This window comes from Lithobates pipiens, unplaced genomic scaffold (genome assembly GCF_037356315.1).
Source record: "Lithobates pipiens isolate NorthernLeopardFrog02 unplaced genomic scaffold, aLitPip1_a1.2 Scaffold_16, whole genome shotgun sequence".
NCBI lineage: Eukaryota > Metazoa > Chordata > Amphibia > Anura > Ranidae > Lithobates > Lithobates pipiens.
The window spans coordinates 544,614,195-544,686,283 of NW_027507748.1; the positions used below are offsets into that span (position 1 = coordinate 544,614,195).

The 72,089-nt window shown below is 44.9% G+C and overlaps 1 protein-coding gene across 3 annotated transcripts; it reads left to right on the forward strand.

Moving 5' to 3' along the window:
* Window positions 1-2,435: 2,435 nt before the first annotated feature.
* Window positions 2,436-52,092, forward strand: TROAP (trophinin associated protein). 3 transcript variants are annotated; one of them, XM_077483345.1, is made up of 17 exons: window positions 2,436-2,595; window positions 8,389-8,697; window positions 10,390-10,606; window positions 14,155-14,315; window positions 18,746-18,839; window positions 19,800-19,903; window positions 19,987-20,132; window positions 23,770-23,834; window positions 27,667-27,815; window positions 27,897-27,978; window positions 28,767-28,864; window positions 31,703-31,816; window positions 31,955-32,041; window positions 43,293-43,355; window positions 45,928-46,198; window positions 46,294-46,475; window positions 51,462-52,092. In XM_077483345.1, exons 2-17 carry the CDS (start codon window positions 8,473-8,475, stop codon window positions 51,492-51,494), a joined length of 2,091 nt encoding a protein of 696 aa, XP_077339471.1. In that variant the 5' UTR covers window positions 2,436-2,595; window positions 8,389-8,472; the 3' UTR covers window positions 51,495-52,092. The 3 variants fall into 3 exon arrangements, with proteins under 3 accessions (XP_077339471.1, XP_077339473.1, XP_077339472.1); XM_077483347.1 differs by having other exon boundaries at window positions 45,928-46,093; XM_077483346.1 differs by having other exon boundaries at window positions 2,458-2,599.
* Window positions 52,093-72,089: the final 19,997 nt, after the last annotated feature.

The window sequence follows — 72,089 nt, forward strand, 5'->3', positions numbered from 1 at the left end:
GTAACCTAAGCCCATCAATGCAGCATAACCAGTGGCCATCAATGCCGCATAATCAGTGGCCATCAATGCTGCATAACCAGTGCCCATCAATGCTGCATAACCAGTGCCCATCAATGCCGCATAACCAGTGCCCATCAATACCGCATAACCAGTGGCTATCAATGCAGCGTGACCAGTGGCCATCAATTCAGCGTGACAAGTGGCCATCAATGTAGCGTGACCTGTGCCCATCAATGAAATGTAACCTGTGCCCATCAATGAAGCGTAACCTGTGCCCATCAATGCAACGTGACCTGTGCCCATCAATACAGCGTGACCTGTGCCCATCAATGTAGCGTGACCTGTACCCATCAATGTAGCGTGACCTGTGCCCATCAATGTAGCGTGAGCAGTGCCCATCAATGCAGCGTGACCTAAGCCCATCAATGCAGCATAACCTGTGCCCATCAATGTAGCATGACCTGTGCCCGTCAATGCAGCCTGAGCAGTGCCCATCAATGCAGCATAACTTAAGCCCATCAATGCAGCATAACCTGTGCCCATCAATGTAGCATGACCTGTGCCTGTCAATGAAGCCTGACCAGTGCCCATCAATGCAGCGTAACCTAAGCCCATCAATGCAGCCTGACCAGTGCACATCAATGTAGCATCACCAGTGCCCATCAATGCAGCCTTACCAGTGCCCATCAATGCAGTGTAACCTGTGCCCATCAAGGCAGCATAACCAGTGGCCATCAAGGCAGCATAACCAGTGCCCATCAATGCAGTGTAACCTGTGCCCATCAAGGCAGCATAACCAGTGGCCATCAAGGCAGCATAACCAGTGCCCATCAATGCAGTGTAACCTGTGCCCATCAAGGCAGCATAACCAGTGGCCATCAAGGCAGCATAACCAGTGCCCATCAATGCAGTGTAACCTGCCCATCAATGCAGCGTAACCTAAGCCCATCAATGCAGCCTGACCAGTGCACATCAATGTAGCGTCACCAGTGCCCATCAATGCAGCCTTACCAGTGCCCACCAATGCAGTGTAACCTGTGCCCATCAAGGCAGCATAACCAGTGCCCATCAATGCAGTGTAACCTGTGCCCATCAAGGCAGCATAACCAGTGGCCATCAAGGCAGCATAACCAGTGCCCATCAATGCAGTGTAACCTGTGCCCATCAAGGCAGCATAACCAGTGGCCATCAAGGCAGCATAACCAGTGCCCATCAATGCAGTGTAACCTGTGCCCATCAAGGCAGCATAACCAGTGGCCATCAAGGCAGCATAACCAGTGGCCATCAATGCAGCAGACCAGTGCCCATCAATGAAGCTTAACCTGTGCCCATCAATGCAGTGGATCTGTGCCCATCAATGCAGCATGACTTGTGCCCATCAATGTAGCGTGACCTGTGCCAATCAATGTAGCATGACCAGTGCCCATCAAGGCATAGGTATGATTCAGACATCATATCTATGCCTCCAATTACTGCTCCCCCCCCTCCAATCCAGCACATCTATGCTCCCAATCTCCCCTCCCATTCCTACCATTCTCCTGCAGCCACGAGCTGTGGAGGGTGTGGAGGGTGGGGATGTGGGGATGTGCGGCAGGTGGGAGGCGGAGAGGGGAGGTCCAAGGAGGCTGACTGGTTGTATTGAAATGGCCATGCAGTGCGGCGGGGGGCACTGGCAATATATTTCTGGGGCAGCACAGCTGTCCATACTCACCCTCCTCATTTTTTTACTCGCCAAATGCGAGCAGGCGAGCACAAATTTCGAGGGCGGTATAAACAGTGCATTTCATATACAACTATATAGGTCAGACCAAAATGAGGGACAAATGAGGAGGAATGAGGGACAGAGGGACTTTGCTCCAAATCAGGGACAATCCCTCGAAATCGGGGACAGTTCCTCAAAAACAGGGACAGTTGGGAACTATGTGAACTGGCCCTAAAGGAAGATCTGACACTCTTTGAAATGTTGGGTGCAGAAGATTCTTTATGTATCAGTAGGTGGAAAACTCTTCAAGAGAGTAATAGTCTATGGAAGCAGAAAGACTGGTTTTACATTATATCCAAACCCAACTACAAAAATGTATCATATTGCAGCTTACCAGTCATTAGATTTGGGGGCTACATACGTTTTATTTGTTCAGGCTAAATATATATATTTCAGAGATACTTCTCAACTACCGAACATTGCCCTACCGACAAACTACAATCATGGCGTCTCGGGCTTCAAGAATCTCACTGAGCATGCGCCTCTTTCACCCAGCACTTTCTGTGTCATTCCCTCAAGTCCGCCCTAACGGTTTCCAGGGTAATAAGATCTTTTCATTCCGATGCCCAATCAAGCTTATGTTACATGTTGATAACCCGCCTACTTGATGCCGTCACGTCTTTTTCATGTTTCCCATTGGTTAGCCAGGCTTTGTCGTACTTAGTTTATGCTAGCCAGTTACCCAATCAGAGGTTGCTGCTTTTTACGAACTGCGAAAGTTGTGGAAGGGCCGTGTTATCAGCTGAGTGCTGGGGCTTGTCGGGGCCGAGACCGGTGCTGGGCCCGGAGCAGAGCCTAGCTCCATGTGCCGACGAGTGGGGACGGTCCGCTGTGTATGTATTCCTTCTGTAGAGCCAGCATTGTGTGTATGTGTATATATGTAGGTGTGTATGGGAACCTGGCCCAGGACAATGGAGCCATACCTCACCCTGCACTCGTGTGGGCCTGGTGTTCTCCTTCCTCCTCCTCTATGGCAGAGCTCGCCAATCAAGGGGCCACTTCACTGTCCTAGATTTTTAACTGTGATCAGTGGAAGCAAGAAATGCCACAGCATTGGTTTTAATGGGAGGAATAGGGCCTTATTGATGCTGTCAGAGTTATGACATAAGTGGCAGAAATTGTGCCCCATTGGTGTCAGAGTAGTGGGCCCCCCCTATCATTGGTGTCAGTTGAAGTAGTAGTGCCCCCCAATCGGTGTCAGTTGGAGTAGTAGTGCCCCCCCATTATTGGTGTCAGTTGGAGTAGTAGTGCCCCCCCATTATTGGTGTCAGTTGGAGTAGTAGTGCCCCCCATTATTGGTGTCAGCTGGAGTAGTAGTGCCCCCCCCCATTGGTGTCAGCTGGAGTAGTAGTGCCCCCCCCCCATTGGTGTCAGCTGGAGTAGTAGTGCCCCCCCCATTGGTGTCAGCTGGAGTAGTAGTGCCCCCCCCATTGGTGTCAGCTGGAGTAGTAGTGCCCCCCCCATTGGTGTCAGCTGGAGTAGTAGTGCCCCCCCCCATTGGTGTCAGCTGGAGTAGTAGTGCCCCCCCCATTGGTGTCAGCTGGAGTAGTAGTGCCCCCCCCATTGGTGTCAGCTGGAGTAGTAGTGCCCCCCATTGGTGTCAGCTGGAGTAGTAGTGCCCCCCCATTGGTGTCAGTTGGAGTAGTAGTGCCCCCCCATTGGTGTCAGCTGGAGTAGTAGTGCCCCCCCCATTGGTGTCAGCTGGAGTAGTAGTGCCCCCCCCATTGGTGTCAGCTGGAGTAGTAGTGCCCCCCATTGGTGTCAGCTGGAGTAGTAGTGCCCCCCCATTGGTGTCAGCTGGAGTAGTAGTGCCCCCCCCATTGGTGTCAGCTGGAGTAGTAGTGCCCCCCCATTGGTGTCAGCTGGAGTAGTAGTGCCCCCCCCCATTGGTGTCAGCTGGAGTAGTAGTGCCCCCCCCATTGGTGTCAGCTGGAGTAGTAGTGCCCCCCCCATTGGTGTCAGCTGGAGTAGTAGTGCCCCCCCCATTGGTGTCAGCTGGAGTAGTAGTGCCCCCCCCCATTGGTGTCAGCTGGAGTAGTAGTGCCCCCCCCCATTGGTGTCAGCTGGAGTAGTAGTGCCCCCCCCCATTGGTGTCAGCTGGAGTAGTAGTGCCCCCCCCATTGGTGTCAGCTGGAGTAGTAGTGCCCCCCCATTGGTGTCAGCTGGAGTAGTAGTGCCCCCCCATTGGTGTCAGCTGGAGTAGTAGTGCCCCCCCCATTGGTGTCAGCTGGAGTAGTAGTGCCCCCCCCATTGGCGTCAACTGGAGGAGTAGTGCCCCCCCCCCCATTGGCGTCAACTGGAGGAGTAGTGCCCCCCCCCCCATTGGCGTCAACTGGAGGAGTAGTGCCCCCCCCCATTGGCGTCAACTGGAGGAGTAGTGCCCCCCCCCATTGGCGTCAACTGGAGGAGTAGTGCCCCCCCCCATTGGCGTCAACTGGAGGAGTAGTGCCCCCCCCCATTGGCGTCAACTGGAGGAGTAGTGCCCCCCCCCATTGGCGTCAACTGGAGGAGTAGTGCCCCCCCCCATTGGCGTCAACTGGAGGAGTAGTGCCCCCCCCCCATTGGCGTCAACTGGAGGAGTAGTGCCCCCCCCATTGGCGTCAACTGGAGGAGTAGTGCCCCCCCCATTGGCGTCAACTGGAGGAGTAGTGCCCCCCCCCATTGGCGTCAACTGGAGGAGTAGTGCCCCCCCCCATTGGCGTCAACTGGAGGAGTAGTTCCCCCCCCCATTGGCGTCAACTGGAGGAGTAGTGCCCCCCCCCCCCATTGGCGTCAACTGGAGGAGTAGTGCCCCCCCCCCCCATTGGCGTCAACTGGAGGAGTAGTGCCCCCCCCCCCATTGGCGTCAACTGGAGGAGTAGTGCCCCCCCCCCCATTGGCGTCAACTGGAGGAGTAGTGCCCCCCCCCCCCATTGGCGTCAACTGGAGGAGTAGTGCCCCCCCCCATTGGCGTCAACTGGAGGAGTAGTGCCCCCCCATTGGCGTCAACTGGAGTAGTGCCCCCCCCCATTGGCGTCAACTGGAGGAGTAGTGCCCCCCCCATTGGCGTCAACTGGAGGAGTAGTGCCCCCCCCCCCATTGGCGTCAACTGGAGGAGTAGTGCCCCCCCCCCCATTGGCGTCAACTGGAGGAGTAGTGCCCCCCCCCCATTGGCGTCAACTGGAGGGAGTAGTGCCCCCCCCATTGGCGTCAACTGGAGGGAGTAGTGCCCCCCCCCCATTGGCGTCAACTGGAGGGAGTAGTGCCCCCCCCCATTGGCGTCAACTGGAGGGAGTAGTGCCCCCCCCCATTGGCGTCAACTGGAGGGAGTAGTGCCCCCCCCCATTGGCGTCAACTGGAGGGAGTAGTGCCCCCCCCCATTGGCGTCAACTGGAGGGAGTAGTGCCCCCCCCCATTGGCGTCAACTGGAGGGAGTAGTGCCCCCCCCCCCCCATTGGCGTCAACTGGAGGGAGTAGTGCCCCCCCCCCCCCCATTGGCGTCAACTGGAGGGAGTAGTGCCCCCCCCCCCCCCATTGGCGTCAACTGGAGGGAGTAGTGCCCCCCCCATTGGCGTCAACTGGAGGGAGTAGTGCCCCCCCCCCCATTGGCGTCAACTGGAGGAAGTAGTGCCCCCCCATTGGCGTCAGCTGGAGGAGTAGTGCTCCCCCCCCACTATATATATATATATATATATATATATATATATATATATATATATATATATATATATATATATATATATATATTGTGGTCAGCCCGGGTGTCTCTGTGGTAGCTTCCACCAGCAATTTTCTGCCATAGGGTTTTCTGTCATAGCGTTTTTTTTCTGTCATAGCGTTTTGCCAGCGTTTTTTTTCTGTCACAGTGTTTTGCCAGCGTTTTTTTTTCTGTCACCGCGGCTCTGCCCCTGGATTTTTAGTCATATCGTTCTACCCAGGTTAACTTTTAGCATTTCTGTCATGGCGTTGTCGTGACAATTTTTCTGTCAGTATCTCTGTCATAGCGTTTCTGCCCAGCATTTCTGTCATAGTGTTTCAACCTCGGCGTTTGGCCTCAGAGTTCTCAGAAGGGCGTTGTTCACTTATGACTTTGTCTTCATTGATTGTCATGTCTCATCGTATCTATGTTCATGTTTGTACCGGGGTCAGTTAGCTAGGGCTCGCACATCGGGATCTGTCACGTCTACAGATCCATACGGGCCGAGGTTTCGTTTGTTAATTGATTGTTGTCCACAATCTTCTCGCCCCTATTCCATACGTCATACGATGCATGTTTCATTCACCACATCCTTACGACTACCCACCACGGCCTGTGGGTACACTAGCCCCGAGTTTCCAGTTAATTACCTGTCTCTGCGCTGCAGGTTACTCAGGCTCACTTGCCACTTACACAAGGGGGGGGGGGTCTGTCGTCAGGTTCATGTACGCGCAGTGGTCTTGACATTTCTGCTCATGTTTCATTCTTAGGTAGGCAGAGGGGCGTTGTTGTTCTCATGTCTGATTGTCTGTCTGACCGTGCTTGCAAACACTTCCTTCAGCCCGGCTGTTGTTGGGGGGGGGGGGGGGGCTAGCGGATTGGTGCTGATATCGTTTCGCCACTGGGTTCACCCTTAGGTCAGAAGCAGTCGTCAATTTTCTTCAGTTGATGTCCTGTTGTGTTGAGGCCCTGGTTACCGCCCAGGGATGTATAGTCAGGGTGTGTCCTAGCCACGGTCCTTAGGTGGTAGGTTTTTTTGGGCGTCGTCGTCATGATTCTGGATTCCACTCTCGGCTCCGAGCTTGTGTCTAGGAGGTTGCCTGGAGTACTGCTCAGGGACATCGGTCCAGTCATCTTTGCTGATCCCCGGTCTGTTCCGGGGGGGGGGGGGGGCGCTTCAGTCACTTGGGCATGGCTGTAACATGCCATGGAACTTATTTCCCTGGGTTGGAGTCTGTCTCTCCTTCCTCGGTTAAGGATTCGGTCTTGGTTGATAGGTCTTAGGCTGAAGCATGACCTGTTCGCATCCGGTGGGACCAGTCTGTCTTCGTGTCTCCATGTTGATGATGCTCATTGCCATGGCACCTACTCCATCGCATCCATCGGGCAGCCAGCTTTTCCTCTCGTATCACTTGTATTTTTGGCACTCACCCTCTCACTTCCTCTTACCAGGTATGGGTAGGCCGGGGGGGTGTTTCATGGTGCTACTGCTGGTGTCCGTTGTAGGTATTTTCAGCCTGCTCAGCCATCTTCTTGCAGGGGTTCCTCAGGTCAGCCCTTGCTCCCTTTTCCCCACGTATCCTCTCATTCACAAGCAGTTCATTCTCATGTCTGGGTTACCTTGGGCATCAGGCTCATCCTATCCTTCACGGGACGTTAAATTGGGTTTGCGTAGCTTGCAGGCTCTAAGGGGGTTCCTTCTCATCTCCAGGTCAGGAGTTGGTGGGTTCTACTCTCACATCGGATACTTACCGGTTACTTACTGTTGGCGTTTGGGCATACGTCATTTTATGGATGGGATCTTTACCTTCCCTTTTCCACCTAAACTTGTGTCTTTTTGCCCTCTTTTCAGGCATACTGACCATCCAGGCCATGGCACACCTCAGGCCTTGTTTCTTAAGTAATATTGCATTTCCCACTTGAAGACTCCGATTACAAGTGGGAAGGCTGGCCGTAGGCCAGCCTGTATTTGTGGGAGGAGTCTGAGAGACTATTTAACCCTCCTCCTCTGTCAGGGCCAGGGTTGGTGTTTTCTAGGTGCCCACCCACCCGTTTCCCCCAGTTTTGTCACTCATACTCATAGTATTTTTTCTTATTCTTACATTCAGGGTATGCCCTCTTTTCAGGCATACTGACCATCCAGGCCATGGCACACCTCAGGCCTTGTTTCTTAAGTAATATCGCATTTCCCATTTGAAGACTCTGATTACAAACATAAAGATGATAAAAACACAGCATGTAAAGCCAACAATTGTGTTAGTTCTGTAGGGCAGCAGCGGGTGACGTCATGCGTAGCTCCTCCCCCGTACACGTTGCATTCAATCAGAACTTTGACGTCACCAGACTCCTCTCCCTTCGCTGGCAGGTGGAGGCACTTGGGGAAGGGGGGAGGAGTCCAGTTACTTTGATGTCTGTGACGCCACCGGATCTCCAACAGAACTCTCTGAAGACCCGGAAGTCGGCGGAGAGGTGAGTACCGATCAAAAGAATTTTGATCGATCAAAAAAATGAATCGAGGAATTAATCTTTAATTTCCACAGCCCTGTTTTAAAGCTATGTCTGTCATAATGTGCCAGCATGCAATTCATACTAGCACATTATGACATTAATGTGCATGGGGTCTGGCTAATTTTTTCCTTTTCAGAGTGTACTACCACTTTAAGTATTAGTGCAAAATACTGCATGTTAAAACCACAGCACTGCATGCCAGCACACATTGCAGTATATGCAGACTCTAAATCTGTGGTAGTATTATGTATGTGGTTTCTGTAGTAGCTGTTGTCGCTCTCCTATTTCTTTCTCTAATTCCAAAATATTTTCCTGTTTGTGTTACAGTAAGAGATGCCTGCAAATATGTTTCCATTGACAACTCTGTGCTATTGCTGTCAGTGTTATGAAAAGTGTACAGAGGATATTTGGAATATTATATGTGGTTTTAATTTTCCTATAGGTCTTGTTTGTTCAAATTCTTTTGTTTGGAGAAGGACCTTAGTGGCTTTTTCAACTTATAATTGGCACCTACACTTGTTTGGAAATGCAGTCATACGATGATGGTCCTACGGATGTATCCAAAAAGGGAAAAGGAAAAGAGAATTGTGTGACGTCTTCAGCATGTCTTCAGCAAAACAAGCAAAAGCAAACCATACAGAATACAGAGCCACATGGGCCAACGAAAAGCAAGCTTCCAGTTCTGTCCAAAACCAGCGTACCTCCGGATTTCCAAAAGATGCATCAGAGCTGGCAAAATCATTTTCAAAGGGTAAAATGAGAGCAAATCTAGGAAATGTTTTTAGCCACATGGCATTAAAAGGGAAGTAAACCCTTCCAAACAACTTGGACCTATAGGTAAGCCTAGATTAAGGCTTACCTGTAGGTCCAAGAAATATCTCCTAAACCTATATGGTTTAGGAGATATTTGCCCGAAAATGGGCACCGCTGTCTACGGCGCATGCGCCGTAGACAGCGGCGCGCATGCACACTAAATGCGGCAAGTCCAAGAATGGATTTGCCAAATTTTTCGACTCCCGTGCGCATGCGCGGGAGTGACGTCATCGCGGCCTCGCCGTATGACAGCGGCGGAGCTGCGAGGCGCGACTCCCGTGCGCATGCGCGGGAGTGACGTCATCGCGGCTTCGCCGCTGTCATTGGTCGGAGCTGCGAGACGCCACCAGCAAGATGGACGCGGCGGACTACAGGGATCAGCGGCGACTTCGCTGGCTCCTGTGTCAGGTAAGTGACACATAATGAGCTACTATGCGATGCATAGTAGTCCATTATGCTTTACCTTTGCAGGGAAAAAAAGAGGAAGTAAACCCATCAGGGTTTACTTCCTCTTTAATCTGTCTATTTAAAGTGACCCAGTCAGCGTTTGGTCCAGGCTAATCTAAATCCAGCCTGTAAAACAAGATGCCCATATATATGTATTTTTTTTTTTTCCTAGCATCAGCCTAGCAGCACACTACCACATGTATGCTGCCATGGATTTATGGCCTGAAAGAAAATTTTATACAATTTTCTGTTTTCCTGAAGCCAGCATACATGCAGTAGTATGCTGCCATGGATTGGCACCAGCAAAGGAGGATTACGGTAAGTATTTGATACAATATTCTGTTTTCCAGCATTTCATGTTTTAAAACTTTGCTGGACAGACGGGTGGATGGAACTCCTGCTTTAGGTTTTTAACTAGGGTTGCATTGATACATCTTTAAGACTGCGTACAAGTAGCAATACTTTAAAAAAAAAAAAAAAAATTCCCAAGTACTCGCCGATTACTATTTTTTTTCGGTTTTTTTCTTTTCTTTTTTATGCCGCGTGGCACCGATGAGGAATGGACTGTGTGTGTATATATGTATGTGTGTGTGTGTGTGTGTGTGTGTGTGTGTGTGTATATATATATATATATATATATATATATATATATATATATATATATATATATATATATATATATATATATATATATATATATATATATATATATATATATAAAATATATATAATTTTAGATAGAATTATTGTCAATCATTGGGTCTACATGTATACCTGTCGAGTGTGCACGCTGAATCCTAGTTGTAAACCCTTTTTAGCCTTTATTTTCTTTGGAGTTGATTCTAGTTCATGTAGTTGGGATCTAGTAAGCCGGATGCCTATATGTGTGTGAGTTATATTTATATTCTATCCTTGTCCTTCATACAAGTCAGTAACTATATAACCGAAAGCTGCTGAGTTATAAGACACAAAAATACTCCGTCATACCTTTTTCAAGGGATTGCGCTACTTCCTAGTATTATGGTATGACAGCTGGGAATCACATGGTTATGTCAGAATGTTTAGTGCTGCATATTTGTATATTGACTAAATATAACCTAAAAAAAATTGTCACTCTAAACATTACATATGCTCTAATTGTGTTTTTATGTCTTCCTGATATTTTGTGTTTTACTTTAACCAGGGAAAAGCCATATGCAAAAAATCTTGCACACGTCCCCAGCCTTTCAACTTTTCACAGAGGGGAGAACGCCCCCGAGTAAAAGTTCCAGATGTGAGCAATTCTGGAGCATCGTTGAGTGGGCAACAATCTTGTAATTCTCCAGCAAGTCACAAAATACGGGAACCCCTAACAGATGTAGTTCTTGGCCAAAACAAAAAGGAATCCAGTGCTGTAAAGGGTATGTAGTCTTTGTAATGCTCATGTCTTTATTAATTTCCATTCAGTAAATATGTAGTATCACTGAAGTAGCTAAATATGTATCATTGAAGTAGCTAAATAGAATAGAACAAACTAGTAATATTTAGGCCAAAAGTTATCTGTGCTGCAGAAGGGTGGCTAAGTGGTTGTATTGTAGCCTCAGGATCCTGAATTTGATTTCCACCAAAGACGCTCCAGGTTTTCAGGCGTAATTGAACAAGCTGAAGCTGGAAGCCGATCGGCTACCATGCAGAGCTTTACAAGATTTTTCGCTCTCCAGTTTTAGTAAATCAACCCCCATATGTGTCACATTTGTATGTAGTCCGTGTGTTTTGCTCAGGTGTGTGTACCTGTAATAGGAATAATTACCTGGGGAATAGTTATCAATTCTGTCACATAGCAAGGCATCGCTATTTAGAATCGGTAAAACTTGCGCAACACATTCATTACATGGTTCCCGCTGAGTCAAAATGTCCTCCTTTTGGCTGCTCTAAAATCGCACTGTATCAGAATAAATCTGACCATTTCTTGCTACTTCATCTATTTAGAGTGAAAATCTCATCTTCAGTAATCTGTAGCAGTTGGCTTGCACTGTAAACATGTTGCAGAGACTTTGCAGAGATGCTGGATTGCATCTGTGTCATAAATGTCCATGTCTGTGTAATCTAGTGAAGTACTATAAGGTGGAAAAAGTGTAAGTGCTGTATCTATCTGTGTTGTATGTCAATAGGCTGAAGATGGTAAAAGACTTCAAATGAAACTTGTCAGGGTAGGGGTTTAAAATGGCTCTTTGTTACCTGCAAATGCAGCGATATGGTTGCTCTCAAAGGGCCGTTTTTTTTTGTGTGTGTGTATTTTTGTTTATCTCTCTTTTATCATATTAAAAAATTTCCTCTGCATTTGATTGCTAGTTTTAGTAATGACTTAGACCCCATACACGCTATTAGATTTTCAGCAGATTTTTGTCTTCAGATTTACCAAAACCATATAATATGAGGTCAAACCTTAATGCCACGTACACGTGATCAGAATTTCCGACGGAAAATGTTCGATGTGAGCTTGTTGTTGGACAGTCCGACCGTGTGTATGCTCCATATGCTTGCTGTCGGAATTTCCGCAAACAAATGTTTGAGAGCAGGTTCTCAAATTCTGAGCTTCTGACGCACAAAATTCCATGCGTGCTCAGAATAAAGTACGAGTGGCGCACTGGCTATTGAGCTTCCTTTTCATAGTCCCGTCGTACGTGTTGTATGTCACTGCGTTCTTGACGTTTGGAATTTCCGACAACCTTTGCGTGACTGTGTGTATGCAAGACAAGTTTGAGCCAGCATACTTCGAAGAAAAAATCTGTGGTTTTGTTGGAAAATCCAATTGTGTGTCCAGGGCATAAGAGTTTCAATTTGTATGCAATCAGGCAGGCCCTTGCGCTACAGGATTTTGGTAAATTTGAAGACAAAAATATGCAGAAAATCTAATAGTGTGTATGGGGTCTTTAAGCTGTGAAGGGTAGGTGAAGACCGGAACAGAGCCCACTTAACACTCCTGTTTATTATGAAAAGGAGGGTTGCACACTGCTGGTATCATCCACAAGAAACTTTATTGGTAACTGCTTGAATAGAACATGGTTCTGCCATGGTATTTTGTCTGAGCAATGTTCAATAAAGTTTCTTGTGGCCCCACCCCCCCACCCCCACTGTCAGAAGTTGAGTCCTCCCTTATAATTCCACTGCACCCCTTTACTATGTGCTGCTGGGGGCAGAGTCGGGAATCCGTGCAGGATCTGGAGGAGGACCAGTAGAGGGTTGGCGTTAGCTGACTGCAGGGTCTGGTAGAGAGTTCTGTTTTCCTCATCTGACTGCTGAGATAAAATGAGGGAGGAGACATGGGGGCTCTGCAGCTGCAGGGGAGCTGCAAGGGCCACATGAAATGGCCTGGGGTGCTGCGTTTTTTGACAAGTGCAGTAGAGCTTCTTGAATACTTTCCAATACTGATCAGCGAGAAGTGTGACCCTACTAAACAGTAGGAAGACTTGCAGCATTATTAAACCCCAAAGTAAACATTTTATTATATTGCTGCTCACCAATTCTTAGACATGGTGGCTGCATTCGATTTTCTTTCACCAAGGTGAGCTTGGTTACAATGTTTCAAGTTAAAGACCTGGCAGACTGCCCGGATGTTTTCTTTTGACAGCTGATTGAGCAGATAGTCATTCCACTTGTTTATATGAAAGAATCCGCATACTCTGCAGGAGAGATCGGGGGGAGGGGGTGAATCGAGATCACATAATTTTTTTTTTTTTTTTAACGATTAATTGTGCAGCTCTAGGTGATAGTGCAGCTTAACACATTAAAGGGGTTGTAAACACTTGGTTTTTCACCTTAATGCATTAAGGTGAAAAAATGTTTGTGGTGCAGCTGCCCCCCCCCCCCCCCCAGAGCCAACCTTTTTACTTACCTGAACCCGACTGTTCCAGCAACAGGGACGAGTACAGCAGCTCCAGCTGCTGTCTCTGGTCCTCGTTGGATAGATTGATAGCAGCGGGAACCATTGGCTCCCACTGTTGTCAATTAAATCCAGTGACAAGGGAGCCAGGGCGGGGCTGAGTCCTGATGTCCTTTGTCAATGGACGCAGCAGCAGGACTCGAGAGCGTGCCCCCATGGAAAGTAACTCTCTGAGAAGAGAAGTCAGGAGCGCCGCAGGGGGACCCCAGAAGAGGAGGATCGGGGCCGCTTTGTGCAAAACCCTTACACAGAGGAGGAAAGTATAAAATGATTGTGTTTTTTATTTTTTAACCACTTCCCGACCAGCGCACGCCGATGTACGTCGGCAGAATGGCACGGGCAGACATACTACGGGTACGTCCAATCTTAAATGCCGCCCTGCCATCGCGAGTGCGCCGCCGTGCTGGGCGGGACCCCCGTGAGTCCGCTCGCGGGTCCCACGGACTCTATCACTGCATGCATACCTGCGATCGTCTCACGGGGCGGCTGAACTGGGAGATGACGTTGTAGACAGCATCTCCCCGTTCTGCCTAGCAACAAGTGACGCTGATCTCTGCTTCATGTGATTGGAGCAGAGATCAGTGTTCACTAAAAGAGAGCCCACACCCCTAGGAACATTTAACCCCTACACTGCCACCCACTGGTTAACCCCTTCACTGCCAGTGACATTTATACAGGAATCACTGCATTTGTATAGCAATGATTGCTGTATAAATGACAGTGGTCCCAAAAATGTGTGAAAAATGTCCGATGTGTCCGCCATAATGTCTCAGTCACAATAAAGATCGCTGCCATTACTAGAAAAATAAAAATGCCATAAAACTATCCCTTATTTTGTAAACGCTATAACTTTTGCGCAAACCAATCAATCGCTTTTTTTTTTTTTTTTTTTTTTACCAAAAATATGTCGAAAAATACACTTTGTGTAGTAGATTCTATATAGGTATCAAAATTTTTTATAAACTATTAATTTGGCGCAAACCATACTTGAAAATGCACAAGATGTAAGCATTCATTTTTCTTCAGGTGGTTCTGAGGTGGATTTTAAAGCTGATCCAGCTGCACTGGCAAGCATCCTTTCAAATATCGGTGTGTCTGCTGCCCCTGTTGGCAAAGTTAGCTTGGCGCAAAGGGTACCTATGAGAGCATCATCAATTGCTCACCCACTCAACAGCAGCAAGAACATGGTAAGAGAAGGAATTTACATGTTTGTAGTCATAAGGTGTGTGTGTGTGTGTGTGTGTGTGTGTGTCCTGTGTGAAAAATCTCTTTATTTGGATAGTGTTTCAAAGGGAGGGCCATATTTGAAAATGTACTTTGGATAAAGAAGGTTTTTGCATTGCATTTATGTTCAATGATTCCCTGTTCTACCCACTACTATTTAGACTTCGTTCCCATGTTGGCTTATTAATGTGTACTAACCACTTACGGACCGCCCGCCGTTGTTATACGTTTGCACTAGAGCTGCCATGACAAGTCGACGTAATCGATTACGTCGACGTGCGTGCAGGGCGTCGATGCGTCACAGTGCTCAGTATTTCCCGCTCTCTTCTCCCCCTCCGTGCTGCCATCCCCCTCTCTCTTCTGTGTCCCCTTCCATGCTGCCGCCCCCCCCCTCTTTTCTCTGTGTCCCCGTCCGTGGTGCTGCCCCCCTCTCTTCTCCCCCTCCGTGCTGCCGCTCCTTCGTTTTCAGAATGGACAGAGTCAGTAACCACTGACTCTGTCCATTCACATAACTGAAACTGTAACCGCCTGTGATTATGATGTCTCAGTTAATGAATGGAGAGAAGCCGCTGTCTTCTCCATTCGTTATCAGTACAGCAGAGGCTGCAGAGAAAGGGACTGGGAAATCTGTGTCCCCAGTCCCTTTCCCTGTCTCAAATGGGAGATGTCAGAGGTCTGTTAAGACCCCTGATATCTCACCATAGTCCCCCCAACAGGGCTGATAAAAAAAAAAAAAAAATTGTAAAAAAAATAAATAATAAAGAACAAAACACTCCCCCTTAAAAAAGAAAACAACATTGCAAAAAAATAAATAAACATTCATGAACTTCTGAACAGAAAATATAAATTTAAGATAAGTGTGTGTGTGTGTGTGTGTGTGTGTGTGTATAATTCTTTTATCTTTTACAAAAAATAAGTACATAAAAAAGGTAAGAATATATACAAACACACACAGAGTTCTATTCTTTTATCTTACTTTTTTTTTTTTTTTTTATGTACTTTATTTTTTTGTAAGGTTATCCAAAGGATTAATTAGCTAATCAAAAAAAAAAAAAACTAGGTAAATAAAAAATAATAATAATCGGATAGTCGTTGACTAATCGAAAAAATAATCGATAGATTAGTCGACAGACAAATTAATTGTTAGTTGAAGCTCTAGTTTGCACTTTGAAGAGGAATATTGTTGTTATGGCTAGCTGCCTAACCCCTTTATCCTCTTAAGCGGGCGGTCCACTTTCAGATAAAAGTGATCTCTGCGGCAGATTCGCTGCAAGATTACTTTTATTGGTGGCGGGAGAGGGCCCCCCCTCCCTCCATGCTCCGGTGCCCTCTGCCGCTTACCCGAACGGCAGAGGCGATTGCGTCCGCTCCCCTCTGTGGTATGGAGCTGACTGAGGGGAAGATGGCCCTCTCCATACCATTGCAAAATGTAATTTCCGCCCATAGTGGATTTCAATACAGGACATTTAAAGCGGAGGTCCACCCTAAAATGGACCTTCCGCTCATCGGAATAATCCAGGTAACTGCACCCACTTCCGGGATAGCTGTCTGCGGAAAGGGGCGTAGATTACGCCCCTTTCCGCAAGTGCCCGCCCCCTTCCGCAAGTGCCCCGCTGCCTGCTGGGAAACGCACAGATCCCAGAGGCAGCGGGGACCGTCCTTATTGCGCAGCGCAACTCGCGCATGCGCAGTAGGGCACCGGGAAATGAAGCCGAAAGGCTCCATTTCCTGATTACCATACCCAAGATGGCGGCGGCTGCACCCGAGTGACGATCTACAGATCGGCTTCGGGTGCCGACATCGCGGGCGTGCTGGACCGGTAAGTGTCACTATTTTAAAAGTCAGCAGCTGCAGTATTTGTAGCTGCTGGCTTTAAAAAAAAAAAAAAAAAAAAAAAAAAACGCGGAGTCCCGGTGGACTCCCGCTTTAAACACCCTTCCTGCCCAGACCAATTTTTAGCTTTCAGTGCTCTCACACTTTGAATGCCAATTACTCAGTCATGCAACACTACTCAAACAACATTTTTTTTTCATACAAATAGAGCTCTTTTGGTGGTATTTAATCGCCACTGGGTTTTTAATTTTTTGCGACATAAGTGAAAAAAGAGCGAAAATTTTGAAAAAAAAAAACACTCGCAAGGAGAAAGAATGGACTTTGTAGGCACCAATTATAAAAATAACATAATCATTTATTAAACGCAAGATACAAAAGGGAATTTTCATTAAAACATTATTTTGCAAAGTCAATACATGCAAAACTGTGTTTTTTGCTTTTACTCTCTAAAACAGCAGAAAAAATGATACCAAACATCATATTAGTCCTGCAACAGTGTATGGTATGTAGTAACACGCTTGTGAATGCTTCATCGGGAGCTTAGTAGCTGTTCTACAAAAAAGAGGGGGGGAGAGAGACATATAAGCATATACAAATACAAGAAACCATACATAATCTAACAAAGTACATTGGTAGAGTGTTCCACATTTTTTAGCAGAATTCATCCAAAAGGTAAACGTGAAGCAGATACCCATAAGTCCCATGCAACAGGCGATTTGAGGCTGAACAAGGGGGTGTGCCAGTTAGAAAAGAAAAACAGAAAAAAAATGGAAAAAGTAATGAATATTTGTAGAAAACAGCAAGGGTGTATATCCCCATTTTAAGGCGTCCATTATTTGAGAAAAGATAAAAATAGTAAAGATAGCAGATTTGAAAAAAAATAAACAATTACTGCACAAAAGCATAAAAGCAGATGTGGGAAGATAGCAAGTAGTATCGGCCAAAAGCCTACCTCTGCACATATACACATATAAAACGCATATGTGAGTAGCGCCCGCATATGAAAACGGTAGTAAAACCACACGTGAGGTATCGCTGCGATCGGTAGAGCGAGAGCAATAATTCTAGCCATAGAGCTCCTCTGTAACGCAAAACATGCACATTTCGCTTATGGAGATTTTTGAGGGTAAAAGTTTGACGCCATTCCACGAGCGGGCGCAATTTTGAAGCATGACTGTTGGGTATCAATTTACTCGGCGTAACATCTTTCACAATATATAAAAAAAAATTGGCCTAATTTTACTGGTGTCTTTAAAAAAAAAAAAAAGTGCCTTTTGTAAGACCACAAAAAAGCATTGCAAAAAAGTATTGCAATTTATTCCAAAGCTCATTTGGCTGTACTTCTTCTCCTGTGGATCACAGGAGTGCAGTTTATTCTGTACTCCTGTGTCCCATTTTCAGCATACAGGCTGAAGCCTGCTGTCGGCTGACATCACAGAGCCGGTCCAGGCTTGGGCAAGATCGCAACAATAGAGTCTGGATCCTCCCGCATGTCTGGACCGGCACGTGGCTAAGCCTCTGAGAACTTGACCTGGCTTCTCCAACCCCTCTACAGCCCACCGCTCCAGTGAGTGTGGAGAGGAGCAGAGCTGTAAGAACCGAGCGATCAGTGATGTTCAATTGCTCAGCTCTCATTGCTAGAGGCACCAGGGGACAGATACAGCATCAGATCAATGCTGCATCCAACTAGGTAAGTATGATTCTAAAAACAAATAATTAAAAGAAAAAAAAACATTTATTTTTTTTTCTTTTAAAGGTGTACTTTATCCTTTTTATACATATCAGTTTTAGGCCCTTATTTTTTTTATTATATTAAAAGACTTCTAAGCCGCTGTTTAAAACATTTTATGGCATGTAATCCTTACAGCGGAGTATACTCGTATGACTGTAGCAGTACCTGTAGCCAGTAATGTTCTGTACACTGGAAAGCACGTACGTGTGTGTGTGTGTGTGTCATAATTTATGACACGACCTGTAGCCTCAGAGTGCATGTTAATATTGTCACTGTATGTATTAAAGGAAACTTTTACTTTAAAGCAGAGTAGGCAGCTACAAAAGTGTAGTTGCTGACTTTTAATAAACGCACACTCGCCTGTCCCACGGTCCAGCAATTTGGCCGCCCACCTCTTTCCCTCACAGCGCAGGCATTGCAAGGGTGGGTACCCGGCTGTGATAGCCTGCAGCTTCCAGGTGTGCACTGCAGAGGAGTGCTTAAAGCGAAAACTTCCCTTTTTGGGTAGAGCTCCGCTTTAAATAAATAAATAAATAAATATGGAGGCTACCATCCTTCGGAAAATATTAATTGCCTAGCTTTCCTTCTTGTTGTACATTACCACACTGCAAAAAATGTGAAGTTAGCCTCAAATTTTAAATGCAAAACGGGCGTTTAAGAATCCATGCTTGTGCAGAGAGGAAAGATAGTTGCAACAACTTGAAAAGCGTTTCTTTTTAGACTGAAGAGGGTATACGATGTGTAGGTGTATCTTTCTGTGTAGGCAGGTATTATTGAATGTTATTGTGTGTTGCTTATTTTAGCACCTTATATTCTTTAACAATGTAGATGATCAGAAGCTCAATGTACACGGTGCCAAATTGCCAAACTGTGCCTTCAAATATGGATAGGATGTCCTGCTTTTCCAAGATGACTGTTAAAGGTATGTGGGAAAATAGTGTGCATAATGGGAAACGCAAATTGTGTGTGTGTGTGTGTGTGTATTCCACGTAGATGCTTAAGTATTGTACATCTGCAAGTATAGCTTCACTTTTAAATGATAAATTCCATTATATTGGGTCAAACATTGCTTTCCTATCTTCTCTACACTGTCATCTTTTGGCTCTTGAGTGGTTTAGTAAACGCCTCTTAAGAATCGCACCATGTGGCGTGTTTGTCCCAGCACAAGCAACTCCCTGGTAGGCCCCAGCACTGGAAAAGGAGCCATGATTGAGACTTTGAGGTAATCATATGACTGGTTTCATTTTAAGTGAAACTTCTACGCAATAAAATGAAAAGCCTACAAACTTACGATAACTCTTAACTTTTTTTTTTTTTTCCCCCATTAATGTATTCTGCATTAAGATCAAAAACATCTGGGTGCAGCTCCCTGATAAAATCCCCCCCCCCCAATACTTTTCCCTATCTCGATCCAGTGATGTGCATGAGAGCAGTGGCTGAGCCCTGGTCTCTCCCTCTCCTCGCACAGCAGTGGAAGCCGTTGGCCTGCTGCTGTTACTCATAGCCAATGAGAGGGTGGTGGGGGGGGGGGGCAAGGACCAAGCCGCGCTGCGTGTGTGAATGGACACTGTCTATTTACAGAAGCTGGACTTGGGAGCGAGCCAGCAGCTTGCTATCGGGGGCATTCAGCAGGGGGGAGGAGCCAGGACTGCCAGCGGGGAAACCAAAACTATTGCACAGAGTGGTTAAGTATAACATGTTATTTAAAAAGCAAAAAAAAACCACAACCTTTAGAAACTTTCAGTGCTTGTCTGTCTTGCCCCTGATGTTTTTTCAGGAGAAATAAGTTTAGTCAGCCCAACCAGTGAAATGACCATCACTTGCTTGATGTACTGTGACCTTCCTAATGCTGCTTAGTCTAACAGTATTCATTGTCCTTCAGCTTATGAACAAAAGCCTTTGTTTAGAATGCAGAATAGGAACCCTATCCCTGAAACCTCTGTAAAAGAGCCTGGAGGATTGAAGAAAGATGAGCTTCACCCACAGGTTTGTATTTGCTTTGAGTGTTCTTCACTTAATATATTTTTTACAAACTAGTAAATCAAATTTTGTGCTTTGTTCCTTTATAGGAAAATCCAGTGTTACAGCAGATGAACCCACATGTGCCAACATCTGAAGAAACTTCTTGTTCACTCACCACACAAGACAATTTGACAAAACTGACCTCTCTTCCTGCGAAAACTGATGAGACCAGCACTGTACTCTCAGCACAGCAGTATGTTTTCGCTCTGTTTCCCGTTTCATGAGTATCGCCTTCATTTAGCCCACTGCCACGACTTTTCATGCGACCTGAGAGTTCAGTCGCGTGACAAGTCGCACCCCATAACGGCAGTGGAACCGTTCTAGTCGGTGAGACTCAAGTTCCTGCACTATTTTTGGTGTGACTTCAACATGACTTGCATTGACTTCTGTCGTTTGCAAGCCACACTGAAGTCACGCAGGAATGTTTGCTTCAACATTGCAGTATGAACAAGGGCTAAAATAGAAAATCTGTACTGACTGTGCCTGAAGGCTAACTCATCCAGTAGTGAGATTTTTCCGTAGGGCTGCGTCCTTGACCTGCTCACAAGGCCACCATGAACGCGTTTATATTCTTGTTACTGGATTGCTCATTTATTTGCTTATTTTACAGTATAATCCCCCTGTGGCAACATTGCGTGACTTTGATGTTTCAAACTGAAATTTTGGGAGGGGATATCGTGCCACTGTAGTCCCACAGCTATTGTGTGTGTGTGTGTGTGTGTGTGTGTGTGTGTGTTTTTTCAACTTGTGAAAAAACATATTCATTTGAAAGAGGTTTTGGGCTTAGTTGGCAATTTAAAGTAGAAGTAAAAGGCAAAAACCCTTGATCCCACGAGTCGCACGGATAACCAAAGAGGTTCCTAGAAACCAGATCATCTGCTTCACCTCCATGGTCTTGGTGAACTGGAGCAACGTCGTCCGTTCCGGTACAGGGCACAAGTAAACCGCTCTCTTGTTCCTTTTATTTTTTGGGGGATATTTTGCTATTAAAGGTAGAGCAGAGATTTGGGGACTTATTCAACCCAGATCTCTCCATTAAGAGGCCCTGACATCCCTTATTTCTATTACAAGGGATGGTTACATTCCTTGTAAGGAATAAAAGTGATCACTTTTTTTTTTTTTTTTCTAAAGTGGCCTCCATTCCTCTGTGCTTGTGGTTGGAAGCAAACACATTTGTAAGTCGTGCACGTGGGATATTGCCGCAAACGTTCTAGTGCTAGATCTCCTCTATAACTAAACAGGTAACCTGTCATTTAAACCGTCTGAGTTTAGGTATCGTAGTTTATCATCATTCCATGAGTGTGCGCAATTTTTAAAGCGTGGCATCCTCTTTCATGTTTTACACAAATTGGGGTATATATGGTGGGGTGTGTTTTATGCTTCCCATCCAGCCACCGCAGGTTGGCTCGGCTACGTGAATCGCTGTACTGGTACAGTGGGCCATTTAATGGCTATAGTGGGTGCACGCGCCACCGGCAGCCGTGACATCCGCCGGCCACCCACCATCGCTCCACAGATTGACAGATCCCCATTCTGGCTGTAAACAAACAGATCCCTGTTCTGGAGATCCCTGTACAGAGAGTGTGTCTGTTCCTAGTGATCAGGAATAGTGCTCTCGCTCTACTCCACTCCCCCCCACAGTTAAAAGCACCTCCCTAGGGAAAACATAACCCCTTGATCGCCCCCTAGTGTTAACTCCTTCCCTGCCAATGTCATTTATACAGTGATCAGGGGCTATTTTTAGCTCTGATCGCTGTAATAATGTCACTGGTCCCAAAAAAGTGTCAGCCGCAATATCGCAGTCCCGCTGATCACTGCCATTACTAGAAAAAAAAATGGCATAAATATATTCCCTATTTTGTAGACGCTATATCTTTTGCCCAAGCCAATCAATATATGGCGATAGCGTGTTTTTTTTTTTTTTTTTTTTTTTAACAAAAAGATGTTGCAGAATACATATTGGCCTAAGCTAATTAAGAAAATGATGAGTGTGTTTGTTTTTTTTTTTTTATTATAGCAAAAAGTAAATATTGTGTTGTGTGGGGTTTTTTTTTTTTTCAAAAGTTTTATTGGTAACAAGTACAGTACAGCAAGAATGCAACATAGGTGTAGCTTAATGCGATATGCACAGACACGTTAGTTCAACGGTAAAGAAATTATACATGCATAACAGTAGAAGACTATAAGTCAAAGCACAATTAACCTGCGCATTTCTCGTAACTGTGAACATTCGTGAGATACAAACAATAAGTGGCTAAAGCCTCAACCGAGGTAAACCGTACAAAACAGGGTTACAATGTTCAGTTGGGAGGATCAAAAGAGCTAAACCTTACGGGTAAACGTACATGTCAACCAGAAGTGTAGAGAAGGTAGGGGGTAATGGGAGAGAGAAGAAGGAAGTAAAAGAAGGGAAGAAAACCAGGTAAGATGAGTAAGGCTTGGGAAGAGGACAAGGAGGAGAGGAGAAGGCCGGGCCGCCCATGCGGACCCACATTGATGTGTTTTTAGATCTTTGGTACAGTAATGCAGATCATAGTGCCATTAGGTGGTCATCAAAATTTGGGGGTAGGAAATGATCGATCCAAGGTTGCCATATTCTAATGTGACGGGGGATCTTATCCACTATAGTGGCTTCAATCTTACTGTGGACCATCGCCCGGGTGACCCTATTCTTAACTTCGGCTATATGTAAGGTAGGGCTTTTCCATGACCTAGCGATGGTCTGCTTAGCCGCTGTGGTGACTTGTAAAAACAGTCGTTGTTGTGCCTTAGTGAGGTCTGTAGGGAGGTTATTGAGGAGGGCCAACGACGGCTCGGGATTAAAAATGTCCCGAAACAATTTTGAGTTCATCTGGAACACTGTCGCCCAGAAGTCATGTGCTATGGGACAGGTCTACCAGATATGCAGGTGGGTGCCCCTCTCTCCACAGTTTCGGAAGCAGTTTGGGGAGTATGACGATAAGAATTTGGCAATCCGGACTGGCACTAAATACCATCGCATAAGGACTTTGTAACTTGCTTCGAGGGCGGCAATGTTCTGAGAAGGATATTCTAGTATTATCCCAAATTCTGGCCCAATCTTCAGGGTCCAGCTCTATCGAAAGGTCATTGGCCCATTGATGTGCATATTGTGGGATAGCGGTCGGGAGGGAAGTGAGGTGAGAGTAGAGGCGGCAAATGATGCCTGGGGCGTGGGAGTCTGAGTCGCATATTTCCTCAAATACGGACATGGAGTCCAGTTCAGAACCAGGGTCCATAGTTGATTGTAAAAAATGGTAGATTAGTAGATATCGGAAACACTCTCTAGAAGGGAGTTGTGCCCGGGGCTTGAAGCGAGGAAGTGTGTTTTTTTTTTTTTTTCAAAATTGTCAGTCCTTTTTTGTTTATAGCGCAAAAAATAAACTGCAGAGGTGATCAAATACCTCCCAAAAGAAACCTCTGTGTGGTGGGGGGGGGGGGAGGACCTAAATTTTGGGGTACAGTGTCGCAGGTCCGTGCAATTGTCAGTTAGTGGTGCAGTGCCGTATCTCAAAAAATGGCCTGGTCATTAAGGGGGTAAATCCTTCTGGGGTTGAAGTGGTTAAAGTTTTTTTTATTTTTTATTTATTTTTTATTTTTTTCTCTTTCAAAAAATTGCGTTTGAAAAAACTATGTACAAATGCCGTGTGACATATGGGCAACAAAAGTTTGGGGGTTCTAAGTTAATTTTCTACCAAAAATTACTGATTTAAAGTTGTAAACAAAAAGTGCCAGAAAAGGCCTGGTTGGCAAATGAAACTAAATACATTTTTATCTACTATGTGATATACATTTTTATTCGTTCATCCCAGGTGTGAAACCTCTTCCACAGAAGTAAATGACACTGCAGGGAATAAAGACTTGGTGAAAAACACAGGTAAGAATACAGATAAGTTCCATGGCAGGGAGTTTTTAAAAAAATTATTATTTTTTTTTCTCCTTTTGCGCTATACCAGGTGTAGGCAACCTTTTGAACACAGCGTGCCGAAAAAATATTTTCAAAGAAATTGAGCGTGCCGATTCTATAACAAAAATGTCAACTTCACACACTCAAACACGTGTTGTAAACTATTTTAGTAGTGAGACATTAACATCCTGCACTCACACCTCAGATCAGCCCCAATTCCTGCACCTTCGCACCTCAGATCACTGTACCACCCTGCTCATCTGCCCTCACCACTGTACCACCCTGCTCATCTGACCCCACCACTGCAAATATGCCTCACCGCTGTACACTCCTGCTCGTTTGTCCCCACTGGTGTACCCTCTGCTCATCTGTGACATGCAGAGTGGTGAAAGGAAGCAGAAATGGGACACCGATATGGGTTTTTCTCCGGCCAATGCCGATTTTTAGAAATCATGGCAGCCGACATGTTAGATTTTGATTTTATTTTTATTATTTTTATTTTTTTATCCCACTTCATCTCATAAAACCTAACAGACACCTTTCCCACTGGGGCGTTTTTTTTTTTTTTAAAGGCGCTTTTGGGCTAAAAATAGCGCCTGTAAAGTGCCTGCAAAACGGCTCTCCGAAAGTCTGAGTGCTTTCACACTGAGGCGATGCGCTGGCAGGATGTTTAAAAAAAAAAAAAGTCCTGCAAGCAGCACGTTTGGAGTGGTGTATACCGCTCCTCCACCAGTCCTGCCCATTGATATTAACTACTTACCGGCCAGCGCACACCAATGTACGTCCTATTTTTGAAGAGGGATATCTCGGTAACGGCAGCAGCTGCTGCCACAACCGAGATATCCATCTCTTCAGGCGCCGGTTGTCTGTACGTCAACGGTGGTCTCAAAAGCGGATTCGCTGCGATATCACCGCTATCAGTGGCGGGAGAGGTGCCACCCCCCCTCCCGCACCTTCCGCCGCTTGGCGGAGGCGATCGGTCCTTTCCCTAGCTGGGTATGGAGACAAGTGAGGCTAAGATGGCCCCCACTCGTCTCTATACCATAGGAGGGCGGAAGCAACGTCAAAATGTCACTTCCGCCCATACCTCTTAAAGGTATATATTTTTTTTAAATGTCATTTTTTTTTTTTTTTTGTTGCATTTTAGTCCAAATATGAGATCTGAGGACTTTTTGACCCCCAGATCTCATATTTAAGAGGACCTGCCATGCTTTTTTCTATTACAAGGGATGTTTACATTCCGTATAATAGGAATAAAAGTGATCCATTTTTTTTTTTAAAACAGTGTAAAAATCAATTTAAATAAGAAAAAAAAAGGTTTTTAAAAACACCCCGTCACGACGAGCTTGCGCACGGAAGCGAGCGCATACGTGAGTAGCGCCCGCATATGAAAGCGGTGGTCAAACCACACATGTGAAGTATCGCCGCGATTGGTAGAGCGAGAGCAATAATTGTAGCCCTAGACCTCCTCTGTAACGCAAAAAATGCAACCTGTAGAATTTTTTAAATGTCGCTTATGGAGTTTTTTGAGGCTAAAAGTTTGACGCCATTCCACGAGCGGGCGCAATTTTGAAGCGTGACATGTTGGGTATCAATTTACTCGGCCTTTCCCTGATCTTTCACAATATAAAAAAAAATTGGGCTAATGTTACTGTTGTCTTATTATTTATTAATTTTTTTATTCAAAAAAGTTAATTTTTTCCAAAAAAAGTGCGCTTGTAAGACTGCTGCGCAAATACGATGTGAAAAAAAGTATTTCAATGACCGCCATTTTATTCTCTAGGGTGTTAGAAAAAAAACAATATAAAATGTTTGGGGGTTCTAAGTATATTTCTAGCAAAAAAAAACAGTTTTAAACATGTAAACACCAAATCTGAAAAAGAGGCCTGGTCCTTAAGTGGTTAATGGGCACCACTGCCGAAGCGCATGCGGGCGCATTTAACCTCTTCTTCGGCCGCTAGCTGGATTATATGCTCCCCACTAGCAGCCGAATAGCACCGCTAAAATGAAGGTAAAGCGCTGCTAAAACTAGCAGCATTTTACCATCAACGCCTGCCCGCTCCAGTGTGAAAGCCTATAAAATAAAAACAGGTAGTCAAAACTTTTGGATGGAAAAAAAAATGGGCTAACTTTACTGTGTAAGGTGTGTGGTGGTTTTTTTTTTTTTTTTTTTATTTATTTATTTAATCATTTAGTGTATTTTTTTTCCCCAAAAAAATGCATTTGAAAGACCTCTGCGCAAATGACGTGTGACATAAAATATTGCAACAACCGCTATTTTATTCCCTAGGGTCTCTGCTAAAAAAAAAAAAATATATAATTTTTTGGGGGTCTAAGTGATTTTCTGGCACAAAATACAGGACTTTTACTTGTAAGCAACAAGTGTCAGAAACGATTTAGTCTTTAAATGGTTAAACTGAGAACTCACACACTGAGATGAGTTCATTCATTCAAGTGTAAACATTGTATCTTTTTGCTCTTTTCTTGGCAGACTGCCCAGAGAGGAGGAAAGTAGTTTCTATGACGACTCAGGCAACTTGCATTGACTTTTATTACAGAAGTCATTTCCAAGTTGGCTGTAGTTCTAAATCGGCCTTTTTATCAGCTCAATCGCCAATGCCGATTAATTAAAAAAACGGCAAATATCGGCCAATATGCCGGCCGATATATCGCTCGACCTCTACACATTTAGCTGTCCTGGCACACATCCTGCTGACCCAGCTCATATGCTTGTATGTGATGTCACATACAAGCATCTGGAATGGATGTGCAATGATGAGCTCAGGTCAGGGGCATTTTCTGAAAGCAGTGGGCCTGTGTGCAGGACCATAAGTTGGGCCTCCCGCAGCTGAGAAAAAGTGTGGCGCTCTGCGCCACAGGAAAGGTTGGGTGTGTTTTTTTTTTTTTTTCCCCATTGCGCTGAATGTTGCCTCTGACTTAAAGGAACAGAGTGCTGGGGTTAAGTAGTAAGGCTGTATTCACACCTACGCATTTTTAGTGCTTTTTGCAGATTTGCACTACAAAACATGTTCCATAGGAAACCATGTTAAATGGACTGTAGTACAAATCTGCAAAAAGCACTAAAAATGCATAGGTGTGAATCCAGCCTTAGTGACGCAAAGATTCAGGAATAATTTCAACAAAGTTCCCAGAAGTTCAACAGTAATTCCACAAACTGTCACCTGATTGTGGTTTTATCAATCACTGTGAAATCTCTTCTTTCTGAGATTGGTAGAGGCAACCAATCGAGTCCTCTTCCTCCAGATGGTGGGCGGGCCTAGCAGGACTGATTGGCTTTAGCAGTGGCCAATGACAGTTCTTGTGGAAACAGACCACCCTCCCTGTAGCAGAACTGCACCCAATCTCTTCCCCATCACAAAAGCTGACGATCGCAGCTACAGAAGAGTTAGAGAACAACTTTTACAATGTGTGGGGGCACAGTGCCTCCCCCTCAGTGCAGGTGCAGCATTGATGAACTCTGAAATTGGAATGCATTAGTGTCTCACTGACACTTCCCTGCTCTGTTGATGGGGAGGGAGTCGCCTGCCGACAAGAGGCTTTGTGCGCCATTTGCGGCACCAGTGCGGGGGTTGCCTACCTCTGCTCTATACAATACTTTGCTGAGAGTATAAAGCACATATGTACTTCAGAGATCTTTATTTTTATGCAAGAATGTATCATGTCAGAATGGCCACTGGGTAAATGGAACTGTCAGCAGATCGGAATCACTTGGCATTCATACATGCATGCGTACATACATATATACATACATTTTGAAGTATTGTGGATATTTCTTTTTCAGATACTTGTTCTGTAGATTTTGTGGCAGATTCCCAAGCTCTTGCCAGCATCCTCTCCAACACTGAAATGAACAGTAACAATTGTCGGAAACTAAGCCTGGCACAGAGAGTACCTGTGCAGGGCAGAAGCTCCATGTTCAAGGGTGCTATGGTAAGATCACTTTTAAAACGTCCTTTAGGCTTTTTTGGAGGCACAGTATCCTTAATTTAATATTCAAATTTTTACTCCCAGGCCTTGTCTGGAACTTTTTTGACGCAGGCGGCATCACCAAAGCCTGCCTGCGGTCCAAAGTCTGTGACAGTGGCACTTAAAGGTACGATGACATTTGCATATTGTGTAGCATGAGAATGCAAAAATGCGTGTAAATACGCGCACATACATTTTATTTATTTTTTAAAAGTCTGAAAAAGTAGATGCGCAAACAGGAGTATAATGTACAAGAGGCCTAAAAGTGATTTTTAAATACTATTTTATGTTTAAGATGCCAGTGTTTGCACTTGCCTCATGTCCTTCCGTGTTCTTCTGGCCTATTTGTCCTTTTTTACTGGTGCCCAATCACTTGCTCTGATTTCCATTGTAAGTGTGGCCTGTTGGCTTGCTGAGTCCTAGCGTAGCCAGGCTTATGTCCGTGCTTCTTGGAAGATGACTGTAGCCCTTTTGTTATTCGTATATTGTTTATGTAATATACTCTAAGTGTTATAAAGAATTTTTATTATGTGCAAACGTTATCTGCTCTAATGTGTTGGCCCCTGTTCACACCGGTGCGCATGCAGGTGTGACATGGGATTTACAAATCGCATCTAATGCATTTCTATGGCACTGTCTTAATAGGTACGCTTTGAAATGGTGCAGTTTGAAAAAAATTCCTGCACCACTATTGACGATTTCATGTGCGACTTGATATTTGCTTTGATTTGCTTTGATATTTGTACATGAAATTGCACAAATGTTGGCAAGCTGCACTTGAAATTGCGCAATTTCGAAGCAGTTTTAAAGCTGCATTTAGTGTTTAGGGGCTTAATGAAAGAAGCTGGTTTCAGATGAAAATTCTATATGCTCATGTACTGTATGCTTGTTCACCTGACCTCTTATCTTCAACAGAGCTAATGTTCAGTCCTTGCCGTGTTCCTCTGGTAACTAGTGACAAGAACTCTGGAGGGTCAGCCAGGAGAGTGCTTCAGCCACAATCTTCCACTGTGGTTTGTATTCTGGAGTAATATGTCTGCCTTGCACATCTATGTTTCTGTAAAATAAGTCTCCCCCTGAGCATGCAGGAAGTTCTGCAGGTTTAAATCCCAGATACTATTAGTCAAAAATTGGGTGATCCCTTCCAGAGATTAAATGCAGGGGAATGGTCAGGTCATTGGTCAAGTATTCTCTGAATGTCCCAGGGACCCACTGTTGTTTGTAGATCTGACAACATAAAATGTGAAGACCTTACAATTTACAAATATTTTGGAGACAGTTAAAAATATAAATAACTTAATCGCTTGCAAATCCCTTTCTCGTTGTGTTACGGAAACCTCTGCTGAAGTATATAGGCTGCTACTGCTGAACTCTTCTCTAAAAATGCAAGTTTCTTGGCTGCTGATCTAGTGATTAAAATACTTTGTTCTAGGTCCGGAAAAGGAAAACGCATATGCGAGTCCCCAGGCTGTACAGCCCAAGAGTATACAAAAAGAAAAATGGAAACGTTTCCCCAGAGGTTTTTTTAGGCAGTAAAAGATAAATTATCTAAAAGTCTTTTATTGAGTCAGAGTAAATGATAGATACACATATACAATAAATTTGATTTTAAAATTCAAGCTCTGCTTTTTCGACACAAACATCATAAAACATCACTCGTGGCAAAAAACACCCCAAGGAAAACATGATTTGCCAATTACATTTACAGTATTCCTACCCACATGAATACCCCAATGCATTTTGACCCTTTAGTTTCTGGTCTTCTTCAGGGGCATTTTTATTCTAGGGAAATATATCAGAAAATTCTAATTAAGACAGTGGCAGTATATGAAACATTGTTACAACATTTCATTTCAGGTAGGTCAGTGTAGGTGTAAGTATTTGTCAGGTAGGGGTGTGTGTCAGGTGTCAATGTATGTTAGTGTGTGTCAGGTAGGTCAGTGTATGCATGTCAGGTAGGTCGGTGTATGTCAGGTCAGTGTATGTAGGTCACTGTATGCATGGTAGGTCAGTGTGTGTGTGTGTGTGTGTGTGTGTGTGTCAGGTAGGTCAGTGTGTGTTTGTGTGTTTGTGTGTCAGGTCAGTGTATGTATGTATGTCAGGTAGGCCTGTGTATGTGTAGGTCTGTGTGTGTCAGGTAAGTCAGTGAATGTATGTCGGGGTAAGTCAGTTTGTGTCAGGTAGCTCAGTGTATGTATGTCATGTAGGTCAGTGTGTGTATGTCAGGTAGGTCAGTTTAGTGGTCAGCATTGATGGGCACTGGTAAGCCAGGCAGCAACCTCCAAGTGAGCCTACTCCCTGCTGCACAACCATTGCTGTCTGGGGTTCTGAAAAAGTCACTTTGCCCACCCAATTAAAGTGGTTGTAAAGTCTAAACAGTTTTTATCTTGATGCATTCCCTACATGAACCACTTCAGCCCCGGAAGGATTTACCCCCTTCCAGCACTTTGCGATTCGGCAGTGCGTCGCTTTAACAATTGCGTGGTTGTTCAACGTGGCTCCCAAACAAAATTGACGTCCTTTTTTTCCCACAAATAGAGCTTTCTTTTGGTGGTATTTGATCACCTCTACGTTTTTTATTTTTTGCGCTATTAAAAAAAACCAACAATATTGAGAGAACGCATTATTTTTTACTTTTTTCTATAATAAATATCCCCAAAAATGTATGTATCCCCCCCCCCCCCCCCTCAGTTTAGGCCAATATGTATTCTACATATTTTTGGTAAAAAAAAAAAAAAAATCGCAATAAGTGGGGATAGTTTTATGGCATTTTTGTTATATATATATATATATATATATATAATTTACTAGTAATGGCGGCAATCTTTTTTTGGGACCATTGGCATTAATACAGCGATCAATGCTATAAAAATTACATTGATTACTGTAAAAATGTCACTGCCAGTGAAGGGGTTAACCACTAAGGGGAGGGGTTAAGTGTGTCCTGGGGGAGTGATTCTAACTGTCTTGGGGATGGGCTAGCAGTGACACCACACTGATTGCTGCTCCCAATGACATGGAGCAGACTATCAGTGTCCTGTCACTGGAAAGATGCTGTTTACATCGGCATCTCCCCGTTCTTCAACTCTGTGACACGATCGCGGGTATCCCAGCGGCGATCAAGTCTGCGGTCACGGAGCTCGCGGCAGGCGCATGCACGGCAGGAAATTCAAAGTAACATACGGGTATGTTACTTTGCCCAGCCGTGCCATTCTGCCGACGTATATGTGCTGACAGCAGTCGGCAAGTGGTTAAAGTAAAAAATGTTTCAATATGTGTATCTCCTCCTCACCCCCATACTTACCTGAGCCTGATCTCGATCCAGAGCTGTGCCTGTCTATAGCAGCTTTCTGCTCTTCTCCTCACTCTAATGGGCTTTGCTGACAGCAGCTGGAACCATTGGCTCCCGCTGCTGTCAGTCAAATCCTGTGATAGGGGAGCAGGGGGCATCCATTGCTGGTTTTTATAGGTCCTTTTTATCTAAGACCCCTTTCACACCGAGGGCATTTTGCAGGCGCTATAGCGTTAGAAATAGCGCCTGCAATCCGCTCTTAAACAAATCAGTGGGGCAGTGCTGCAATACCACCGGCAAAATGCCCCTATTGTGGGCGGTTTTAACCCTTTCTCGGCCACTAGCGGGGGTAAAAGCGCCCCGCTAGCGGCCGAAATGCGCTGCAAATCTGATGGTAAAACGGCTCTAAAAATAGTGGCGTTTTACCGCTGACGCTATGGACGGCTTGGTGTGAAAGCCGTCTAACTGCTGTGACTAGAGTTGGTATGTAAAGCAAAAGTGTAGCTTGTATAACACAAAGGTGCTTTACATTTGGTGTCATGTTCTACATATGTTGCAGAAGTTTTCCCAGCCATACTCTACATCAAAGCAACCAGTGTTTCCAAAAACTCCGAGAGCGCTGGCACTTGAGAAAGCAAATAAGTATCTCGAATCCGAGAAGACAGATGTTCAGGTATGTTTAAAAAAAGAGGAAGGTCATGTGATGGATTGGTTGTGGGCTTTTTTTTTTTTTTTTTTTTTTAATGCAGTTCACTTATACCTGCTTTCACTTTTTGTTCTAACAGCAAGCTGCTTTGTTTTTTATATGTAGACTTCTTCAAAGTCGATTGTAAAGTGGGCAGATGAGATGTCACCATCTTCCTTATCTGAGGTTTTAAATGTACAAGAACCTGACCTAGTGAGTATGTCTTAGAGATCACTTCTAAACAAACTGCTGTACAAATTGGAGCTGTGACATCAGAGATATAAATTGACATAGATTTGTGAATGATGCATGCCATATTTTTTCCAAGAGCACATCTGAATCATAGCTACATAGTTAGTAAGGTTGAATAAAGACACCAGTCCATCCAGTTCAACCTGAGTGTCTGCAATTGTCCCCATCAGTGCACACTCACATTGGTCCCTACCCTCAAGGAGCCCACAATCCAAGGTCCCCATTTATATACTGGGGCCAATTTTGGACAGAAGCCAATTAACCTACCTGCATGTCTTTGGAGTGTGGAAGGAAACCGGGGGAACCCAGAGGAAACCCACGCAAGCACAGGGAGAACATGCAAACTCCAGGCAGGTAGTGTCGTGGTTGGGATTCAACCAGCGGCCCTTCTTACTGCTAGGTGATAGTGCTAACCACTACACCACTGTGCCGCTCAAAATCGGAGAAGAAAAATTTGAATATAATGCAGCTTGCCAGTCGTGAACCATCTATATCTCTGCCTGTAAACTTTGCATTGCTAAGAAACATTTCTTCTTTTAAAGAATAGCTATCCTGAAACTCATTGTATGAATAGCTATGTATTCGTGTGGCCATCGGTTTTAACCCCTTGCCGCCGAGCGTACACAGATGTGCTACTCGGTTCTCGGGGTTATACCAGGATGATGCCCATAGTTGCAGGCATCATCCTGGTACTTTTTATTTTTTTTTTGTTTTTTTTTTTTGTTTTTTAGAGCTGGCAATCGGGTTTCCAGCGATAACAACCGATGCAGCTAAAAGCGACTCGGCTGTTATATCGGAGGACACATATGACGAGGCACCTTACGTCTGAGTCAGTGTCACCGTGGTTGACAGTCAGTCCGATTAGGCGGGAGGTGGATCTGTCGTGGAAGTGCGACCCGCAATTCCTGCTGGATGGGTAAGTACATGCTCCACAGGCCCGGTCTGGGGCATAGTTTGGAGCTGCTGGGTACTCCCTGGGGTGGTCTGTTCTGGGAATCTCCTCCTCTCCCTCCCCCCTGTTGCACTGCCTGGCAGCCGTCGCAGTCGTTTGCTGGGTGCCACTAGGTGGATGTTTTGGCCCCTACCTAACCTTTTGTGGGGTCCCCTCAGGGCAGTCTCTGTGCTCTCCAGGTACGGGGTGTGTGGCTATCGTCGCCCTCGGGGGCCATTAGTTTGGGGCTGGGCGCTGCGGCCATTTCTCTTACGTTAACTGACTGACACAGCTACTTTATTCTTGACCATTGGGTTATTATGCCACCTTCAGGAGGGTACTAGGCAGAACATGTTAACATGTACAAAAAACCGAACTTTCTAGTTCTGCCCAAGGGGTGGTCCCTTCAGTAACAACCCTCCAGCCTGCTTCCTGCAGCCTCAGTTTTTTTTTTTTTTTTTCTGCCTGGTGAAGGAGAAGGACTTGGAACCCTGCGGGCCCATCGGTCAATGGATTTTTTTTTTCTACAGAAGTTTGCCTTTTGTGCAAGATTAAGATCTTGTGATCTCCTATCAACAGCCGGCTGGATATCCTTATCCTTGTAGTCTCCCCAGCCTGGCCAGTGAGCGTGTGCAGACCAGAGCCTCACGCTGGGTCGGCCACAACATGCCCCCCCAGGCTCCAGGGGCGGCCGGTGAGCATAATGCCCAGGGGCACACATATGACCAGGCTACTGATGTCTGCGTCAGTGTGCCGGGCCAGCAGCCACCCCGTACTGATCGGAGAGTGGGTCTGTGATGGAATGTTCCCCAGCTCATCAGGACTGGTAAGTACAGCTCTCTCTGCCTCGGCGAGGCTGAGCAACTAGGCATTCCCTGGGAGGTTGATTTGGGGGTCCCTCTCTTCTCTCCCTGTCCATATCTCCCCCCCCCTCCGTGGGGGATGCTGCATGGGCTGCTGTTCAGTGTGCGTGCGCCACATGGACAGGGACCCCCTGGGGGGCTCTCACCTTGGGTGGGGGGCTGTGCTGGGTGGCTGTGCCCTGGATGTCTGTCTCTCCCCTGGGTGTCTGGAGGTCTGTTTCTGCTGATCGCTGTAATGCTGTTTGCCACCATTTACTCTGCCTATGTTTCACTGTCCCTCTCTGCATACAGTGTTCGGCGGCCATTTTTGGTGTGACCAGGGAGAAGCATGGTCAGTAACCAATTTTCTGTAGTTCAGCGGCCATTTTCCCTGTGATTATGTCCTTTGTACTGGGCGCTTGGTGGCCATCTTGTTGTAGCCTAAACACGTTTTCATGCCTGAGCGCTGTTCCCTGAGGCTCAGCACAGCACGGTTTTCTCACAGCACGGTTTTCTCACAAGCACCTGGGAGCTGGCACAGGCACACCTAGCTGGACAGTGTAGAACTCGGACATGGTGGTGAGTCCTGCGGTGGGGGCCCCCTCAGCCTGCAGCAGTTAGGTGGGTGGGACCAACACTGTCCTAAGTCCCCAACAGGTGGCAGACGGGTAGGGTCAGCATGGCTTCAGAAACTGGTGTTTCTTCCCCAGAAATCCAGGCAATTGCAACCAGTTCGCCGGCACAGTGCAGTGCCTCTGGGTGCTTGTCAGCGGTCCTTAACACATTCTTTGCCACGATGGAGGCGGTGCGTAGGCACAAGGGCGGTAAAAAGTGCCCCCGTCCTCTGGGGAGAGCTCTGACACAGACTCGGGGCATTGCTGAGGCTGGTGACCCCTGCTCTTTCAGATGACGCTGACCAGGACCGATCGGACGGTGAGGATGAGTCCCCATCCGGGTCCGCGCGTGACAAAAGCGCTTGTTGGAGCACTTATCACAGCTGGGCGTGATACCCTGAAAATTCAGGACACAGCAGATTCCTCCGCTAAAGTAGCGGTCTTTTGGGTCCCGTAAGCCAGCCAGTACACCTAGGGTGTTTTGCGTATCTGACTTATTTCGATAAGTTCATATACAGGAATGGGGGCGACCGCAACTGACCTTTGGTCGGCTCCTCTGGTCATGGACCCCCCAGTATCCAGGTTAAATGTAAGTAACTACGATCCCGTTAGAAGAGGTTCCTGTGTTTTAGGACCCTATGGGCAGGAACCACGGCAGTGGCCCGTTCCTTATTTACGGTGTTTGGGTCAGCAATACGACCAGTACTGACCACAACACTTGTCGCAGACACTTAATGAATGGGCAAAACTTTGAACCGCAAAATGAAGAAGCAGCAGGCTACTCCCGTCTGCGTGGAACTAGCAGATAAGTTAGTGCACGGTCGTAAGTACGTTGAAATGTGGCTCTAGATACGTTTCCTCTGCTATCCAGGGTTTCAGTGTCAGCAGTGGGCTGAGGCACCTGATTTGGCGGAAACGCTGATCGCTTGCAGCCCGATGGGCCTCTCGGTTATCTGGCCAATGGGTCTGCGAACTGATTTCCTTGGCTACAAGATAGAGTTCCTCTCTTGGCCAACAAACAGATCCTCCCTTCCAGCATACCCTTACTCCTGGCTCGCTGGGAGGCCCCATGGGGGCAGTATGGGACCTGCTAAACCTCAGGGTGATAGCATCTGTTCTGGTGTTGGAAAGTTTGCAGGGGTTCTACTCCAATCTGTTTGTAAACCCACAGAAGGAAGGGGTATATCCAATCTTGGACCTAAAAAGCCTCAATTGCTTTATTTAAGTAAAGAGGCTCAGTTGTTGCTGCACTCCATTAGGGGGACTCCCTGGCGTCTTTGGACATCCAGGATGCGTACCCGCACATACCCATATGCTTCAGGCCTCAGGGTTCTGCGAAATGCAGTCCGGGAAGCCCGCTACCAGTTTGTGGCTCCCCCTTTTTGGCTTGGCTTCAGCACCCCAAGTCCATACCAAGGTATTGACTTCAATTTTGGTGTTGAGACAACACGGGGTCGCAATCATAAGTTACCAGTACGACTTCCTTCTGAGACCAGCTTCCGCCTCAGAATTAAAGGAGGATGTAGCGATCACGATGCAAACCCTGCAGGTATTTGGGTGGCTATTGAACCTAAAAAGTCAGTGTTCATACCGATTCAGCACTGGAGTGCCTAGGCTTATCACTGGACTCCATGGAAGCGAGAGTTTTCTCCCTTCAGACAATCTGCAGACTCTCAGAGCCACGGTAAAACTATCGCTGAACCGCAGGTGGTCGTCACTGCATTTCTGCATGCAAGTTCTGGGTCTCATGGTGACCTCCTTCGAGGCGGTACCGTACGCCCAGTTTCACACCAGAGTCTTGCAGAAGGAGATATTGACGAAATGGGACATATCTCGGTTATCCCTGGATCAGCAGATTCAGGTGAGCCAGTCAGTCAGGGACTCCCTGGTTTGGTGGCTGAGGTCCCCAGCACTTTCGGTCCAGGAAGTCATTCCTACCTCTGCATTGGGCTGTGATCGCAACAGATGCCAGCCTGACTGGCTGGGGTGGAGTACTGGGAGTGCAGTTGACCCAGAGTCTCTGGTCAGGTGAGGAACCCAAGTTGCCGATCAATATGCTCAAACTCCAAGTGATCAGGCTTGCCTCTCCACATAGTCGATGAGACTACGAGGGTGTACTATCAGGATCCAATCAGAAAACGCCACGGCGGTGGCATGTCAACCATCAAGGAGGAATAAGTAGCTCGGCTGCAGCATGGGAGGTCACTCGCATTCTTCAGTGGACAGAGCGGCAGGTACCGGCCTTGTCGGCCATTACAACCCGGGAGGAAGAAACTGGCAGGCGGACTACCTAAGTCGACAGATGCTGGGCCCAGGTGAATGGGCATTGCATCCCGACATGTTCAGGCTATTGTGCCTGCGGTGGGGCACACTGGACGTGGGTCTCCTGGCTCCCGTCTCAATCGGAAGGAGCCGAGATTTATATCAAGGATCCTTGGACAGACACGTCAATCGCACTGGTGGCTCCGTGGAATCGGTACCGGCTGATCTACGACTTTCCTCTGCAAAAGCTATTACCACGTCTGCTCTGCGGAGTGGAGGCCGAGGGGGCTTCCAGTAATAATAATACCCTGAATTGGCATTGGCGTCCCTGACATGCCGACCTAGTAGGCCTGGTTGTGAAGGCTCCCGGGGCACTGCTGTTGCCTGAGGACCTTCTGTGTCGAGGTCCGATTCTCCATCTTGTTTTACCATAGCTGGTTTTAATGGCATGGCTGTTGAGAGCCAGATGCTAAGGTACCGAGGCCTATCGGACTCTGTGATCTCAATTATGTTGAGAGCACGGAAATCTTCTCGGAAGATATACCATCATACCTGGAAGGCATACATCTCTGTGAGGAGAAAGGATGGCACCCGTGCGTGCACCTATTCAGTTTCCAGGAGCATGCTGTTTCTACAGCGAGGAGTAGACCAGAAGTTGGTTTCAAGCACCATTAGGTGAGCACTGTTGTTCAGAGGGTCCGACTTGTAGTTACTCCGGTGCGTCCAGCGTTGCCCCATGGGATCTGAACCTGGTGTTATCGGCGCTTCAAAATCCACTGTTTGAGAACATCAGAGGAAATCCCTTGTTGACTCTCTCAGAAAAGGGGTCTTTCTACTGGCCATTTCATCGGCCAGGAGGGTTTCGGAACTGGCGGCCTTGTCTTTCAAGTCGCCCTATATGGTTAACCATAAGGATAAGGCGGTGTTGCGTTTGCAAGTTTCTATTCTGCCGATGGTGGCTTCGGCATTCCACATCAATGATGATATTGTGTTACCATCTCTGTGTCCTAAACCGACACATCCTAAGAGGTTGCCCTTTATTCCCTGGACGTGATCAGGGCTATAAGGATATATTTGTCTGCCACAGCTCCCCTGCAGGAGTTAGATCTCTGTTCATTTCGGTAGCTGGTACGAAAAAGAGGTATGGCGGTCTAATCTATCACCATTTCTGGGCTCAGACAGATGTGGTACAGGCCTACGCCTTGAAGGGGCAGGTGCCCCCCTTTCCTGCCATGGCCAATTTCACCAGGACAACTGGGGCCTCTCGGGCTTCCGACTTCGAGTCTCAGTCTCTCTGGTGTGTAAGGCGGCAATTTAGTCGTCTGTTCACACTTCTACCAAATTCTACTGAGTGGATGTAAGCGCATCGTCTGATGCCTGCTTGGCCGCAAGTTTGTGGGCGGCTGTGTGATGTTGCAATCCTGCACTACTTTATCCGTTTTAAAGAAAATGGTTACTTTTGACTATATTGCACTGTTGCATTGTTACCGCAAGTTCTGATGCGGTCAGATAAGGTGGTGACTCCCTTGTTAGGGAGCACTTCTGATTGTGGGTGAAGTTCTTTTATGCTGTTTCCCACCCCTTGTTATGATACTGCTTGGGGACGTCCCAATGGTCAAGAATAAAGGAGCTTTGTTAGTCAGTGAACGTAAGAGAAAATAGGATTTTTTTATTTTTTTTACTCGCCGTAAAATCCTTTTCTCTGTAGTTCACTGACTGACACAGCACCCTCCCCTCTTATTGATTACGTTATACTACTTGTTAACATATTGAGGCTGCAGGAAGCAGGCTGGAGGGTTGTTACTGAAGGGCCCGCCCCTTACGCGGAACTAGAAAGTTATGTTTTTTGTACATGTTAACATGTTCTGCCTAGTCCTCTCCTGAAGGTGACGTAACAACCCAATGGTCAAGAATAAAGGAGCTGTGTCAGTCAGTGAACTACAGAGAAAAGGATTTTACGGTGAGTACAAAAATCCTATTTTGCCTTAGTCTTTGGACATTCCTGGCTTCAGGCTATGTTTGCGTAAGTGTGGCCAGCGGCCATTTTCTTGTAGCCTCGTGGGGAGACTTCTGCTGGTCCTTTTAGCTCTGTATGGTACACCTGGCACGAGTGCGGATGTCCTCCTGGCTTATCCCATCTGCTGGAGGACAGACAGCACTGCTCCTCTGAGGTTTCGGCCTGTGAAACTGGCAGACCAGTTGGTGCAAGGGCTCAAGTATGTTTGTGATGCTGCCTTAGACACGGCCCTGTTACCTTCTAAAATCTGTCGGCCGTGGTTCTTCGGTTGCTTTGGCTTAAGTGCTGGTCGGCGGACCAAATGTTTAAGAAGGCTCCGGCGGATATGCCCTTCCAGGGTGGGCAACTATTTGGAGCCACTCTGGACGACATTATAAAGGATATTACTGGAGGGCAAGAGTACCTTTTTTTTTTTCTCCTGCAGTCCAAAAAGGGCAAGGAGCCCCGTCGCTGGCAGGGCCCCTCTTTTTCCTCACAAGCATTTTTTTTCGTCTGCCCGGTTCTCACCAATGCTCCTGCGGGTGGACCATAGTGTTCTTTGTATCGCAGGCTTGTGAAAAAGCCCTCTTCTGACTGAAGGTTTAACCCTGCCTGACTTGTGGGTGGGGGGGTCGCCTTTGGTGGACAGGTGGACTTCCCTTCTTTCCAACCAGTGGGTCTGCAAACTCCTTTTGTCCGGCTACAAAATAGTTTCTCCTGTCCAGAAAGGTTTTTTCCTTTCAGTCTTCACCTTCCCCTGTCTCGTCAGCAGGCTTTGTTTTGGGGCGGTGCAGGTCTTGCTTCTTCGGGGGTCAGACGCTAGCTTTGAGCACTATGAAGAGGCAAATGGCAGCTCTGGCTATCTTTATTTTCAGCAGCCGTTTGCTGCTCACTCATTGGTGCGTACTTAAGAAGCCACCATTCGAGAAAATTGGGGAGATCCCCTTACTCACACTCTCAGAATGTTGTCTTTCTAGTGACTATTACGTCCGCTCGGCGAGTTTCTGAGCTGACGGCCTTGTGGTGTAAGTCTCCTTATTTGGTTCTCCACAAGGATAAGTTGGTGCTGCGTCCGCATCCCTCGTTTCTCCCTAAGGTGGTATCTGCCTTTCATCTAAACAAGGACATGGTTCCTTCCTTCCTTCCTTCCTTCCTTCTATTTCTCGTTGGATCAGACTATTTTCCAGGCTTATGCCATTAGAGAGGCTTATGCCCCCCTTTGCCGTCATCGCACATTCTACCAGGGCGATTAGTGCTTCCTGGGCCTTCCGACATCAGCCATCTTTTTCTCAAGTGCATAAGGCGACTACCTGGTCATCCGTGCACACTTGACAGACGCAACACCCACCCCTCCTGTTTGTGTTTTGTACTGCTTTGTAACCAACTGAGCTGCCTGTAGCAGGGGGGGGGTTACTACCAGTAAGGACCGCCCCTAGGAGCTCTTTCTTCCTTTTTTTTTTTTTTTTTTTTTTTTTTCTTCTTTCTTCTTCCTTTTTTCTTTTTTTTTTTTTTTTTTTTTTTTTGATTCATCAAAATCACTTAAAGGTGCTCTAAATGCACAATAAAAGGCTTCCTTCACCTACAGCTGCCACTTCTGCATATGATAAGGGATCTTTGTGCCTACACATTTTGTATTTTTTCCAGCACATCAACTTTTTGGTGTTTTTTTGATGTGGGAGGCCAGCACTTCTATTTTTGTAGCATTACCATTTGGGCTGTCCTTGGCCCCTAAGTGTTCACAAAATTGCTTACCCTTTTCTGGCTCTACTGCAGACCCAGGGCTATCGTGGCACGGGGTACCCGAATGATCTCCTGAAAGACAACTTGACCACAACCTAATCTGCCAGCATTTAAAGGAGAATTTAGTTCCTTCAAAACTTTGGATAGGTGATCCAAATTTCTCAAGTCTGCTCTCCAGCTCTCACATTGCTTGGAGTACTTGGACTAATCTTAGACGTGGCCTAAGTTTTCAACCCTGAAACAGCCCTAGGGGATTTGGTCTTTGGCGAAGTCAAGACTCCCATGCAAAATTATCAAACAGTCATTATATAGTCTCTACAGCATTGGACCCCCTTTCTGCAAGGTTACCCAGTCAGGGTATAGTCATGCCATCGGGGGTCTGCCTTGAGGCAAACAAGGCTTGTACTCTCCTGGAATGAGCAATTGGCAAACAGACTTCCCAAGCCGCCAACACATTTGACCCGAGGGAATGTTCTGTGTACCCCACGATCTTCCAAAATCTGTCTTTGGTGGGTTATCGCCAGATGTGGACATCCTTGCCTCCAGGTTCAACAACAAACTGTACAAATATAAAGTCCCCTCATCTTCAGAGTAGATGCCCCAATGATTTCTTTGTCTCGATTCTGACTGATTTATGCCTTTCCTTCGCCGATTTATCCTGCACAAGATGAAGCAGCATGGGTTCTGCTGATTCTCATTGCACTGAATTGGCTCAGAAGGATGTGGGTGAGCCTTAAGCCTCATACACCGGGTACGATTGTTAGCCTTTTGAGAAAAATCAGATGCTCGGTTGGCCGTGTGCCAGGATCTTGTCTTGCATACTAAAGGTACACAACTTTTGTGCCACAAACACGAACGTAGTGACATACTACAAGGAATTTCAGCTCTTGAGCGCCACCCTTTGGGCCCCTTCTGCTAATTTTGCGTTTGAGCATTGATTCCGAGCATGTATGTTTTTGTACTTTCAACTTTTGTGTGACGGATTTGTGTACTGACCATACGAAAATCTGACGTCAAAACCTCATCCTCCGAAAACTTACTAGCCTGTTTCCTGAAAGTTAGACAACATTTGTCAAGAGGAGCGTACTAACGGTAAGATTTTAGGAGAACAGTCTGTCAACAGACAATCCCATGCCAACAATCATACCATGTTTACGAGGCTTAAGCCTCTTCCCCCCCCCCCCCCCCTCTTCATAACAGACTAGACTTTTTAGCCCAGGGCCCTCCGTTCCAATCTGCTTGTCAGTCTCTGGCTTTAATGGAATGGCTGTTGGAAACCTAGGTCCTGAAGGATAATGATCATTTTTACTGCTATTTCTATAGTAAACCTCAAGCTCATGCAAAATTTGGCATTGGATGTGGAACTTTTTTACTTTGCCTAGTGCGAGGACAGATGGCTGAACCCCAGGAAATTCTCTGTGAGGAACCTCATGCCTCGCGGTGCTTATTTAAGACTTCTCTTCAGGGAGTTTCTTACATACTAGAAGTTCTCCAGTTTCAATATGTGTGTAAATCTGCACTAGGTATCAGGCAAAATAATAAGCAGCTGCTAAAAAACTGTGATGCCAGTTTCGTAAAATGGATTAAAACAGAGGCAGCGGTAATAATAAAAGTAAAAATATTCCAAATAGGCGACCACTAATAAAGTTCAACCAATAGTGCACATATAACAAGAAGTAATCCCAAACAAATCCATAATAAAGTGCAAGAGTGAAATTAATAGTGCATATATATATATATATATATATATATATATATATTAACCCATATAAGTATGGATCCAAAAGTCAGAATAGTTCACCCCATGAAATGCTGAAAAGTATGTGTAGTCCATTAATGAACAATTGAGTCCTTTACAATGCAAACAAAGTATATGATCCTTCAAAAGGATGTTCAAGAATGGAAGAGTGTGGACTCCACCACCAGATAGCAGCAATTGACAGGCGCCTCTTAGCAGAAAAGTTGGACCATAGATTATAATGGTCAGACATGCATATGGCAAATCTCCAGGCCCAGCTTCCAGTGGAGAATCAGTCCCTACTCAACAGCAAGTTGTAGTATATTACTGAAGGGTAAAAGAATAGCATATGCTTCCATCATGATGCTCGTTATAAAATCAATCGCCTTTTATTGCAAAATTCTAAAGCTTCAAGTCACAATCAAGTGCTGCAAGGATGAGACAGCAGATGGTTTGCAGAAAAACGCTGTTTGCGATCAGCAGGTCGTGCGTGATGTGTAACCTGGTCAGATCCTACGCGTTTCGTCAGCAGTGATGCCTGAGTACTTACTGTCCCCCGAAGATGTCATTACTGACAACGCGTAGGGCGTGGCCTGTTATCATCATCGCGCTGCTGCACTGGATTGTTTAACCTGTAATTTCTTATGTTAGAGAACATTACGGGACACAGGCCTCTCTCTTCTGTTGCTTGCTAAAAAAAAAAGGTCTCTCTAGAGTGTGTGTGGGGGGGGGGGCTGGATGGTTGTATCCTGTAGTGTACTAGTGATTTTGCTTGCAAGTCAAAAATCTCATTGTTTGCAACATGCCTGTTACTTTGTAGGCACAGTTCTCTTAATATATTATTCAATCTGCTAAATAACCCACACAGACGTAAAATAATGCTTCTTATAGTATATGATGTAGTTTGAAGCAAATTTATGTTGTTGTGAAATATGTTGGTCTTTCAATGCTATTTATAGCCACAGGATTTGTCAGGTTTTACTGTAATGTTTGAATTCTTTAATATCTAGACTACATTTCCAGGCAGAACTGGATGACATGGCTGATTTTTATTTCAAAATGACTTCTGATCAATTTCCTTTTGTGTAGGAAGAAGTAGCTATGCGGTTATTTTTAGATGGAGATGGGGCAGGAGACTCTGAAAAGAAAAGGGTAACGTGTTTTCCGTTTTATAACCGTAAAATTTTGTCTGTATTGCCCATAGCAAACTGTTGTCAACTTAAGGATGAATGGGTTTACAGAAAACATTGACAGTCTAATTGATATACTTCATTGGTATGATATAAAAAGAACTTGAACTACTAGAGTAAAGTTCAGATGACCTGTATAGCTTTCCATCTGTTGTAAAAGTATAAGCCACAGATTGACAGGACGCGCATGGTCATTTTGTTTCTAAAAGTGGCAAGGCTCGGGTAGGCATGGTTCCAGGAGTGGAACTTTATTACATTACAAACGTGAGTGATTTTTATTTTTTTTTCCCTGCGCTACCAAACCTGTATTAACAAACAAAATCTCCCGATTGCTGCCAGTACTGGTGTGTTTTTTCACATCCACAAAATGAAATAACTTAAAGTGGTGTTGCCACCAAAAAATACAAAATTGTTTAAAAATCTTTAAAAAAATTAAAAAAAAATAATTGGAAAAAAAACATTTTTTATTCACCTCTAAATACCTGTTGCTAGGGGGTCCCTCGTAGTCTGCCTTCTTTCTTGCCCGGGCTGGTGACATCACTTCCCCTCACGCCGCACAGTCACCTGGGACCTGTTGCGTGTCCCAGGTGACTGTGCGGCGTATCCAAGGTGCCCTGCGCCACTCGTGCATGCGCAGTGGGTGCCTGGCTGTGATGCCATAGCCGGGTGCCCACAGTACAAATGACGGCGCCGCGAGCGGAATGGGGAACGAGGGGGGACTTCGTTCCCCCGCATCGCTGGACCCTGGGACAGGTAAGTGTCCGATTATTAAAAGTCAGCAGCTGCAGTATTTGTAGCTGCTGACTTTTAAATTTTTTAATTTTTTTTAGGGGGCACCCCACTTTAAATAAGTGCAGCACAACCTATATACAAACCATATGATGAAATAAATTATGTAATTGTGCAAATAAGCAATGCTTAAAATAATGTGCAAACTGCAAATTAACTTTATTTTTTTGTGTTTAAAGGGTAAGTTCACCTTTTCAGAAAAATCTGTAAGGTGAACTTACACTGGACCCGCTCCTTCTCTCCCCCCGTCCTGCTGACCTGGAGCCTGGCAATCACCCGCTACGAGACCCGTATAGCCTCCTCACTGATCCGGGGCTTATAAATCCCCTTGGCTTATTTCCTAAACTTACCTAGTCAGGTGGTAGGTATAGGAGCATTCTAATTGGTCAGTGTCATCACATGGGTGGCGCTGACCAATCAGAATCCACTTAGCCCATCCTGTCACCGCTGGCGAAGGGGAAGAGAGCCGCAGGGATTTCAAATCCCTGGACTGGTAAATCGGCTATACTATCTGTCAGATTAGCTGATCGCCAGGTTACTGGGATCAGCTGCAATGGGAAGGAGGTCCAGCACCTTGGCTTAAACCCCCCAAAGAAATATAAATTTTCTGGTACCTTAAAGCAGATTAAACAGCACAGTGCTTGTGCTGTGTTGTCCCCCTCAACTATAAAAAAACAAACAAAAAAAAGGCAGCTCCACCCTGATCACTGTGGTCTAATTGCGGGCCTCCTTTATACGCTGCTCTCACCTCTCATCCCTCCTTCCTGCATGTCAGCTTGTCTGTGTCCCCATCTCTGCCCCCTCCGCTTCTAGTAAAATGTAAAATCTTTTTTTCCTCACTGCCAGCAACTTTCATATCCTGGCAGAGCACCCTACTTTTCTTTTAGGAAAACGGCGATTGTTAATACCGTTTTAGTGCTGTCTTCAGGCCGGTCACATGACTCTCAGCTGGTTTCCATGGCTACTGGAGGAGAGGCTGAGTGGCCATGTGATCTCCCCGGCTGCTGTCAGAGGGAGATCACGCCCCCCCCCCCCCCCCCCCCCCCCTGCAGTATCCATTCGTCAGAGCTGTACAGTGGCTGCAAGTCATGTGACCGGCCTGAAAAAAGCTCTAAATCTGCATTTACAACACTCGTTTTTCTATAGGAAAGGTACAGTTTGCTCTGCCAGGTTCTAATAGAGTCTGGCAGAGTTTGAGTTATATGCTCAGATGAAACAAAAGGCCATTGTAGTGTAGTATTTTAAAACGCCATCTATTTTATTTTGCCACAAAAGGCGAGATTTAGAAGGAAATATAATCACAAATGCAGCACACACCTCTTCTGTGCACTGGAATTAGTTGTCACTTTACCAGTACATTGCCCCCTTAAGACATACGATCAGCATCATCTCCACATATGACAGAATCTTACTTTTTGGTTGTGCGTGATGACGTCATGTAGCGCCCCTCTTGTCATATTTCGCCATGCCCCTCGCAGCTTAATCATGGGGAAATGAGAGCTGTGATGTCTGCCTTCTCTATATATTACTAGTGGTTGTTTACTCTGTTACCATGGCATCCTCAGCTTGACTGAGGGTCCACGACTGTGTCGGCCATCTTGGAAGATGGGGAAATACAGAGCTAGATGATCGCTCATCATTAAATTAAGTTATTTTTTGTCATGTGGACCTGTGTTAACCTAACTGAACCTGTTAAATGATTTGCATTACTACACACTGTGTAAACCTTTTCTCTCTCTTTATAGGAACCCACTGAAGTGTTTGATCCTTTGATAGTGTTAGAGCGTCCTTCAACAAAAGCACCACAGCAGAAAGAACTGGTCCAACCTGCTGCTCACAGAGCTAATGTTGGAGATTCTCTGAATTTTCAGCTGCACAGTCAAATGCACATTGCACCTTCATTACAGCCAGGTGCCAGTGACTCCTCTTCTAGCATTTTGTCTGGTATAAAATCCTCTGTGCCACTTTCTTTTCTTGCTCACCCTGCTGTAAAAGCTTTGCAGTTTTGCACCTTGGGTAAGAAGTAGTGTTGGGTACACACAGTAACTTGTAATGGTTTGATCGAAGCTTTTTAAATAAATATTTCTAACACGTCATTATTCTTTACATAGGTCCTTCCTCTTTACCTGATATTGCACGATTACGATTACAAGCTGCAGTGTCTGCCAAGCAGAGATTTTGGGAAGCGCGTCTTGATGAAGAATGTGCTTTTTATACAACTCGAGGTGTTTCTGGCTCTATTAGAAGCTGTAAGGACCCCGTATCCATCTTTCTAGAGAAACAGGAAGACATGGTAAGTGATTTGCATAGCCCAAAGCATACATTTTGATGTAGCAAAACTTAAACGTGGTTTCAAATTGGTGACCTTGTATGGACAATGAAACCCTGGTGACCAAAAGACAAGGACATGGTGACAACACAGGTGAAATGAGAGGTCTTGTGAAAGGATGTAACCTGACCTGTAGAGGAATAGGCCTGTTAAATAGCCTGGTGAAGCTATTGTGTAATGGTGGCCCTAGCCATAGGGGGATCTTTTAGAGCACTCTCAGAATGACAAAAAGAAATCTGTCTTGTTAAAAGCCAGACGGTCAAGGTATAGCTTAAGGCAAGCACGACATCCAGGTGTGGAGAACAGTCTCCACCTTATCAGAGGGAGAAAGATAACATTAAGGTAAACCAATGTCTATCTTGGAAATTAATGGGGGGAAAGCAAAGAGCGCATCCTTCTCGTGAAAATAATTTTATGTAAGGGGAAAATTCAATTCTCAATCGCAGCAAAGAAGGCCCAGCTTTTGTTTCCCAAAGTGCTTCAAAGTGGGGATTATGGACCGCAAAAGAGACCAGATTAAGATCCCTGGTGACATAGGTGGCTTGACATGGAGGTTCTATATGGGTAACCAGGTGTATATTTGAGAAATCGGAACCAGGAGAGTGTTTATTAAAATTGCATGAGCTGAAAATTATCTTTTGTTGTTGCTCAGCACCAGACAATGGGCTCTATTCACAAAGCGGTATCTTACCGCATCCAATTATAAGGTAAGATACCGCACAGCGTTTTTCAAAATTTTTTGTTAGTAACTAAATGTTACTAAAATACCAAAGTTACCGGTTATTTTATGAAGTCATGCAGTGTTTTAGTAGTAAAAACCTGCAGTAATTTGCTGGTGTCCTTACCACAGGCTGTAAATAGCTGGTTGTTCAGGAGCGGCGCACCCTTAATCGATGAGTCATCAACTGTCACTGGGGATTCCCGCTGACAGCAGAGTGTGCTTTTATTGACCAAAAAAAGTGTATTGTAAAAAAGACAGGCAGATTTTGAGTCCTTTATTTAAAAGACAAAAAAATAATAATCCCTCGATGTAGGTCCATCATTAATCTCGATGGCTGCTGATCCAAAAAAAATAAAACGCTTAGATCCCCATGAAAGCTTCCGCCATCTGACAAATCTTAAATAACTAACTGCCCCTTAGTTATTTAAGAACTAGCAGACAGCGCAGCGGGCAGACAATGGGAGCTTTCGCCGGGAGTCACAAGAGTACTATATACTGCTGATGAGAAAAGGTATTTAGCAGTATATTTTCTAGAATAATTGCATTTTCATGTTCTGTGTACTGTGTACTGTGGTGGACCAGATATAGTGAAAGCAGTGTCCTGGGTTTAGTAACACTTTAAAGCGGAGGGCCGGTTATAAAAAAAAAAAAAAAAAAAGTCAGCAGCTGCAAACACTGCAGCTGCTGACTTAATAAACACACTCACCTGTCCAGGGCGCCCGCGATGTCGGCCGCCCGAGGCCGACCCGTCCCTCGGCTCTCGGGTCCCGGTGCCGCCATCCCTTGTAAGGGAAACAGGCAGCGGAGCCTTATGGCTTCACTGCCCGTTTCCTACTGCGCATGCGCGAGTCCCGCAGCTACTGCGCATGCGCGAGTCCCGCAGCGCTTTCTGAATGGGACGCGCTGTGTTCTGGAACACACAGTTCCCAGAACACAGCGCGACTCATTACCCAGAAGACGCCGCGACGAAGACAGAAGACAGAAGATCTCCGCGGAGGAGGAAGAGGAAGATTAGGAGAAAGTGTCTAGCAACAGGCATTTCTGGTAAGTAAAAAAAAAAAAATATTTTTTTCATTTTTTTTTTTTTTTTTAGATTTTTTGTAATTTTTAACATTTTTTTTGTTTTTCAGGGTGGCCCTCCCCTTTAAGTAAAAACAATGAGCACTTATTTACCAGACTCTGCAAGGCCAGTCTAAAGTTACTGGGCCTTAAGGCCTGTACACGCAATTGGCAAATCAAACAAAAAATACCTTTTTCAAAGCGATTGTCCAATGATCACACAGCTTTTGCCCGAAATTATCTGAAAGGAATAAACGTGAATATTTTCTCATACAATACCAGATCGTAACATTTTTGTTCAAAAATACAATACATTACATCACTGTTCAAATATAAAGCAGGTGATAATATTCTATATAGATCCTTTATACTGGTTAGTGCTTATAAGCTTTGTTAGTGACCTTACACTCACTACAAATAACTAACCATGTAATGCTGTGCAGTGAGTACAAATACCATATTGAAACTTCAAACAAATCCAAAAAAAAAACACTACAAAATATCATATCAACAATGCAATGAATTGAAAAAAAAAATATAGGGATTTAAAGTTCTTTTCAAATTAGAATTAGGACATCAAAGTCCTATATAGTTGCACTTAATTCAAGTTTGTGCCATCTACCGTGCTGCTTCAATGAAGTGAAAAACACAACTCCTATATCAGAGTGCTCCATCACCAGTGATGCAAATAATGCACTCGCCAGTCTCTGATGACGCTAACATAGTGAAATGCATAGAGGTCGGATCGTCGTTATACCTGTGGACTGCAGGTGACGTCACATCCGTTCGGCAGTGGAATGCACGCCGGGGGTTACTGTAGAAAAATAGTGCCGTCTGTCTCACCATCTGGCAGTAGCTTTATGGTTTGAACAATTTATATATACAAATATTCTAATAGAGCTGGTGCTGATCTGGGCACATTGATATGTAAGTGCATATGATTGGGGGAATTGTTTTTGAAGGGAGATTTTTTTAATAAAATTGTGTTGCACGATTACCCTGTTATTTTATTTTTGGGTGATTTGGTGTACATCTCGCTGAGGAGAGATAAAATGGAATGGGATGAAAAAAAGGCCGATTATCTTGGTTATACTAATATGCGCGGTGGTCCAGCGGGTCTTAGGGCTCTGGTGAGTGCGTTATTTGCATCACTGGTGATGGAGCATGCTGATCTAGGAGGAGTTTTTCACTTCACTGAAGCAGCACGGTGGGTGAAACAAATTTGAATGAAGTGCAAATATATGGACTTTGGTGTTGGAATAGTTTGAAAAGAACTTTAAAGAAGGCCAGCCTGAGCCTGTTTGGCTGGGCTTCTCCTATGAGTCACAGGAGTGTAATTCATTTTGCACTCCTGCAACCTGTTTTCAGCAGAGAGCGGTCTGAAGTCTGCTCTCTGCTGACATCACTGGACTGATGTCTGTCTCGGCGAGCCGATGAGAGAATAAGACTTTTGCTCCCCTGCCCCTCCACAGCTCAGCGCTCCAGTAAGCGTGGAGGAGCACTGCTGATTGACAGCAGCTCTCCTCTATGATCTGTGAGAACTGAGCCATTGGCGATGTTCGATGGCTCGGTTCTCAGTGTAGACGCCGTGGGGACAGATGCAGCATTGGTCCCATGCTGCATCCCCCTAGATAAGTATTAAAGGGGGGGGGGGGGGGTGCCCATACTTCTCTTTTAATCTAATTTTGATATATATATTTATATAAAAAAAATCTTTTTTTAATTAGAGACACATTTATGTCATGTGACACTAAAGAAATTACACTTTTCTACAATGTGAAGCAGCTTGTATAACAGTGTAAATTAGCTGTCCCCTCAAAATAACAACACACAGCCATTAATGTCTAAACCGCTGGCAACAAAAGTGAGTACACCCCTAAATAAAAATGTCCAATTGGGCCCAAAGTGTCAATATTTTGTGTGGCCACCATTATTTCCCAGCACTGCCTTAACCCTCTTGGGGTTAAGCCTTAACCCACTGTTATACAAGCTGTACACTCACTACTTTACATTGTAGCAAAGTGTAATTTCTTCATTGTCGCATGAAAAGATTGAATAAAAAATATTTACAAAAAATGTGAGGGCGTACTCACTTTTGTGAGATAGATATCGATGGATAGATGGATATAATCACTAATCGCTATAAGGATCTATATAGAATGTTAGTGCCTGCTTTATCTTTGAACAGTTTTATAATGGTGTGTTTCTCACTTAGAGTGAGCTGGTACAAAATTCTATTAGTTATAGGTGGCGCCATTTATATTAGAAAAAACAAATATATTACATCACGTCCAAATTTTTACTGTGTCATACAAGAATTTTTGTACTCTAGTTACCTTCTTTTCTCTTATGTTCATCGACCGACACAGCTCCTCTCTGTAACTAAATGGGTTTTTTAGCCTGCCACTAGGAGAACTAGAGAACTAGATTCCCACCTCAGCTACCATATAGTAAAAGAATCGTGATCTGAGGATGAGCAGGTGATTGAAAGGTTTGCCCCCCTCCATTCAAACACTTTTCATTCAATGAAGTTGCAGTAAGGCTTCTATGAATAGAATAGCTGAGCAGGACATAGCTGGGCACTCTTGCTGAACGACCTGTCACCGCTCCCTCAGTTCTTCTAACCCCTGCCACAGCGGAAGTTTATGGTGGCTGGTGGGGAGGGGGGGGGGCAAGTTGGATGAGGTAGATTTTACCTAAACCAAGATACAACAGCACAAGGGACACATCACGCTGATAAGTATTGTTCCTTGTGCATACATGTGTATTTTAACTAAACTTTTGCTTTAAAGAACCATATATGTTCTTTTGGATCCTTTTAAAAGTGCCAGATTGCACCACATTTTAATGGTTTTTGTACTCCAGATAGTTGCTGATTGCATTGTACAAATTTAATGCTCAACAATCTGCTATACTGGCTTTTTTACAACCAATGTTTTAATGTTTCTTCAGTAACGTGAAATGTGTAAATGTGATTACTATAGTCAGCTCGTTTTGACTGGTGTGGTCCTCTTAGTTCCGTATTACTGAATAAGCCAGTAGTTTTCCTTTTTGTCGTTTTTTTTTTTTTTTTTTTTTTTTTTTTTTTAAACCCAAATACTTTTTAATTTTTCATAGTTTTTGTTCAAATGTCTCTTACCTGACCTTTTTTTCTTTTTTCCTCATTATAGCACTTTACACCTATCTGTCCTGGAGAATCGTGATTTCTAATTGGTCTCTGTAAAACTTTCCATCACCAGGAGTCTGTCGCATGTGTATAAGCAAAGAAAAGGATGCACTCTCTCTTTTTTGGAAATTATAATTTTTGACGGAGTAAACAGTTACCAGGACAGTTGTTTTCTTAAACTTCATCGGCAGCTAAATCCATTTAAGGAAAGATCTGGGTGCTAAATTAAATGCACTAGATGCTGCTAGGTAGACCATCTCTGTAAATGGTACAATGTGTTTCTGTTTAGACTCTGCACTATACAGAAGAAATATTGAAAGAATTTTCCAGTTCAAACAATGCGTTTATCCCTTATAGGATTCATTACAGCAAAATGGAAGTTTTCTGCCTTTACCCTCCAATGCTGCTGCGCAGAAGGGGACTACTGCAACATTGGATGCGACATCTGGTAACACTTGTCCATGCAGTAATGACGCTGCACTAGGAAATGACAGTATGCAGACTTGAGAGAGAATCACAAGGTGTAAACTCCCTTGTATCATGCCAGTAATTGGGTTCCCCAGGACTTTGTTTCATACTCCTTTTTCACTCTAAAGTAAAGTTTAAAATAAAACACTATTTATATTTTGAAATTAGCAATTTGTGTTTGAACGAAAAATTATTTAAAAGCGGTTTTATAATACATGCACAATCAATTTTTTTTTTTTTCTTGTCCCTTCCCTTGGCCCCCATATTGTTCATCTGCTTTGAAGTGCATAGAGGGAGTTGCAGCGAGAAGGAAAACCTGGCCAGGACAGAAGGTGAAACTGATTCAACCAGACAAATAAAAGACCTTTCTTATTTAAAACTACACATTTTGGCTGAAGCTATGTTTTCAGTCTATGAAAAATATATCTTACATTTAGCCTTAGTTTAGATTATTTTGGAATATTTGGCCTCGTATTAGATTCTACCTGAGCTGTAAACCTATAATGGCCCAGGAGAAATATAATCAATTTTTTTATGGCTCTACCCAATATTCTAAAATGAATAAACCACTTAGTTTGGGCTTTGTGATGGAAGTGATGCATATAGATAGTACATAATAGAGCCTGGTTTAATGGAAGGCTTTGCTTTTTGGTTTGTTAGTCTACAGTCTACTTGTCCTAAACCTGTCTGGATACGTATTCATTGTTACTTTAGTTTAAGGCTGCTTCATCGAATGAATCTGAAGAACATTGTAAGAAGAGAGACTAGAACGAGACCTTAAAAACCCAGATGTAAAGATTTCTACAAAGTGGTGGGGTAAACCATACCCAGTGGTGGTCTGGGTCTGAGCTATAGCTCAAAGACTAAATAATGGGCTCACTTTACTTGTGATGAAAGACTTCTCTTCGAACAAAATACCTTTATAGGGAATGTCGGCAATGATGCATGCAAGAAATGTCTAAAAATCAAAGCCTCCTTTTCTTAGAAGGTTGGATCTGGGAACTGGGTAAAGCTGTGCTACCCATGATCTACTATTATGCAATGGAACTGTAATATTAAATTGTCACTAGGGGGAGCTCTCAGCACATGGCTCATCACAGGGTGAGCGCTGTATAATTTTCCCGCTAAAAATCGCATTTCTGGGGTAAAAGTTTTTTTATAGCTGGCTAGACTCCTTGTACAGTCCACTAAGTTTAGAAGTTTAGATGCAATGATATAAAAATACCTTTTAAACAAAAGTTATAATTAAACCGATTGCAATAAAAGTGTGATTGGTCAGTTTTACAGTCCACATAAAGCTAAGAAATAAAACTCCTGTTATATACAGTAAGCACAGTCACTGCACATCTGAGACCCAGTTTATATTAAAAAAAAAAAAATTGGGTGGGTGTGAGCGTGTGTGGTGTGTGTTTTTTTTTTTTTTTTCTTAAGATATCCCCAGTCACTTGGGGGTTCCCAACAGTTTCATAGCAGCCTTAGAACTTACTGCAGTTTACGCAACATGCCTAACTGCCATCACTAAAACAGGCGACTTTCAGGTAGTGACAAAGCTTGCCTACCCTTCTCCCACACATTGGCCAGTATTTTGAATTGTTAAAGAACTCCATCTTTCCACACACTTTACAAGCTGGAACAGACAAACGATGTCCCTCGCTAACCTGCGAGGCTGCTGGATAAGCTGTATGTAAGGCTTAATACAGTGTACCATACTGTTCCGGGTGAGAGCCGAGACTTCCTGTCTCATACCCGGAACGCAGGAGAATCTACCACAACAGCGCTCAGCCTCTCAGAGCAAACAATGTATTCTATCAATGAATACAAAGCTTCCTCTGGCAGAGACAGGCGTGCTGATGCCACAATCTCTGACTCGGCCAATCAGAGCAAGCTTTGTATTCCCTGATAAAATACATTGCTTGCTCTGAGCGGCTGAGTGCCTCTGTGGTAGACATTTCTTCTGTGTTCCGGGTATGAGACAGGAAGTCTCAGCTTCAGCCCAGAACACAGTGAGGTACGCTGTATGTAGCTGCAGCTACATACAGTTTATACCACACATCGAGTGGCCTCACAGGTTAGTGAGAGACCTAGTTTATTTGGGCCAGGTTGGTGTAAAGATGGAGTACTTCTTTTAAATATTTTTATGGTTCAAAGGGTTTCTCTTTTGTTCGTTGATGGATAGAGCATCATCTTGACCTTGGGGTTAGATCGCCCCTTTAGGAGAGGACTAGGCAGAAAGTGTTAAAAACAGCAACACTTGCACTGTACCGCCCAGGGGGGCAGTCCTACTGCCTATAACCCCTCACACTGCATCCAGCAGCGCAGTTTATTTCTGCCTAGTGTAGGAGAAGGACCTGGCTCCTGGTGGGACCATTGGTCCATGGGAATTTTTATTTTTTTCTGCATTTTTGATTCCTGTGATCTACAATCAACAGACAGGCTGGATAATATAGATCCTTGTAGTCTCCCCAGCCTGGCCATCAAGCGTGAGCAGGCCTTAGCTACACGCTGGGTCAGCGACGGCCTCCCCCCGTCTGATCCAGGGGTGGCCGGTGAGCTATATGCTCCGGGGCACACATGACCAGGCTACTGCTGTCTGTGTCAAGCGTGCCGTGGCCGGCAGCCACCCCGTACTGCTTGGGCAATGGGTCTGCCTGTGGAATGCATCCAGCAGTCCCTGCAGGAGGGCTAAGTATGGGTCCACCTGACTCGGCAGGATGGAGCAGCTGGGGATTCCCTGGGAGGTCAACTAGGGGGGCTCTCACTCTCCCTTTCTTCTTCCTGTCCCTTCCCTCCTCCTCATGTTATGGGCCGCTGTGTGATTGGGCACATGGGGGTGCAGTGCATGTACCTGGCCCGGGGGGCTCTGGGTCCTGGCAGAGGGCTGCACTGGGTGTTGGGGGTCTGCTCGTCCTCTTCCCTATTTCTTGGCCACTTGGGGTGTTTGTGCTGTGTATGACGTGGGGAGGCCGCCGCACGCTCTGTGCCCATTTTCCTGGGGCCGTGGCCATTTTTTTGTAGCCACAGCCAGTCTTTTTTTTTCCTTTCAGCCATTTCCTGGTAGCTCGGTGGCCATTTTCTCAGCGCATTCAGACGTTTTTGCTGAGGCGGCCATTTTCTAGTAGCCTCAGGTAGTTTTTGCCTCTAGCACTGGGTACTTGTTTCCTTCTAGATTAGCAAGCTTTTCACACAGTCACCTCCATGGATGACACAGGAGAGTGGACAGCAGCAGCACAGAGTGGTACCTGGGTCAGGGTGGCGAGTCCTGCGGGGGGGGGGCCCTAAGTCTGTGGAAGTTAGGAGGGTGGACATTTTGTGTGACTTGCATAGTTAGTCAGGTTGAAAAAAGACACAAGTTCATCCAGTTCAACCACCAAAAAAATATATATATATTAATATCATACAATCCCATATACCCAATTCTATATCCAGAGGAAGGCAAAAAACCCCAGCAGAGCATGATCCAATTTGCTAAAGCAGGGGAAAAAATTCCTTCCTGACCCCCCAAGAGGCAATCTGATTTTCCCCGGACTTGCCTTAGGACCCTAACTGGTGACAGGCGAGTGTGGGTCAGCATGGTGTCGGAAGCTGGCGCTTCTTCCCCAGGCATCCCTGTTATTGCAACTGGCTTCCCTACACCTGCAGTGCCTATGAACACTCTGTTGGCAGTCCTGGAGGCCTTTGTTGCCAGGGTGGAAGCGGCCTGCGGGTGCAAGGGGGTTAAAAAAATGCCCCCTCCCCCCACTGTCTTCTGGGGAAAGCTCGGATTCAGACTCTGACCCCGCTGTGACAGGCGGCCCCTGTTGTGATGTATCAGAGGATGTTGACAAGGTTAGTGAGGATCTCTCCGTGTCTGGGTCAGTGCAGGAAAAGGCGCTTGTAGGAGCACTTATTACAGCGGAGCGGGATCCCACAAGCCGGCCCACGCGGCTAAGTTGTTTCCTTAGCCAATTTATTTTGATACGTTTATTTAAAAGGAATGAAGAAAACCGCAGCGGGCCTGCATGATGGTGCTTTACCCCTTTTGAGGAGAGTTTCCTGAAGAAACGGACATCTCTGATTGTTGACCCCCCCCCCAATGTATCTAGGTTAAATAAGATAACCACGATTCCGGTGGAAAGGACTCCTGCTTTCAAGTTCAAGGACCTTGCCGACAGAAGAGCAGAGGCAGTTGCCCGGCCCATGTTTACGGTGCTGGGTCAGCATTGCGGCCAGTGTTAGCCACGACCCTGGTGTCAGACGCTTACTGAATGGCAAAATTGTTGCACCGTGAGTTGGAGAAGCAACAAGCTTCCCCGGTCTGCATAGAGTTGGCGGACCAGTTCGTGCAGGGCCTTAAGTTACGGGCCCCCTTGCTCTCTAGAGCCTCGATATCAGCAGTAGTGCTACGTCGCCTGATTTGGCTGAAATGCTGGTCTGCGGACCAGGCATCTAAGAAAGCACTGTCGGATTTGCCCTTCCAGGGAGAGAGGCTATTTGGAGCCTCGCTGGACGACATTATTAAGAATGTTACTGGGGGTAAGAGTACGTTGCTACCACAGTCCAGAAAAGGTAAGGAGCCATGCCGTAGGCAAGGGCCCTCCTTTTTCTGCTCAGAAGTGGATTTTTCTTCCGCCCGAGTCAGCAGGTAAGTGTTCCCAGTCGGACATAGTACCTGCTGAGGGACAAAAGCGTCCCTGGTTTCGCAAGCCAAACAAAGTCGTTCCTTCCTCTTCATTGGACGGTGATCACAACGCATGCCAGCCTGACCGGTTGGGGGGGTTTGGGGCGTACAGTCAGCCCAGGGTCGCTGGACGCAGGAGGAATCCTGCCTGCTGATCAACGTGCTGGAACATCGGGCGATCAGGCGGTGCCTCTCCACATAGTCACAGAGGCTGCAGGGCCGCCCGGTCAGGATCCAGTCGGACAACACGGTGGTGGCATATGTCAACCATCAAGGAAGGAACAAGGAGCTCGGCTGTAGCACTGGAGGTTGCTCACATCCTGCCGTGGGCAGAGCGGCACGTGCCGGCTCTGTTGGCCATGATTGTTCCGGGCATAGAAAACTGGTAAGTGGACTACCCAAGTCGTCAGATGCTGGACCAAGGGGCATGGTCGCTACATCCGGATGTATTTTGGCTCCTTTTGTCTAAGATGAGGCACACCAGATGTGGATCTCCTGGCTTCTCAACTCAATTGGAAGGTACAGAGGTTTGTGGCCAGGTCAAAGGATCCCTGGGCGGACGCAGCAGACGCGTTGGCTCCATGGGGGCATTATCAGCTGATTTCTGCTTTTCCCCCACTCAAACTTCTACCGCTTCTGCTTTGCAGAGTGGAGGCTGAGGGGATTCTGGTAATTCTGATTGCCCCAGATTGGCCGACATAGTATGAATGGTGGTGGATTTTCCTTGGCGACTGCCGATGCGAGAGGACCTTCTGTTTCAAGGACCAATACTTCATCCTGCTTTACCGTCACTGGCTTTAATGGCAGGGCTGTTGAAAGCCAGGTGTTAAGGGGCTGAGGTCTGTCAGATTCGGTAATATCCATTATGCTGAGGGCATGGAAGTTATCTTCTCTGAAGATTTATCATCGTACATGGAAGGCCCTACACATCCATGTGTGAGGAGATGGGTTGGCGTCTGCACACATACTCCATTTATGGGATCCTGCTGTTTTTGCAGAGAGGAGTGTATCAAACTTGCCTTAAGCACCATCAAGGGGCAGATATAAGCTTTGGCTGTCTTTTTTTTTTTTTTTTCAGCGATCCATGGCGACTCATTCATGGGCGAGTATGTTTGTTCATGGGGTTCGACATGTGACCTCTCCGGTTCGACCACCGCTACGTCCGTGGGATTTGAATCTGGTGCTCTCGGTACTTCAGAAACTACAGTTTGAAAACATTAGGGAGATCCCCCTTATTGATAAGAAAAGTAGTCTTTCTAGTGCCCATTACATCTGCCAGGAGGGTTTCTGAGTGGGCGGCCTTGTCTTGCAAGTCTCCCTTCTTGATCCTTCACAAGGATAAAGCGGTACTACGTCCGCAGCCTTCGTTTCTGACAAAGGTTGTTTCGAGTGGTTGATGACAACTGCTCTATATTACTTTGCAGCTTGTTATTGGGGCACTCTGAGGGCAGGAGGAGCCAGAAGCTTCAGTGGGGGACCCCAGAAGAGGAGAATCGGGGCTGCTCTGTGCAAAAGCATTACACAGAGCAGGTAAGTAATAACATGTTTGTTTAAAAAAAATGTAATCACTTTAAAAACTGTGCGGGGAAGATCAGCATCTGAACCCGGGGAAGATCAGCATCTGAACCCAGAGAAGGTGGAGGCTGATACACTGGAGGTAATAGAACGCATTACAATTATGTTCAAAGTAAACTTTTACCAGTATTGTGCATTATATATAAAATTATCATATCCATGAAAAGAGTCTCATCTTTTTGTACTACTTTAATATAAAAGATTAAGCTCCCTTCATATAGCTTCATGTCTAACTCCTAGTTAAAATGCCCATATATCCTACTTCTTTCACGGTGATAACTATATATTATTACTTTCACTGTTTCATGGTATAAGTGAATCCCTTTTTATAGTAGCGATTATCTGTTCTTTTTTAATATAAAGGGCTAATTTTATTTTTATTTTTTGGTTGTTTGACAGGTGATACAAATAAAGCATGATGCTGCTACTAACCTTCTTAGGCCTGGTTCACACCTATGCATTTTTTTTTTTTTTTTAAGGTCTTTTAACATGGTTTCCTATGGGACATGTTCACATCAATGCTTTTTTCAGCCGCTGCTTATTTTGGTTCAATAGACTTCAATAGAGAATATGCAGAAAAGCATGTAGTGTGTTGTTGCTCCGATGCAAAAATCTCATGTACAAAAAAGCACAGCAAAACGCACTGTGATTTGTTTCAGTGGAGAAAACGGGAAATAAGACAGCGCTGGAGTGTGGAACAAGTGAGTGTGATGCTGCTTGTTCTCCTCATCCTTGGCCAGCTCTTTTATGCTCTTCCCATGCGTATGGGGCTGTTTGTTCTTTTTCCAGCCTTACTTCCTGTTAGATTACTAATGCCTCCCTACTTCCTATTTGTGACGAATTAGCTAGTATAGCAACTTAACATTTTAGCTTTAGTAGCTAAAGCTCAGTAAGAACATGAATAAGAGCTTGGCTTTTAAATGGTAAATGAGTTATAGCTTTCCAGTTTCTTTTATTGTCTATTGAGACACAGGGGTTCTGAAACATTGGGGTTTGATGCTGCCACCAGCAGGAGTTTTGTACACTGGCATACTGGGGGAAAAAACCTTGTAGGCCAGCCCCGATATGATATTTTTTCCTATTGTCCAAGGAGGTTGGAAACCTTTTTTACTTTGGTTCTGCTGGAAAAAAAAACCTCTAAATAAAGCCATTTATTTATTCTATAATGACTTGAAGCTTCCTTGACACACCGCTGATAATTTTTTATTTTATTTTTTGCCTTTGGTGTCTTCCACGCTGCTGCTCAATCTGGTCTCTACATAGCGGCTATCTGGATTATCTTAATCTCCACATTAGTTTTTGGTCATACAAGGATCTCACTGAACAGAGATTGCAAAGCTAGTCTGAAATGTATAGGAAGTCCGACTACAACACTGAAAAATTTGGTATTTCAGTGGGGACTAAAGCTGGCAATATATTATACAATTTTCTTATTCAGTTTCCTTTAGATTTACCTTCAATCATATAGTACAAGGGCCTTCCTGATTGCATACAAATTGAAAGTGTTTAGGTTTGACCTCTTATTTGGTTTTGGTAAACCCAAAGGATAATTTGTACCAGGAAATTGTATAACGTATAAGTTTTTTTTGAGGGTTTAAACCCTATCGGGTAAGAGGCTGGTGCAAGGGAAACTGAATTCAGGATTGTGAACTGAAATTCTTATCCAGAATAAAATTGCAAAATAAATGCAGCAAAGGTGATTGCAGCTCCTCCAATCAGGTCTATAGTCCTAATGCACATATCTTCTGTTTTGTTTTTGATACTAGCCTGGAATGTGACTTTCTGGTACTGGGCTTTGCATTGTGACACTTTTCAGACCTGCGTGTACTAGTTAATTTAGCCACAGAGTGCTTTCTATGGCCAGAGCTGTGACCTTGTCTCCTAAAGACCTACTCTTTAAGTAGGCCTCTGGATGTGGTAAGGCTAGTCTGGCATGTGGCCTACAAGCACTGGGCTTTATATTGTGGAGTATTTCAGATCTCCGTGTATTATGTTAGTGGCAGAATACTTTCTTGGTTCAGAGCTGTTGCATAACCTCTGGTTTGACTCTGTCGCTGAGGGCTGTTTAGGCTAAAGCAGCGGGCGCTATCTCAGTTATGTTCAGCATAGGACTGACATTTGAACAAATGCATAGGGCACTCTAGCTACATACTTGGGACACTGATGAGATGTAGGGATGGGCCGAACGGATCCCTGTTCGGTTTGCACCAGAAGTTCCAAACACTGTGAAAGTTCGGACCCAAATAATGAACCCCATTAAAGTCAATGGGAACCGAGCGTTAAAAATCCAAAAGTGCCCATTTTGAAGGCTTATATGCAAGGAATTGAGCACACAATGGTTATAGGGGTCCGGGTCCTGTCCTGGGAGACATGTATCAATAAAAGAAACATTTGTGAAAAGTCATTTTTTTAAAATGAGTAGTGATTTTTGGATTGAAGTAAAAGTCTAAAAATGAAAAATTCCTTCCAATATAGTGCCTGGGGGTCCCCTTAGCCTACCTGTAGTGGCAGATCTGTACCATGTCTAGAATCTGCTGCAGCAATTATTGCATTTATAAAGCCCAAAAAAGGACCTTTTCCCTGGAAGCTGCCTTTATTTTGCTCAACAACAGCTGGGAAGCCAATGTGTATGATGAGGCCACAATGTAGTGCACTGGGAACAAGATTAGAGATTTTTTGGATACATTCTGGTGTCACTTTGACTTTGTATAGAAGTAACGGGTGCGTAAAAATTGGTCTTTGGGTGTTGGTGGCGCCTTTCCACCGTAACCCAATAGAGGTATTCTTGATGAAAGCAAGAATTGGCCTTGCTGTAAAAAAAAAATTGCAATGATATGCACCTGTCAAACAGATGCAGAAAAATTACTCTTTGGGTATCGGGGGTGCCTTCCCACCACAACCCTACAGGGGGGCCTCTCGATGAAGGGGAAAAAAATTGCAATGATATGCACCTGTCAAACAGGTGCTGAAAAATTCGTCTTTGGGTGTTAATTGTGCCAATGAAACCTAAACCAAAAACATTCTGCCAGATGAAATGCTTGAACACCCTCAAAGCTAGACAGCCTTGAAGTCCTGCAGAAATTCCACATCCCAAAAAGACTTAATCAGTGACATCGGCATCAGGGGCTTTATAGCTGGTAATCCAGGACTGATTCAGTTTTATAAAAGTCAAAGGGTCCACCAAGGCTGTGGACAGATGTGTTCTATGATCAATAACAAAACCTCCTGCAGCACTGAAAGCACGCTGAATGCAGGGCAGCCCAACAACTCAATAGCGTACTGGTCAAGTTCTGGCCAGTGGTCTATTCTTATGACCCAGTAAGTCAGTGGATCATCAGCTGGAAAGCTCTACATCTCTGTTTTGGCCCCCGAGGTAATAGTCCACCATGTGATGCGGAAGCTGCTGATGAGATGTGGAAGCTGACAGCCCTGGGTGGCAAGGACTAAAAAAATTCCGAAATGCCTCACTTAGGCAGATACCTTCTCCAACGCTCCTCTCCTGACCAACAGAAGACTCAAAACAGCGTTTTCCATGACTTTGTAACCTACTGGAGTCAGGAAAAACATTCAATAAAATCCTCTTTAACGTGTCCTCAAGAGATTTTATCTTCAGCACTCTCTGGGGACAGGATGAGTTCTGAGATCTTCCCCTTATAAGTGTGGTCAAGGAGGGTTGCCAACCAGTAATTATCCTTCTCCTTTATGCCTTGGGTCCTTTCGCAAGGCTTTGAAGCATGAGGTTACCCATGCGCCTCAAACTTGCAGAGGCTTGAGAAGCAGACTCCTCGGGGTCACTCAGGGTGACAGCATCTGGAACTTCCTCCTCCCAGCCACGTACTACTCCCAAGGGTCCTTGAGTTGGAAAGCCATCACTTACAGATTGATGCATGTCTTCCTCTTTGAAGCCTATGAAAGTGCCAGAATCCTCCTCACCTCTCTCATGTGTGTTCTATGACATAGGAATGATGGTGTCTGGATAAAGTGGGCCTTGAGCGGAAAGCAAGTCCTCCTCTTCCACCTGCTGCTCCGCCTCCAGTGCCCTGTCCATAATGCCATGCAGAGTCTGCTCCAGCAGGAACACTAAAGGGATTACGTCACTAATGCATACACTGTCACAGCTCACCATCCTTGTGGCCTCCTCAGATGGTGACAAGACAGTGCATGCAACCTTAATGATCAGCCATTCTGGTGGGGAAAAAAAGCTGAAGCGGCCTGAGCCTGTTTTTGTACTGTACTTGCACAGGTACTCATTGACAGCCCTCTGCTGCATGTATAGCTGCTGCAGCATTGACAAAGTTGAGTTCCACCTGGTGGGTATGTCACAAATCAGGCGGTTTACAGGCAGGTGGATTTCCCGCTGACTTTCAGCCAACCGAGCACTGGCTGTGTATGACTGCCTGAAATGGCTACAGACTCTTCTGGCCAGCTTTAGCACATCTTGCAACCCTGGGTCCTTATTTAGGAAATGCTGCACCACCAAATTGAGGACATGTCAACTTTCCCTGTCTAAGGGCTGATGGGGGTTTGAGCCATTATCGCACACCACCATTCCTGGCTCCAGCCTTGTTAAGTGTGTGGTACCCAAATGGTTGGTGTTTTTGCCACGTTTGATGTGCCTGAGACACAATTTGCAGATAGCAACTGGGCCTTTTTCAGCACAGCTGCAGCAGATCGCACTGACTGCTGAGCTTTGGGGAGTGAGCCTGGAGATAACAGCTGCAGAATGTGAATAGGGTGACTGCTCTCTACTCTTTCTTGATGTCTGCCTCCTTGGGGTTGTGCTGCCTCATCTTCTGTTTCCTCCTCTGCTGTATCTGCCACCTAAGTCGCATCAGTTCCATCTCCATCTCCATCATCTCCGCAATATGTGCAGCTTGGGGAACATAAATGCCAATTTGTCTACCAGTGTCCCTCTCTCTCTAGGCTCATGTTCCTGTCATCCTCAACCTCAGAACCAACATCCGAATCCTGTAATGGCTGGGCATCATGGAGAAAGAGGCTGATGCTGTGGTCAAATAACTCCGCTGACTCCTCCATGGCTGATGTTGGGGCTATGGCAGGAATGGATGTGGACAAGGAGGCAAGTTTATCCACTCTGGCAACTGCAGGGGACGTCACACTTGTCTCTGCTTGCGTGACAGGATGAGGAAGGTTTAGTAAGCCATTCCACCACCTCTTCTGCGTGCTCTTGCTGGCTAACATGGGCAAACTCACTAAACAGGAAATTATGCCCTGCCTGAGGACTTACAATCACATCCACCTTTGCCTGTGGACACATTTGCATGAGAAACAAAAATTTCATGAGAAACATAAATTGCAAATTGCATGTGAAACATAAATTGCATGAGCAACGTGAGTTTGTACGAAAAATGTAAGCAACGTAAGAACAGACACTTGCCACCGAACAAGCCAATTTAAAAGCTATCACCTCAATCTGTTTGAACCCATAGACGCGATGGGTAACCTGCAGTAGAAGAACATGGACAACCCCGCTGTGTGAAACAACCAGAGAACATCAACAGACAACCAGCCCATGAAATGACACCCCTTGGTACCGAACAAGTATGAGGATGTGGGTGCAGAAATTACCAGACCAATGTGGAAAAACGTGAGAAACATGGGATACGTGATTTGTCATGAAAAACTAAAAATAGCATGAGAAACATAAATTGGATGAGAATGTAAATTGCATGAGAAACTTACGTTTTTACGAAAACGTAAGCAGCGTAAGAACAGATGAGGAGACTTGGCACCGAACAAGCCAATTAAAAACAATCACCTAAATCTGTTACAAACCCATAGACGTGATGGGTAACCTGTAGTGATAGCAACGTAGTAAGCCCTGCTGTGTGAACATGTGACAACACACTGAAAAATGTACCTGAACTGCCTGAGAAACCCTGCTGCAATGTAGAAAACCACCGTTATGGAAGAAAACAATACACCCCGCAACTACACATCAATAATGTGTATGTACCTGAAGCATCAGGTATGAATAAAGAATGAAACCACCCCTGAAACCGGTGTGAGAAAAACAAATAACACCTACCTGAAATGGACGGGAAAAAAAAAGGCAAAGAATGCGGCTTTGTGCCTCCAGTAGATGTGTAGAAACATAACCTACAAGTACCACTGAAAGTAAAACGTCAAAAACGTGAAGTCAAAACAACAGAAACGGAAGCAAATACTCAGAACAATACGTTTCTAACATGCCATACCTACCTGAAAAATCATTGCAAAGTGAGAAACTAAGTGACTCCTGAAGACGTGAAGGAAAATACCAAAACTGAAAAAACAAAAGGCACAACATACAAACTGGCACTCAAGATAAATGTAAAGACTGAACAAATTAGACATGTAAGAAAAACATGTCTAAACTGTACAACCTGCTGGGTGATGAAGGATTGTGAATCCTGGCATGCACAGCGACCCCACCCCGAACCGACGTTGGGTGTTTCCGGAGCTGAGCCTTGGAGGGGTGTCCACTGCATGCTACCCCTGGAACATAAAGAGAAACTGCCTTCGGTCTGCCCACAATCCCTGAAAGGAAAAGGGCCGCATGACAACTCCCTGGCCCCCGCAAATAAGGATGATGTTACCCAAATGAAAACCCAGAATAACCCCTGAACTAAAGCTGCCAAGGTGCAACCCCTTCTAACTGCCCTGGCCCCAAAAGCAGACTGATATGTCCATTAACGGCAACCTACAAACATGAAAATCCCATCATGACAAGCATCAGTCAGAGGCGGGACCATCGTGTCACAAGACCCCCTGCCGACATCCCTGAAGGCTCCCCTACCTGCAACCCCAGAACATGGACTGACCCCGAGCTAGCCCTGCCGCCAACTATATCAGCCCATCAAGTGGCAGACCAGACCAAACAGGCAGCAGTACCAGACCAGCACCCGCAGCGCACGAGACCCTTCCCGCAAGGTAACTCTGCCATGAGCAGGGAAAGCAAAGCCGCCGAGCATCGTCCTCGAACGATCCGAGACCCAGAAGTGACGTCAGCATCGCCCACAAATAAGGCTGACACGAGAGCCTACGACCACAAGGGGAGGAGGCAAAGGAGGGCAGGTGTTATGCAGCCTGACTTCTCCCACAAATACAGGCTGACCTGCGGTCAGCCTTACACTTGTTGCTGGCCCCCTTACAGTGCTGAGGGAACGTCTGCCTCTCCTTGTTGTCCTCCCAGACCTTATTGGGAGGGAGGGGGTTATTAGCAAATGTAAAGAAGAAGTTGATATCTGTACGTAGATGCCCTTTAATCATTGTAAAGAGGTGTTTGGTGCACTTTAATTTGCGTAGTCACACTACATAAACGCACTCCACGAATACGCTATAAAATACTGCAATATAATGCACAAAACGTACAGTGATGCACAGAACTATATGGTGTTAACTGTCAGTAACGCTCACTGAACTATATGACGTTAAACTGGCAGTAACGCACACAGAAGAAAATGGCGTTAAACTGGCAGTACGATAAACCAGTGGTTGGCACCCTTTCGAACCTCACAGACCACTAAACTCACACTTTTAAATCCAGCGGACCACTACCATGAATTTTACATGCCTTATACACACAATGCTCCGGCTCTCTGCCCCCCCCCCCCCCCGCATCACACTGCTGCCTTACACGGACTCATCATTGGATCTCACCTCCTTATCCAGCCATGTGCTCGAAGCTCTGTGCTCCCTCCCGTAGTCTGGGATCAGCGGTGCTATTGGAAGTTCCCTCCTTTGCCTCCTGCTCTCTGCATTACTCCCGGCGCCTCCCTCTGAGTTTACAGGAGCAGATACTGCAGAGGAGGCTTTGGGTATCATTGCGTGCTAACAGTATTGACTGTCAGCGCGCATTGAGAACAACAATGGAAACAACATTGGACCATATACGTACATCCGCCACAATGTTGATTTGTGGTACCCCTGCAGGCCACCAAAATGTTCTCATGGACCATCAGTGGTCTGCGACTGCTGCTCTAAAAGGTAGCTCCCCATTAATACAAGGCTCTGATCAAAACTCTGAAGCAATCATAATCCCTAATGCGTTCAAAATATCAGTATTCTCCACCCCTTCCCAGTCGATAATAAATAAAAATATAACCCAGTAACCCAAATAGTCCCCTGCCCAGGGCCTGTGCACTGTGAACTAACTCTGTTATTCATAACTTCCTTTGGGGTCTGATTTATGGGCCAGGCTATGAATGTGGATGACTTTTACCTTAGGCAAACTTTTACCTTAAGTAAGCACAAATTGGAACATTGCAAGATCATTGCCATCTATAGCAAACCCCGCACTTCAGTTTGATCTCCATACACTGAAGGCTGCAATGCAATACTGATTATTAGCAAGGAGGCTTTGTAGTATTTTTACGGTAACAGGCTACTATCCACATTGGCCATATAGTAATCCACCACTGCATGTGATGATCCTTTACACAGATGCAGACAGACAAATCTGTTAGCAGAATATTCTGCATTTAAAGCCCAATTTTCATGTGGTCTTTAAGTCTGGTCAGGCCCTCCCTTCGCTGTTTCCGTTTAATCCTCACTCTGTACACTTTCAGATCAATGTTCTGGATAGATGGATAAGAGCAGAGCCCTGGATTTATGGAGGGGATTGCCAGGACTCCTCAGGGAGACAGATCCAGGCAGAGGATGTTTCTCCTCACTCCCCGCCCTACGTCTGGCTCCGTTTAGGTCTGGTGTGAGGAGCTGACAGTGCCTGGTGCTTTAAACATCACTCACAGAGACAGTATTGTGTAAGCCACACTGCATGTGTGTGTGCAATGCTTTAATAAGCTCCCTGGATAAAACCTCCTTCATTACTCCATGCAAAAGCTATGTTTAGGACATGGACAGCTGACTGTAGATCAGGGAGGCAGGCATAGCAAAGGGTAGCTTGCAAGGTGGTCATTATGAGTACATGCTAGGCATGTTTGGATGATATTGTTATATCTACCGCTTCTAAGCTTTCCGCACATAAATAATATACAAAGCGTACGGATGACAGAGAATAGATAGGTATTCCCTAGTGAAGCTACTATAAGATGATCCTATATTTATGCAATTCAGGCTTCTAGCATACACTATTGTTTTTACAAATAACCATTTTATGTTTTTTTTAACCATAGTACCTATTGAGTCATGCGTAGCATAAGTCTTGTGCTCTTTGGCAGGAAGGTGTTAATAAAAACAGAGGTCCGGCCTTTCTTTTTGTTCAGAGAATTCCCAAAGGAGGTAAAGGGAGGGCTCTGAACTTGACTGAATGTCATGTTTTTCTTCTACCTGACCAACGATGTGAAGAAAGAGGAGAAAAAAAAAAAGTGGAGCGATACCAAAGGAGAGAGTGAAAAATATTCAGGGATGGACAGTCACCTCTGTAGATGAATAAAGCTCTTCCAAAAACGTTGTGTTAGCTTCCACTGATTACTGATTGGTGTATCGTACTAGTTCATCCGTTCTTGTATATATATTTTGGGAGAGGAGTAAAGTTCATAGTTAAGTCTCATATTCACAATCACCAAACTAAAGGAAATTGTAAGGGAATTAAAATATGAACAATATGATATTCAGAAAATGAAACCTTAATATAAATCTAAACGAGATATCGCAGTATTTTGATTTACCCAGAACTAAATATTTTCATTTATAGAAGTGCTTAATTTCACAATAATATATATATATATATATATATGTGTGTGTGTGTGTGATATATATAATGTGTTGTAAAGCACTGAGCAAACTTTCGGCGCTATATAAAACCTGTATAATAATAAATATATATATATATATATATATATATATATATATATATATATATATATATATATATATATATATATATATATATATATATATATATATATATATGTGTGTGTGTGTGTATGTAATCACATGCAATGTTTTCATAAAAACCTCCAACCCAGCTCAAATCTCTTTGTATCATGTGACAGCTTCCTTTTGGGATCTTATCGGTGGGTTTGAACATTGTTAGTGTATTTCCATCTTTGCAGTCAAATTTCAGAAACCCCCACTATGCATAGTATGTTATGTTTCCATTCACAGCACATACTTAAAAATAATTATTAAAATAAAATAAAAATGTTACCTTTGCAGGACTATATAGTCAGCTTGTATTGTTCAGAATAGCTTGTAAATGTGCAAATAGGTAGATTTTTTTGAAAGTGCACTAACATATATGGAATTCATTAAAGCTAGACCTGGATCCTTCTTCCTTTTTTTTTTTTTTTTTTTTTTTTTTTTTTTTTGCAGCTAGCAAAATGCAAATTCCCTTGCAAAGCGAACAGCATATTTAGCTTTAGAAAGTCAACCCCAAATGTACCACCCAAACTTTGAGATCTTTAACCCTAAAGCGTAGTACATGCTATCAGTTTTTTTTTTTTTTTTTTCATTCAACCCAGTTGGTTGGGCAAAAAAAAAAAAGACCACTCAGGTCGGAGCCGTTGTACTAACGATTTGACGTTAGTACAGCGATCGCCGTAGCTAAGCTGTTGTGTTCTGACGGGGGCACAGCCGCGCTGCCAGAATACACAACAGCCATTGGCAGAGAACGCTGATTGGGAGCCAGTCAGCTGCTGGTTTTCCAGTATGCTCGTCTGACAGAAGCCGGCCATACACACGGGCTGAATGTCAGCCAGTCTTTATTAAACCGGCCGATGTCGCCCAACATTCGTGCCATTTGTACTAGTCTTAATCCTTTAGGACAGTTAGGACAGACAATGTGCACTAGTTTACAGCTAATAACTAAGATCTTCCAGCACAGTACAGTCAGGGTTAATTATCCAAAACCTAACTGCCTAGCCACCTTCTTAATATTAAATGGCAAAGCCAAGTAAAAATTTTCAGTAAAAACAGCATTAATTATTCTCAACTTAAATCCATAGCCCCTTCCCGAACATAGGAGAAGTTAACCACCTCAATACTGAGCACTTTCAACACCTTCCTGCTCTGGCCAATTTTCAGCTTCTAGTACTATCACACTTCAAATGATAATTGCGCGGTCATGCAACACTGTACTCATATGAAAATGTTATCATTTTTTGAGACAAATGAAGCTTTCTTTTGGTGGTATTTAATCACCATTGATTTTTTATTTTTTTTTGCACTATTAACAAAAAAAAAGAGAAACTTTTTTTTTTATTTTTTATTGTGTTGTTATAAAATTTTGCAAATAAGTAATTTTTCTTCATAAATTTTGATCAAAATTTATACTGCCACATTTCTTTGTTAAAAATAACATTGAAAATTGATCATACCTGATAGTATATTGAACACGAAAAAATAAATAAAAAAATCATGGTTTCATCAATAAAAACATGTTTTTGATATCTACTCATCTTCTAGCCATGTGTAATCACCTCATTTAACCACTTCAATACAGGACATTTTCAGCCCCTTCCTGCCCAGGCCAATTTTCAGTTTTCAAGCTGTCGCATTTTGAATTGCTCAGTCATGCAACATTGTACCCAAAAAATAGAGCTTTCTTTTGGTGGTATTTGATCACCTCTGCGTTTTTTTATTTTTTGCGCTTTAAACAACAGAATGACAAGTTTGAAAAGAACTATTTTTTTTGCTATAATAAATATCACAATTTTTGAAAAAACATTTTTTTCCCATAGTTTAGGCCGATATGTATTCTACATATGTTTGGTAAAAAAAAATGCAATAAGCGTATATTTATTGGTTTGCACAAAAGTTATAACGTCTACAAAATAGGGGATAGATTTATGGCATTTTTATTTATTAATTTTTTTACTAGTAATGGTGGCGATCTGTGATTTTTATCATAACTGTGACATTGTGGAGGACACATCAGACACTTTTGACACTATTTTGGGACCATTCACATTTATACAGCGATCAGTGCTATAAAAATGCACTGATTACTGTATAAATGTCACTGGCAGGGAAGGGGTTAACACTACGGGGGTGATCAAGGGGTTAAATGTGTTACCTAGGGAGTGATATTAACTGTAGGGGGAGGGCACTCACAAGGGGAGGAGACTGAACAGTGTTACTCTGTACTGGGAACACACGATCGATCTCCTCTACCCTGACAGGATGTGAATCTGTGGGTTTACACCCACAGATCCACGTCCCGGCTCTGTTAGCGGCCTCTCGGCACGCACATTGGCTCCCGAGTGACGGGGCGGGCATGCGTGCCCCCTAGATGGCCGGCAAGCCCAGGACGTCCTATGACGCCAGCCCAGGATGGGAGATCCCTCCTTCGGATGTCATTTGACTATGGGTAGGAAGTGGTTAAAGTCCCAAAACCCTCCCCCCTTTTTTTTGCAGATTTAGATGGCGACATGTGACCCATACTTCTCATTTAAAGTCCCAAACTCCCCCTTTTTTTTAGTTCATATTGACCTGGACATTTTCTAGATTGGCAACTCCTATCCTTATATTGATTAGTGGTTCCAAATGAATAATAACTACTGCAGTAGGGAACAGACACAAAAGATATGCTCAGCATCTTTCCAAATAACTGTTCTGCTTTATTATGACACAGTTGAAGGTTTTTATACACATGATTATGTAGGTATCACATTACACACTTAACAACCGGCCCATAGCTCATCGCGGCCGTTTACCACGTGAACGCTCCGTCAAATGATGGAGCGATCACTTGTAAACAAACCAGCGTCATGTTATGACGCCGGTTCCTCCCTCCCCTCTCTGTACCGATCGGTACAGCGGAGGGAAAAGAGATCAGTGTCGGCAGCGATGCAGTGCCCACATCGCTGCTCACCGAGATTTAACCCCTCAATTCCCTGCCAATACTCTGCAATACCAGTTAATACTCTGCAATACCCGCCAATACTCTGCAATACCCGCCAATACTCTGCAGTACCCGCCAATACTCTGCAGTAAAATTCCAGCCAATACTCTGCAATAACCTGCCAATACTCTGCCATACATTGCCATACCCGGAGATACCTAGCCATACTCGGAGATACCCTGCAATACTCAGCCATACTCGGTGATACCCTGCAATACCCAGCCATAGACATCCCCCCCGCGCCGACCTCCGGTGCTTCTACCGACTCGCCAATACGATCAAAGCCAGAATCTTTTTTTATTTTTTTTATTCCAGGCTTCCCAGCTTAGAGGTGAGATTTGGGGTCTTATTGACCCCATATCTCACTGTAAAGAGGACCTGTCGTGCCATATTCCTATTACAAGGGATGTTTACATTCCTTGTAATCGGAATAAAAGTGATCAAAAAATGTATTTTTGGGGAAAAAAATGTCAAACTAAAATAAATAAAGTAAAATGAACAATAAAAAAAAAGAAATTTTTTTAAAGCGCCCCTGTACCCATGTGCTCGCATGCAGAAGCGAACGCATACGTAAGTCCCGCCCACACATGTAAGGTATTGCTGCGAATGTTAGAGTGAGAGCAATAATTCTAGCCCTAGACCCCCTCTGTAACTCAAAACATGTAACCAGTAAAAAAATTTAAAGCGTCGCCTATGGGGATTTTTAAGTAGCGACGTTTGGCGCCATTCCACGAGCGTGTGCAATTTTGAAGAGTGGCATGTTAGGTATCTATTTACTCAGCATAACTTCATCTTTCACATTATGTAAAAATTGGGCTAACTTTACTGTTTTGTTTTGTTTTAAGCACAAAATTGTTTTTTTTTTTTTTAAAGCGTTCGAAAAATTGCTGCGCAAATACCAAGCGAGATAAAAAGTTGCAACAACCACAATTGTATTCTCCAGGGTGTTTGCTAAAAAAACATATATAATGTTTTGGGGTTCTATGTAATTTTCTAGCAAATAAATGATGATTTTTACATGTAGGAGAGAAATGTCAGAATTGTCCTGGGTGCTCCAGAACGCCTGATGGCGCTCCCTGCATGTTGGGCCTCTGTATGTGGCCACGCTGTGTAAAAGTCTCTCA

Coding starts and splice junctions, on each gene's coding strand:
- TROAP (XM_077483345.1), top strand. CDS start 8,473: ATGCAGTCATACGATGATGGTCCTACGGATGTATCCAAAAAGGGAAAA. Junction 28,865..31,702: donor AGCCACAATCTTCCACTGTG/GTTTGTATTCTG, acceptor CATATGTTGCAG/AAGTTTTCCCAGCCATACTC. Junction 46,476..51,461: donor TAGAGAAACAGGAAGACATG/GTAAGTGATTTG, acceptor TCCTCATTATAG/CACTTTACACCTATCTGTCC.